Consider the following 71,729-nt stretch of genomic DNA (forward strand, 5'->3'; position numbering starts at 1 on the left):
AAATGAGCAAGTGTGGGACTGGCAAGCTGGCATATATGGACAAAAAGTTACTTATTGGAGCACATTACTTATTTTTTTGTGCATTAATTTACTCTTAGGAGCAGATTTACTAATCCACGAATACTCAGAGCGTTCATTTGAACACTCCAGGCGTATTTGTGCCGACTTTTTCTACGCTTGTGCAAAAAAAAAAAAAAAAAAAAATCTGAAAGGTTTTCCTGTTTACAATCGTTTGGTACGAAAATCTAATGACTGTCGGATCGCCAATACGATATTATCGTAACTAATATGACTTTTTCGTAAGCATATTAGTGATATTTGCAATCTTCAGAAATTATCGTATCCAATCCAAATTTGTCCCATTTGGGATTCGAATTTACGTTTTCATGAATGTGCCCCTTAATGTCCTTAGCATACTAAACATAATTATAGAAGATCTGACAACAGTTAGGGGTGTCTGGATTTGTTTCCAAGCAGTTTTAAAACATATTAAACTGATAAAATCCAGAAAAAATGTGTACTTAACAGCACAGAGACAGGGATTAGAGAAGCTACATATGATGGCAATTAGCCATTCTTTAAACCCGAAAATAAATGGACACTGCAAATGCCTGTGTATGTGTGTAATGCCTGAAGCTTGAGCATCAGCAGCACACTGTAAATTTCCTACTCCATTTTAGTCAAGCATAACCTTAGCAGAATGGGTCGTAGGTAAAGACAACAGAGATAAGTGACTTGCATACACATTTTGGTCATTAAGTATGAGCTTGCTGCTGCAGCCCAGGCCATTAATTTAGATAAAGGGCCAGGCTACACTTGGTCAACACTATTGTGGATTGCAGCTCATTAAAATAAAAGAAATGCAGGACAATGGATTATACAGCAATTATATGTTGGACCAGATTTGTGTAAAATTGATACAAAACACAATTGGAAAGTTACAGTAAAGACAGACATTGTGAGTATTTGTAAGCAATGGGTTTATAGTGAAAGCGGATCTCCTGATGTGTATGGATCCACATGTATTTTTTGTACTCGCTACATCTACATTTTCTGCAGGCAGTAACTTTCTAAATAGAAATAAGCATGTGATTAGCCTAAAGCTAAAAAATTGTTTTGAATGTCAAAAAGTGATATACGATTGCTCGGAATGGATTGCTCTATGCACAAAATCTGACTGCAGTCTATAAAATCACTTACTGAAAGTATTTTTAATGTAACTATGAATGTAACTATGAAGAAGCGCACAGATCAGTACTATAGCATTCACTTTCACTACTAACTTAAATTGAAGTCAAAGGAGAACAAATCCATCACAACCACATAAAGCAAGTCAGAATAGCTGTATCATACAACTACTACTTTGGTCTAACAGCATGTGTCTGGTCACACACAGGACTCGCATATGCCTTGGAAGCCAACAAACACCCCTGGAATAATTGATGTCTTTGCATCTAACACTACAAACAGTTGGTCTAACTGCAGCATTGACTGAAGTATGAACAAGCAAGCCATTCTCATGACTATTTGACCACTGTTGGGTGCTGCGTCAGCTTTTGCACAATTATGTGGTAACCTGGGGAGAAGGGGAAAAGCTTAACCATGCTTATTTGTTATCAGTTTTCCTTGCTGGGAGGTTGATGTCTCTCTGCCAATTTAATCATAGCCCAGCAAACATAAAATAATTTCATTCTTTTCTTTGCTACAGAAACAAATGACACACTGAACTTCACAGAAATAAGCACCAGTCCTAAATACAGATCTGCCATACTGATAGAAAAACTGGAACATGATATGTATGTCAATGCCACCTCTATAAGCCACTAGCCTGGAGCGGCAAAGTAGTAGAATTCAATGGCTGTCCAGTAAAGCACATGACATGTCTTGACATATATTGTCCTTCGAATGCCAACAGAGGACAAGAGCACATTTACATTTTATGAAAAACAAATTTATTCCAAAGACAGATAAAATGTGTTTTATGTCCCCATAAAATCAAAATAGATTTGCTCTTTTGTTTACAGGAACTGGAAACACAGATTTCCCAGAGTAATGCATGCCTTTCTGTACAGAGAATCACAGCTCAATTTAAAAAAATAAAGCAATTTGTTTGTAATGGGATATTAAAAATAAAATCTAACAGTTATAATAACCCTTAAAAAAAGGTTGGAGGAAGAGAGTGATCTAGAAAGAGGGGAAGAGATAAAAGCAGAAGTTCTTGGTCTGCAAATGTAATTTTTATAGACCAAACCGATGAAAAGATAGATGCTCACAAAAAGCAGATAGCTTGAGAAAGAAGCTAAAATCAAACCCCCCAAAATGAGGGTGAGGATTCCACAAAATGGAAATGGACAAAAAGACTCAGAAATAAAACAAGAGTCATGCAGAGAGTAAAGTAAGAACCATTTTTGGTTATGTTAGATGACACACAGAAACAAAATGGTGTCAGAAGGGACAGCTCCACAAGTGTGTTATTTATTATGGACTAATTAAAAATGCTTCTATGTTGTGCAAAAGGGAGGATTGCAGCCATGTTGCTACACTCCATTCAGGCTAACTTGGTTGATAGTATTTTCTGTAGTTAGATTTGGTCAGCTTCTTTTTCGCACAAGAAGAACAGTGTGCTGACCTCCACTGGATACTGATAAGACATCCCGGTCTTCAAGCTGTTTCCCGGTCATCTCCTGTGGACTCCAGACATCCTCTTCTTCACCAGTACCTAGCTGCAGGTTTGTACCCATGCCCCAGGCAAACACACGACCTAACAAGGAAACAATCATGTGAAATAAAGTGAGCACAAGAAAAAAAAAAAAAAAGCCAGAAGTGAAATCTATAAACACATATGTAGGGGGATCAAGATGAGAAAAAAAAAATCACTAACCATCATTAGAGACAGCATAGCTGACAGATGCTCCACATGCTACAGATTTCGTTTTAGGCAAGATAGGAATTGGTGTGGGCTCACTCAGTTCTTCTGCATTTTCCCCAAGACCAAGTCTGCCATATTCTGCACGGCCCAGACTATAAACCTTCCCTAAAATAGGCAAGTATTTTAGACCACAGGATACGGGTAGCTGTGAAAAGCACAGTACAAGCCCCGTTTGAAAAAAAATCAAAATATGTCCCTCCCCTCCCCCCAGTGACTCACCTTCAGAGTCCACACAAATGGTGTGATGTTGTCCTCCAGAGAACCCTACCCAGGACTTGGTGGAGTTTTTGAAGGAGGTTAAGTTCTGAGGTGCAAAACAGGACTGAGTTGTTTTTGTACCTAAGATTGAACACACAAGTTTTAAATCTAATAACAAAATACCCCTTTTTTATTTTAGGTTAAACAAAGCACTTTCAATATTCAGAATAAAGCAATGTCCCTTTAGCAGCTTTAAGACAACTCCTTGATAATATGTATTACACACTTTTTTTCAATAATTATATAGGCGCACTAGTTGTCTTCCCTTCATCTGCATGATTTTATTTTACTGGCAGCCCTTTACTACTCACCAAGCTGATGGTAGTTTGAAAGACCAAAGCCATATACATGGCCTTCTTGGGACACTGCAAAGGTGAAGTATGCTCCACAAAACACATCCTGGAAATGCACACGTCCACTTCCCTTTGCCTTCAAGTGGATACATTGTGGAACCAACAATCTTTCTGAAGAGGGGGGGAAAAAAAAATTACATTTACTTTGCTAAATTACTACAAGTAAACACATAAAGATGCATGAATAGCCGAGAGATCAAGGCATTAATGGAGGATATTCTAACCTGTCTATCTGCACCCATTAGTTACCATATTGCAAACAAGTTGATATCTAAACAGAGGATATAAAACTAACCCACATTAGGTCATGCCAGGGATTTCCCCCCCCCCCCTAACAAACCAGCTTTTAAATATTTAATCTTGATTTTCCATTCAGAGACCACATAAGTGACTGGCGTATTACTGTTAGTAGTGCAATAGGTCTGAAGCATTAGTTAAAGGACAAGGAAAGGCAAAGTCACTTGGGGTGCCAAAATGTTAGGCACCCCCAAGTGACTTGAATCGCTTACCTTTTACCCCGGGCTGGTGCCCCTGTTCGGAGAGAACAGCACCAGCCCAGGGTAGCTGCAGCGCTTCCTCCTTCCTGTGCGCGCGCAGTAGAGTGAAAAAACCAAACTTTAACAGAGAAGTAGGCTTTTCACTCTACTGCGCATGCGCCAGTCGTGGGGTCCCGGCAGAACGAAGGAGGAAGCACTTGCTACAGGTACCCTGGGCTGGTGCTGTTTTCTCCTAACAGGGGCACCAGACCGGGGTACAAGGTAAGCGATTAAAGTCACTTGGGGGTGCCTAACATTTTGGCACACCCAAGTGACTTAGCCTTTCCTTGTCCTTTAAGACAGTACAGTCCAACTTCTGTGGTACCAAGGGCCAGAATTTTTCTGGCCTACATGGCAGCTAAAGAAAGCCAGTTTTGACCACTCCCCTTTTTTAAACATTTAAAACAAACTGCCAGATTGTTATATCTGTGCAGTAGATTTGTAAGCACAACTGCTACAGAGGAGTGTATTTTCTATTTCTGTTCTCCAGTTAGAGTTAATCCAAAGGTCCTAAAATTTATGTGCAAACCATAAGAGAAACCAGACCATAGGAAATTAAAAAGATGTCCTCATAAGAAATGTCTACAACAGATGTAATTTGTCCTTATGATTATACACTGGTTTAAATGAATTTGGTCTACAGGCCAGGAAGAACATGGTCACCCAACCTAGTCCTTTGCGCCCTCCACGATTGGTGAATCTTTCTGGAACTCGGCCCAGCTGACCCTGCTCTCCGCATCCCGATGTGTATAGGTCACCATCCACCGTAAGCAAGACAAGATGATCATTACCTGCCATGGTAAATAGAAAAAAAAATTGAGAAAGACAACTATAGAATTTTTAAGCGATACTGACACCTTAAAATTAAACGGTTTTAAAATATATTATTACACTCTTTGCATGGGAAAGGGAGAGTCAGGTTGGCAACAGTAAGATTTAAGAACTTCAAGTAACAATTACTTACAAAAGCAGAACTATCAGCGAAAAATGATCAACATGACCTATAGGTAACTTTTAAATGTACATTAATATTTTGAAAAGTAAAGTGATACTGACAAGAAAAAAAACTAAAGTCATTTTTGCATGCTTGGATTCTCCCTTACCAGAGGCTATTTTAATGACTGGTGCATTTATCTGCATTTGAACAGGCACCATGCTTTTCTTCATAGGTTCCAGTAAACCAATAACACCATTATTATCCTACAAAAGAAAAGAAAAATATTGCAGTAGGTCCTATAGAGCAAGGAATTCTTCCACAATAGAAGCAGTGTTCTTGGTTCAACAATGTGTTCACATTGTCTCAGGGAAGCCCTCAATAAGTCCTTTAATTCCTGCTAAAACCTTGCATATAGTAACAGAGGTGCTAGCAACTTTTCAATTTACTTTTAACAACTTTGTGACCTTTACAAATAACAAAGACAAGGTTTAGGAATGTAATTCTATAAAAAGTGATTAGGTTTTTGAAAATATTTAATCAGCTAATGAACAGTCTTACTAATAACCGTATTCTACTATGGTTCACTATGTCCTCAGAGCTAGTTAGGTTAGTAACAAAATGCCTGACCTAACCATTACTTGGACATGTCAATACATTGTAATTTAAATGTTATAATATTTAATGTTAAACATAATTAATATATAATAATATATACTTAATACAAAGCTGTAAACATTTGATATTACAATAAAAGTGGAACAAATTCCCAGTGTCACCTTCCTTACCAACAGCTCTTACTACTTTATGAGAAACAAAACATAGTATTGCTACAGTGGATATAGTTGGCAGTATATGGTATACTGGAAGATGTTGAGTGCCACTTTGACAAAATTCACCAAAATATTCTAGTACCCTGAATGATCCGAAGACGAACACTCTGCCATCTTCTGTCAGAGCAGCAGTGTGACTGTCTCCTGCAGACACCTGCACCACCTTTTCTACAAGATCCACCTTGCCAGGCTGTGTTTCCGATCCCTCCTCCGAAGTGTCACGACCAAGGGCACCCTCATCATTGCATCCAAATGTATAAATCTGACGGGGAAAAAAGGGTAAGTGAACAAGATAGAGCATCAAGTATACACATTCTTTGTTTAAAAATACTCACACTTCCAGATGCTCCAAGGCACACAGTGTGCATCCCCCCAGCTGCTGCTTGTACGATGTCCTCAGGAAGGGTAACCAGAGCAGGTTTTTTCCTCTCCATCACATCTTCTCCAAGCCCTAGCTGCCCAACATCACCCTGTCCAAGGGTTAATACCTGCCCCCCAACTGTGCCATATGAAGAATGGTTGACTATTGGGAAAAATATAAAAAGAAACGCTGTACTTCAACCAGTTAACAGATTGCTTTCACGCAAGTGGGAGACTTGCAAATACAAATATTACCATATATTTTCCTATCTAAAACAAATACACTTAACCAATTACGGGGAATCCCCCTGAGAAGGGATGCTGGCACTATATGTATTTAGACATATGAGGACGCATTTATTAAAAGGCAAACTGTTTAAAAAAAAATAACCCAAAGCTTATACAAGTACAAATAAATTTAATGTAGGAAAATTTTAAAAGAATTTTGTGGACAATGGTCTTTTCATTCTAAGATTTGTATATGCAAACTATGGTTTGGACTCTTCTTGCATTAGGCCAAATTCCCAAGGTATCATTGATAAATGAAAAAATGCAATTTGGCACTTTCCTAAATTTGCAAGAGCTGTACAAACTACTGTTAAAACTAAAAACAGAAACCCATATTCTTACATGTAAACACAATTGGCCAACGGATGACTAACCTTTAGTTTTCTTAACAACTGATGTTCCATTGCTTTCTTCAGCCACAATAGCTCTCTTCAAAGCCTTTTTGCCTTTCATAGTGAAGTCTTGAAAAGAGACAGTAATATCAGTAAGCATAAGCATTAGTCTTTTCTCCGACTGTATGTGATCACATTTAGAAAAACTGAATGCCGCCTGTGACTTCAAGAACCAACCTGTTGTTTATAATCAAAGTTAATAGGATTAGCAATGTATTCCTTATGGCAGTAATCTAAAATAAAGTCTACTCCCCATTCAGCCTCTTCAAGGGGTCCAAATAATTATTGGAATATCACAAGTTGATGAGGCCCAAATAATAATTTGAACATTAAATAAAAAGTGGAAAAGCATGCATATTAATATCCAATAAATATGCTTAAGGCATGAGTAGATATGCCATTTAGTGTTTGCCCAGAATGTTTTCGGTAACACATACTATTATATAATATAGAAAGGCATTTCATTTATACATTTAGCTGACAACAGGCACATGACAACACACAACATGATCCTTAAATTAGGGTAAACTTCCTGTCTGAACATAAACTTATCAAAGGCTTAAAAATTGTAGCAGCACTGTATAAAATATTTATTGGGGAAAGCAATAACAGCTCCGCTTCATGTTCTTACTGATGGCGCCTACTCACCCAGATAAATGAAAGAGAAAACACTACACTCAGTACCTAATCTTAAAAACGACTAACCTCCTCATACTAACTTGTCTAAACAGTAAAAAAAGGTCCAGATACACCCAGTAATCGCTCTAAAGCAAGTCTCAACACCTGCTAACATTGTCAAGCAATGATAAAGTACATTCAGCTTCTATTATAAATATCTCACATATGTAGATGTCAGCGGGTTATGCAAACGCTAGTAAGACATTCAGCTAAACCAGATACATGTAGTTTGTCCTATCCGGGAAGGATTTCTAGCAATATACACTATCGGTATCGGCTTATAGCTATAAGTTCCAGCGCTGTGCCGCTGAAGCCCCCACAACCTCACCTGTGCTCCAAGATTACAAAATTAACCGCGCTCAGCTCCTTTAAGCAACTTCTTCACACGTGCGGCGCATCCGTGACGTCAGTACCAAGCGACGCCGGAAAGTACAGTGGAAGGGCGGCTGTAAGCCACGCCCCTTTGTCTGCACGAAATGGGCGTTTCCGTGGTTAGAACTCAATAAAAAAACCCGAAAGTAACGGACCTTGAATAAATTTATTCGGCAGTGGCAGAGTATCGCCAGTCCCCAAACCAGTGTTATGTGAAAAGCCACAGGTTTTATTAGTCAATTAAAACTGAGTAGACCACAAATCTTAAATACTAGTAGCATAGGCGACGGATATGAATGCTTAAAGTTCGAATACCAGGGAAATCTCTTATACTGTTTCAATCCCCTCCAAGTCGCTTGCTTCAAACACAATTTAGGGATGTAATTACATGCCCGTGTACCTACTAGGTGCCTACTCCTATGTGAAGGAAACAGGAAATCTTGCTATACTTTTGTTTTGCTTTCCCAGGCAGTGACCATGTGATTTATGATTTAGGTTTGAAAAATTGTGTTTTTTATGACACCTCCCCATTACTGTATTTTACTTCATTTTGCACCACTTGTAATCTTGCACGGTTATTAATGCTAATGGGCAAATTTCATTACAATTCTTGTTCTTGAAATTTTATGTGGTCATCTAAAATAAATACATAGCTTGATAAATATGTTTATTTACACAGTGATGCCTTGCAATCACATTGTTAGTTTAATGTAAGTGAGCACCTTTTTTTAAACAGTATGATAAACAGGCCCCTATATCCCCTCCATCTTAAAGGAGACATATCCTATAAAAATTATGAATGTACCAGTGAATTAAACTCCTCTAGATATAGAAGGATTGTGCTTTAAAAAGTTGTGTTTCCTGCTGATTTATTGAGAAATTCCACAAAAACACCCCTAGAGCCCCGCCCATCTGTTCCACTTCCTGCTGGCTGAATTCTCTGGATGAGCTGGGGGGCCGGTGGCTCTCCGTACCCTGCACTGTAGGATAGGAACCAATCAGCAGCTAGGCTGCCCTGATAGGGAACTGAAGCCTGTCTTTGCTTGTGTGACTGCAGGGCTGTGATTGGCTCTCCCCCTCCTACTGTGCTTCTGGCAGGGACCATTAGGACACGCCCACTCTCCATTTCAAACGCCGACAGAGAAGTGATAGGATCTATAGGGAGCTCCAATAAAGGGGCCATTGTTACAGATAGGATTAATGTTTAGCCCAAAGGGAAACCAGCACCGTATATTATACATAATTGCCTACAGGGTTAGGGGTTTTCCCATTTATCCAATATTTCTCCTTTAAGAGACCCATACTACAGTACGACACTTTAAAACAAAACTTCAAAGAGCCTGGCCTTATCAAATGGACACTTCACAAGTCTCTATGGAATATTCATGGTGCACATTTGCTACCAAGTTGCTGGGTTCAGGAAATGCAAGAGATACTTATGTTTTCCTTATTACATTTTCTGTTATCCAGAACTTGTAAACAACATAAAAATGACAACATGAAAACAATTTGATGGAGCTGTCATATTTGAATTCCTATTCTTTTATTAAAAGCTTGCACTATTACTCTGTTAGCTGATAAATAATATCATGTTACCACAAAAAAAATCAATTTTCCTTTCTAAACATGGTACATCATTGTGATAAACCTGGAGAGGATCTTTATTCTTTTGAAAGGAAGAGAAAAAAAATCTCTTAAGTAACCGCAGATGTAGTATTATATAGGATTAGCAAAACAATTAAATCACAACCATGAAGGTTAAAGACCAGGATGGGGATTGGCACAAAGCACACAGTCCAGTAATTGAGTTTATATTTAACGTTTTGTAATTCTTCAGATAACTGGCACATAAATATATATATATATATATATATATATATATATATATATATATATATTTGCACAAACAGTTGTCTATACAAGGTAATGAGTCTATTGAGAAAAAGGTACATTCTTCCAAAAAAATGCCTTTTAGCAATAAGTGAGTTGCGAATTTTCTGGCCAGTGCCAACCCTAACCTGCAAGTTTCTCAACCCATCCCAAGGTTGAGAAGTATTCCTGCACCAAACTGCCTCTCATGGTGCTGTCAGAGACAATGTCAGTGAGGAGCAGGCCGGCACATCACCTATAGCAGCAGGGTTAGTCCACAACTGAAGCATACAATAAAAGTTGTTGCACACTTCAGCTGGGCAACAGCAACACTTGTGACCCCTAGGTTGATGATGTACAAGCTTTACCCTGCACCTGCTTGACCTGTATTGCGCCACTTTGCACTTTACTAATGCTAATACTAATGGCGATCGTAAATGGTGGGAAAACCTTTCTGACTTTGAACTTTCAGTGCATGTTTTTGGAAGCCTCCCATAGGACTCAATGGCACTCTGCAGCTCCAACCTGGCCCATGACAAGTCACGATACCGAAACTTGAATAAATCCGAAACTTCCGTTCTCATTGCGACAAATATGATTTTGTCGCACAAATTGTTGCGCAAATTGTCACAAAGTACAAAGTTGTGCAAATTAACGAAAATATTGCAGAAAATATGCAAAAATGCAATTTTTTTTTGTATTCGGACCTGTCGTACTTTAATGAATTTGCCACCTAGTGTATGGCGTATATTTTCGGCAAGCCAAAAAAACGCTTCCCGAAAATCACGCCACATGCTCCTACCTGTGTCTTCACCCGAATAAAATACGCTTGGGTGCAGGTACATGTAGTTGATATCGAACGAAAATATGAAGTCTCGCGGATTTTGCCGGATATTGGCTACATGTGCCTGCACGCAAGCGTATTCCATTCATTCGGGTGCAGACACAAGGCAGGCTAAATTTACAGTAGCGGGGCTTAGAATACTCCCGTGTGGCATTAGCCTAAAGCTGGCCATACATGTGGTGATCTGACGATGTTTCGTGCGACCATCGGTCGCACGAAACATCGTCAGATCCGCCACACACAGTCAGGGCTGAAACAGCAGATAAGGAGGTAGAAACAATAGGATTTCTACCTCCTTCTGCCGATTCAGCCCTGACGGCAGATTTTGGTCAGGCGCCTTCTATGGCGCCCGATCAAAATTTTCTAACCTGGCCGATCGGCGAGTCGTCCAATATCAGCAGCTTCCTGCGATATCGGTTGACTCGCCGACATGCCATACACGCACCGAATATCGTACGAAACGAGGTTTCGTATGATAGTATCGGTGCGTGTATGGCCAGCTTTAGACAGACTCATTTTGTAAGTATCCTGATAACGTGCTAATACATGCATGCAAGTATAAGGGTGAAGACATGCTACTTGTCACAGGTACTAAATGCCAGAAAACACCCTGCCATAGACAATACTGAGAATTGCTTCTGCTAAAACACTCAGAGACAATATTAGTAAATGATCAGCATTGTCTATTTTTCTAGCCATGACAAGTAGCTTCTACTAGTAACTCCCAGGGGCTGATTTACTAAGACACGAATTCGAATCCGAAATGGAAAAATTCCAATTGGAAAACGAACATTTTGCGACTTTTTCGTATTTTTTTGCGATTTTTTCGGCGCCTTTATGACTTTTCGGAAATTGTTGCGACTTTTTTGTTACCAATACAATTTTCGTAAAAAAACACGAGTTTTTCGTAGCCATTACGATTCGCTCGTATCTTGTCGCGACTTTTTCGTATTGAGCGCTCGTAAGCGGCGGGCGAAACTTTATGACTTAGCATGATTTTGGAAGCCTCCCATAGGACTCAATGGCACTCTGCAGCTCCAACCTGGCTCAAGAAAAGTCACCATACTGAAGCTGGAATGAATCCGAACGCTACGAAAAAATCGCCAGATTTTGCGCAACATTCAGAATGGCAACGAAAAAGTCGAAGTAATTTTCCGAAAAATCGCCAAATACCAATCATTACGAAAAAAACGCAATCGGATGCATTCGGCCCGTTCGTGGGTTAGTAAATGTGCCCCCCAGTGTCCCAGCTGGCATTCTGGTCCATTTGGTAAAAGGGTTGCAAACTCTCCCTCTAATCCTATTTTCGTTCCCCACTCGTTTTAAGTTGTTTGTAATATATCAATGTAAAGCACTCCCTAATATATCCGTACTATATAAATAAAGAGTGATGGCATTACAAAACATTACCATTTGTTTCTCTTGGTGAGACCAGTAAAGCCTAAAACATGTTGTGCTCTAACTAAAATTATCACTACGATATAGTGGGATCCAGTGCATTTCCTAGAGACAAAGAGGCGTGGCTTACAGCCGCCCTTCCACTATACTTTCCGGCGTCTCTTGGTATTGACGTCACTGAAGCGCCACACGTGTGAAGAAGTTGCTTAAAGGAGCCGAGCGCGGTTCGTTTTGTGATCGTGGACAGCAGGTGAGGTTGTGGGGGCTCCATCGGCACAGGGCAGGATCTTGTGACTACGGGCCTATATAAATAGTATATACTTATATGAGTTATTCATAATCGTCATAAGTGATCACCTTTTTCATCACAATAAAGTAGTGCCAAATTCTCTGCTTTGGTTGCCCTAGAGAAAGCTTGAAGAAGAGATAAATGTAGGTCGAAGCAGAGTCAGCTAAAGCACGAAATGTGAAGACTCATGTTATTGTAAATTCCACAGCTTTATTTGAATCTGCGCCAGTAGGTTCAACATACAGTACTTTGATTTCATGTTTAAAGCAGCCGCAAAGCAATAAATATGTTTATATATGAGAATTTGAGGCACATTTTTCCTGCTTTCATCAGTGTCTACTATTAAATTACTATTTTATGTTATACATAGGCTTGAAATTAAATCATCTGTCATATTAGAGGCTCAAATATCTCTTAATAAAAAATGCATAGCTTCTTTTTTTTTTTTTTTTTTTTTTTTTTACCTGACTCCTACTTTATTTTTTAAAAATCTATTTAAGCAGCCGCTTTTAAAGGCACTGGCACATGGGGCTGTTTGGAGTGTTTTTGGCCCATGCAATTTCCAGCTAATCTGATGGGTGCAGGCAAGCGCTGAACCTATTCATTGCACTCGTGAGCCAGACAGTCATCTCTCAGAAATGCTCACCAACAGACTTTTAAATAATAATTACCTGCCCTATGAGTGCACTTTGTGGGTCCACGCCATCACCATTAAAGGGAATCTAGAGACAGACATTGATAGACATAGATGTTGCATATACATGTGTTAATTGTCTACTAGTAATATTTGTCATCTGTTTAAAAATTCCAAAATTAAATGATTGCCATGTGATTCCACACTTTTTTTAATATACACTACATCCAGGATACAGCTTCCTCTCTAACAGGATACTTAGTCATTTGGCAGTGAAATGATTAAAACTAAGCCATTAGTGTGCTGCATTTCAGTGTTTACATACTGTATTCTGTATATTTTTTTATCCAGTATGAAGTATATACTGGTGACAGGTGGCGTCATCTCTGGCATTGGAAAAGGGGTTATTGCCAGTAGTATCGGGACCATTCTGAAATCAAGCAACCTTCATGTCACATCAATCAAAATTGACCCCTACATCAATATTGATGCTGGGACCTTCTCTCCGTATGAACATGGTAAGGTGAAAAATGCATTGCCCGGAGTACTTTTCTTCTGAGCTATGTGCTGCCATATTATTCTAGTGTCCCAGACACAGTCACTGAAACAATGTTTGCGCGATAGCGCACGTGCAGGGGTTAAGTGGCCAAACGGGTTGCCTAGGGCGCCCGTCGGCTCGGCCCGCCCCTGTTTTTGTTAGCACTCCAGCTTGGAGTTTCAGCAGCAATTTGGTTGCTAGGATCCAAATTACCTTAGCAACCAGGGTGTTGTTTAAATGAAAGAATGATATATGAACAGGAGAGGACTTGAATAGAAAGTAGAAAGAATATAAAGTAACAATAACAATTAAACTCTAGCCTCACAGACTTAGTTTTTTGACTGTCAGGGTCAGTGACCCCCATTTGAAAGCTGCAAAGAGTTAGAAGAAGGCAAATAATTCAGAAACGATGCAAAACAAATTATGAAGACTAATTTAAAAGTTGCTTAGAATTTCCCTTTTTATAACATACTAAAAGTTAACTCAAAGTTGAAACTTTAAAGGCAAAATATAACCCCTATTATATTTTTTAATCCTGTATACATTCAGATTTCACAAATTGAAAGGAAACCATAATAGTTTACATCTGTTCGCAGTAGTAGAGTTCCCTATCCCCCACATTGTCATGCACCCCCCCCTCACATTGTTCCATTGTAATGTGATGGATCCTTTGACTTAATTAATTTCTTTCAGATTTTTAGTGCCTTTTACATTTGTAAATGTAATTGCTATAGAAAGCAGCATTTGCTAAACTTCTGGTTATTACTTTTTAACCACTGTTGCAAAAGCCAGTCTCCTCTAACAAGACAGATCTGTCGTCCATGTGCTGGCTTGTAAAATATGTTTTGAGCTGCCATGTCCTTGCATCATAAACCTTGAAACTTATGCTTTTTTTTCTTTCTTTTATTTAATATTTATTCTTCCTAAGGTGAAGTATTTGTGCTGGATGATGGAGGTGAAGTGGACCTCGACCTTGGCAATTATGAACGTTTTCTAGACATCCGATTAACAAAAGATAATAATTTAACAACAGGAAAAATCTACCAGTCTGTTATTAACAAGGAGAGAAAAGGCGATTACCTTGGAAAAACCGTTCAAGGTGTGTGACTAAGGAATTACTGGGGGTGGGGGGGGGTATTTGGTTTTATGGAACATGTAATATTCATATTATCCATATTAGGATAAGGTTTTCTAAATATAGAGAGAGAGAGAGAGAGAGAGAGAGAGAGAGAGAGGAAGAATTGGCTGTATAAGAATGACTATAGTGTTACAAATGTGTAATTTTTTTGCAGTTGTTCCTCACATCACAGATGCAATCCAAGAGTGGGTAATGAGACAAGCTCTTATTCCAGTGGATGAAGATGGTATAGAACCAGAAGTCTGTGTGATAGAGGTTTGCAGAATGGCTCTATTTTCTCTCTTTTCTATTTAAATGCCTTTCCCGAGTTTTTACCAGACCAAATGTTCCATTCCTTCTTTAGCTTGGGGGCACTGTAGGAGATATTGAAAGCATGCCTTTTGTGGAAGCATTTCGTCAGTTCCAGTTCAAAGCTCGCAGAGAAAACTTCTGCAATATTCATGTCAGCCTTGTACCTCAGGTAAGAATTCAACCTTGAGTTAGTGGGGATAATGAGTTCTTGTATGTTCTTGAAGAAATATATGCATATTACCAAATACTTCTATGTTATGATTTCTGTGTAGAAATCTTTTAGTAAAATATATTCTCTAACCCCTATCTTATTGAATGCTGTTTGCAGAAGTTAAACAAATCACTCACATGCAAACACATGTTATCTGTAGACAACATAATTTAAAAACATTCTGGGCTCCATACCTGGCTCTCAGCTGGGTCTAAAACAAGGTTGAGAAACCAGCAATATTTCATCTGTGTGTTTCAAGGTCTGGATCTGATAATCTATGCACATAGTTATTTGCCTTTAGTGAATTATTATATTAGTTTGCTTCTTGGTGTGTGAATACTAGTATTGGTAGAATGACTCTAAAGTGTTAGAAAAATACAGTATACTTTATGGTCTAGAAACATGGGCAAACATGGCTAAATTATTTTTCTATTTATGGATTAACTTTTGTAATCTAAACACATTGCATTTTAACAGTAAAAATAGTACTCTCTGTAAAGGCTTATATACAATAACTGTTTTCAATACTGTAAAGTAAAGCTTTAAAGTACTTTGTTGCCGTATTGTTCTTGATGAATTAATCTTTGTTTCTGTAGCCTAGTGCTACTGGGGAGCAGAAAACCAAACCTACACAGAACAGTGTGCGGGAACTCCGTGGGCTGGGCCTATCGCCAGACTTGGTGGGTATCAAAAATCGTCATCTGTCAGTTGGTAAATAACAAATGGTGCATTTTGCTGTTTTTTCCCTTCCTTTCTTTCCAGTGCTTTTTAATATTTACATTTTATTGGGAGGAGGACATGGTTTTCCATGGCAACTCTTGCAGAGTGTGCTTAATTGCTTTTCTGTATTGTAGGTGGTGTGTAGGTGTTCCACTCCACTAGACACTTCAGTTAAGGAGAAAATATCCATGTTCTGTCATGTAGAGCCACAGCAGGTAAGATGAGACTGTGGGGACCCAGAGAAGGGTTTGACTGTTTTTTTCCCCACTCCTTTCTTTCTTCAGTTTCTCTTTTAAAATATGACAATAAAATGTAATTTTGCTTTGAACTGGGATGTTTGGAGGGGTAGGTTTTACAGTTCTCTACTGTTATTCAGCATCTTTTGCGCTTTCTAATGTCACTTATCTATGATAATGCAGAATTTCATTGGACTTTGCAAGTGGGTTAAACTGTACAGAATCTTAATTTGCTGCAGCGGTAAGCTCTGTGCTGTATGTGAATTCTGCCTACATATATTTGAGAGGTGGGTTTTTGTTATTCACTGTTCTTTTCTTGGCATTATTTGCAGAGTCCCATGGAACTGCCTTTGCCAAAATATTGTATGGCCCCAATTTGTACAAAAAATGAAATCGCAGCACATATTTACAGAGTAAAATGTTCAGCATATGGAATGCATATAATGGAAGCATGGCTATGCAGTTACCTTTTATTGGACAACAAGCAACCTGTCTCATTGGTGGGCACTAGTTAGAACAGGAACAATGCCCTGGGATAAAACAAAACAAAACTAAACAAAAAAAAAAAAACGCTTTTTCCTCTTCCCTGCTTTTAGGTTATCTGTGTTCATGATGTTTCGTCAATATATAGAGTTCCTCTATTGCTGGAGGAACAGGGAGTTGTGGAATATTTCCGCCAGCGGCTGGATCTTCCCATCAGTCGCCAGCCTCGAAGATTACTCATGAAGTGGAAAGAGATGGCAGACAGGCAAGAAATATATATTCATTTTTTAAAACTGACCAACATCTATGCTTAAGTGAAAACAATAAGTTTGGAAAGGATTCTAACTGCAAATTGTAAGGTTTCTTCAAGTAAATTTGTAAATTGCATTAAAAGGCAATTAAAGCCCAGCCACTTCCTCCCCTACACCCATGGCCAATTCCTTGCTCTGTGTTTTTCTCCTGCCCCAGAGACAGCGAAGTACTTTCAGACTGGTGTTTTAGGGTGCACATGCTGCATTTCTTTTTGATTCTTTGTTGTTCAGTTAAAATTAGACAAATATGTGTAACTCATTTATATCATTTATAAGTGTCCAGAGAGTCAGTGCTATTCTTCAGTTGATAGATATGAAACGTGCAGATTCAGTAGCTTTTGGGCTTGTTTGTCCTTTCTCAAGTGTGGCACAATACTAATAAGTGGGGTACTTTTTACAGATATGAACGCTTGTTGGAATCCTGCAGTATTGCTTTAGTAGGAAAGTATACAAAATTCTCAGATTCTTATGCTTCTGTAATCAAGGCTCTGGAACATTCTGCACTAGCAATAAACCATCGCCTGGAAATCAAGGTATTTATGCTTTACAGCCCTAACAAGATATATATTTATGTTGTATTTATGATTCTAAATAATAATGATTCTAATGAAAATTGACATATAGCTGTATGCAATATATCTGTATGCATCATACATAGAGTTTTTTTTACTCTGAGATGGAAACACTAGCAGATTTATGATCCTGGTTACAGTAATGTACACTTTTGTAGTTAAGGTGGGACTATATCTACCAGCGATTTAACAAGTGGTGAATTCTTTGCCAAGTTAAGGAGAGTTTATATGTGATTTATTTATTTTTATGTATCAAACTCTTTTCCATTGCAAGACTTAAGAAAAATGTATAGCCACAGTATCTTAATATAATGCTTTATGCTGTCATTTGTTTGGTCTCATTTTTTTTTTTAATATAATTTATCTTTCAGTATATAGATTCTGCAGATTTAGAGCAAGAAACCCTTCAGGAAGAGCCTGTACGTTATCACGAAGCTTGGCAGAAGCTTTGCAGCTCAGAGTAAGTATATTTCTCAGTTGTCTCCATTTTTTCTTTGCCTGATTATTTATTAAGATTCTCTTATTTAACCTACTGGTAGCACAACTCTTCAAAGATGCAGTATATTGTGCACTTTTAAAAGATACCTAGGTTAGATATAATGTATCTTAGACACAGGGCTTCTATACAAAAACTTTTTTTGTTCAGCACATTTTTGGTGACCACAGTGGGCATGTTCAGTGCGCTGATCTTTACTGTTTATGTTATGGAATAAGCCAAATATTCCAATTTTGACAACCATGTGATTGGCCTAATTGAACAAAGATATCACTTGACCTTTCTGTGGGTTTTAAATCCTAAAATGACTACCTCAACATTGTACTTCAGTCATTATTGTGTCCACACGTTTCACTTAGCTTATCTTAAATTACACAGTAGTGTGGCAATTTTAATAATATGTGATAGTTACACTGCACCTTAAGCAAGTAATAGTTTGTTAGTTTTCCATTAAAAAGGTGGTTGCCTAATGTGGACTAAATAAATATACTTTTATTTACTTAAGAATTGCCTATGTAGCGAACATGTTGTTTCTCTAATGCTCTGCACTGTCTGTCCAGTGGGATCTTGGTTCCTGGAGGATTTGGGGTACGAGGAACAGAAGGGAAGATTCAGGCAATAGCCTGGGCACGAAAACAGAAGAAGCCTTTTTTGGGTAACCGATTTTAATGTCAAACATTTTACTCCCATATGGCTGCTTTGTTGTTTTAACTAACTGTAAACATTTTCTATTAATAATCTTGTACATGAGTCTAACAAACATGCCATGATATACAGTTGCTTTCTCTGATCTTGCATTTTCCAAATAACTTAAAAACCATCAAAAAACAAAAATGCAATAAATTTATATTGAAAAGTTGCTTAGTATTATGTTAACTCCTTTAATATAATTACAGGGGTGTGCCTAGGAATGCAGTTGGCTGTTGTTGAATTTGCACGAGATGTCCTGGGCTGGAAAGGTGAGCCAGCTGTCCTGCTGTCAGAGAGAAGTTACAGTTTCTTGCAGCACAAAAACAAGAATTGGCGATTTGTTTGTTTGTTTTTTTTCTTTCTCATGCCTCCAGTTAAAAAAAAAATGCCATCACAAACAAATTCTTCCCTCTGATCCTTATCCAGAATAAGAGGCAACCTAAATGCTAGGGATTATTATTTAGTCAGTAACAAAAGGTTTCATGTGCATTAAAAGGCATTCCTGAGCTGAGCAAAAATAGCATTGTCCCAGAACATATTTCTGTACAGAATTTGCTAATGAAAATAAGTTTTGAGGCATTTTGATTTTGATCTAACATGAGTAATCCTGCATGTAGTTTTGAAATGTTTTTTGAGGAAGTAGCAAATGGGAAGGGGGGGGGGTTGGATTACTGTACCGAAAAATGTAAAGATTTTGCACAGACCAAGCATATTTATGGATTATGTTGACAATTGGTGATGTTACTTTTTATGGAGCTAAATTTGGTTGGATAAGTAGGCTTTAGAGAGATGCCACTGTAGCTGGCACTGATATATTCAATATTTGTTTATTGATATTATGTTGTTTTATGAAAGTGTAAAATAAAGTAATTAAGCCTTTATTTTTACTAGATGCTAATTCCACAGAATTCAACCCTAAAACAAGTCATCCTGTGGTAAGTTTGAAATTGTTTATCTTGATTCTAATATACTGGGGGGGGGGTTGGTTTTGGAATTTGACTGAAAATTGGGTAAAAAAAGAATACACCTCGCAAATGAATGAGCTATAATAACCTGCATTAGTACTATAGTACTATATACTGCTTAATTTGGCTGACTTATTTAGTAGCTCTATAAATTGAGTAGTTTAAGAAATTGGCTCTTTAGTTGTTTATGGCCTGAAGTTTAAATGTCCTATTCATTTGTTCATCCCTGTTTGTAAGATATAAATAATGTTTAAGTATTTGCTGGAATACAGTGTATTTTCTCTAATTTTCCTTTTTTCTCTGCAGGTAATTGACATGCCCGAACATAACCCTGGTCAGATGGGGGGAACCATGAGGTTAGGCAAAAGAAGGACCATCTTTCATTACCAGAATTCAGTCATGAGTAAGTGTGTGCATTTTGCTTAAAGGAGAAGGAAAGGTAAAAACTAAGTAAGCTTTATCAAAAAGGTCTATGTAAATACAGCCATAAGCACTCACAGAAAAGCTGCACTGTGAGAACACATAATTTGTTCTCTTCCTTTGTGTAAACATGTTCTTTCATATCAGACTTCCCCTCTCAGAAAAATCCTTCATTCCAGGGGCCAAGTCTGCTCAGCTCCCTCCCCTCTCCCTTCTGCAAAAAGATGGGTTTAGTAAAGCTTTATGCAGAATAAATATAGCATTCTAGGTGGCACTCATGTGGCTAATCTATGTGCCCTTTCTTTTCCTTTAAGGTATTGGGGTAGGGGATGATATGATATAAAATGTTCCAAGCTACATTGTTATTTTGTTTTCTACAGAGAAATTATATGGAGGCCATGAGTATGTAGAAGAGAGACACCGCCACAGATATGAGGTATGGTACAATCTTACTAAAGTCCTTATACTTCTATTATTGGAGGTTTTGTTTTTCTCTCTCCTACAGCATTCCTAAATTAATTTTTCTATAGTTATACTCACAAAACAAACATCCCTGGGTTGTAGTTCATGTGGCCATGTGATTCTAGTGAGCTTCTAGAAAATCAGGCCATATGCAATGCAGCACAACTGTTCAGGGGGTATAGCGTGTCTGTTGTTCAGGTGAACTCTAGGAAGGGGGATAATCTATAAACACTCCCTAAAAAGTTGTACTGTGTTGTATCCAGGTAAGTTTGTATCAGATGCATATAGCCTGATTTTCTTGGAGATTCTGTACAGTTCATCTTTTGTTTGTAAATGGAGTATGTGATGCAATAGTTTTGCTTCCAATTAAGCTAGTGCAAGACATTGTTTTTTCCAGAGAACATCAACAGTTAACACACGTTATCCTCCTGTTAGATGCGGTGTTGACAAGTGGCCCAGAAACGCTTGCATTTCCCATATATCGTTTTGGCAAGTGGTTAGGGGTGTTCCAAGAGCTGCTATTTTTTGTCCTTGTGTCTTAATGTTAATTTTGCACTCTCCCAGGTGAACCCAGAACTTCGAAGAGAGCTGGAAACCCGAGGCCTAAAGTTTGTAGGTCAGGATACTGAAGGAGAAAGGATGGAGATTGTTGAATTGGAAGGTGAGTGTGACCTTTCGATTTCTAAAATGTGCAAAAATTAAGAAAATAAAATGCTAAACTTCCTTTATTTTAACCACCCTCTCCACCTGCCTTCCCTTTCTATGAATTATTTTTCTGCAGATCATCCTTATTTTGTTGGTGTTCAGTATCATCCAGAATTTCTATCACGTCCCATCAAGCCTTCACCTCCATATTTTGGCTTGTTACTGGCGTCTGTGGGAAGACTTTCTCAGTATATAGAAAGAGGATGCCGGCTTTCACCTAGGTACAATATTTTCTTTTAATCAAATGTATTTTTACTATATGCGTGTCAACTAGATAGACGAACACTAAAGCTTGGGTACACATGGACTGATCTTTTGGAGGCTTTGTGTTCCTTCTATTCACTTTATCAGAGGGTGACTATTCTTTATTCTTTTCATGATCTTAAAAAAGGCAGCATATCGCAAAATATGGGCTATGGTTTGCTGTAAGTTTGCCACATATAAACGGCTAGCCTGCAGTAGGCTCTTCTTTGCACAATACTAGTGTCTTTTTATGCTTCTAAAATTGCCTCCAAGCCGGGAATTCAAAAATACTACTTTGAGATTACTGAAAGCAACATCAAAGAAAGGTGGCATTTGGCTCAAAAGCTACTGTATAAGGATCACTGCATTAAAGGAGAAGGAAAGGCTAGTAAAGAGTTAATCTCAAGCTGCAGGCATACCTTCAATTCTCTCAAAAGTGCCCTTATTACTCCCGTTGATATCAGAAGCCTCATAGGAAAAAAAACACTGAGCTCTGTAAAGAAAATTCCTATTGTGCCATGCTCCTGCACCAAGACCAAGGCCAGTGTACATGTGCAGTTAGTAAGATTACGAAGAAGCTTTCTGCTGATTGGCTCAGATCCACATTCCTAAGGGGGGGAGGGACTTCTTAGCATTCTTGAGGGAGGGGGGAGCAGGAGAGAGTTGTGCACACTCTGGCAGAGGAAAACAAAGACAAGAAATCCTGTTTGTTTTGAAAGAGAACTCAGTGCAGCGTTTCTTTAAGTGCTTATGGCTGTATTTACATACAGTGGCTTGCAAAAGTATTTGGCCCCCTTGAACTTTTCCACATTTTGTCACATTACAGCCACAAACATGAATCAATTTTATTGGAATTCCACGTGAAAGACCAATACAAAGTGGTGTACACGTGAGAAGTGGAACGAAAATCATACATGATTCCAAACATTTTTTACAAATAAATAACTGCAAAGTGGGGTGTGCGTAATTATTCAGCCCCCTGAGTCAATACTTTGTAGAAGCACCTTTTGCTGCAATTACAGCTGCCAGTCTTTTAGGGTATGTCTCTACCAGCTTTGCACATCTAGAGACTGAAATCCTTGCCCATTCTTCTTTGCAAAACAGCTCCAGCTCAGTCAGATTAGATGGACAGCGTTTGTGAACAGCAGTTTTCAGATCTTGCCACAGATTCTCGATTGGATTTAGATCTGGACTTTGACTGGGCCATTCTAACACATGGATATGTTTTGTTTTAAACCATTCCATTGTTGCCCTGGCTTTATGTTTAGGGTCGTTGTCCTGCTGGAAGGTGAACCTCCGCCCCAGTCTCAAGTCTTTTGCAGACTCCAAGAGGTTTTCTTCCAAGATTGCCCTGTATTTGGCTCCATCTTCCCATCAACTCTGACCAGCTTCCCTGTCCCTGCTGAAGAGAAGCACCCCCAGAGCATGATGCTGCCACCACCATATTTGACATTGGGGATGGTGTGTTCAGAGTGATGTGCAGTGTTAGTTTTCCGCCACACATAGCGTTTTGCATTTTGGCCAAAAAGTTCCATTTTGGTCTCATCTGACCAGAGCACCTTCTTCCACATGTTTGCTGTGTCCCCCACATGGCTTGTGGCAAACTGTAAACAGGACTTCTTATGGTTTTCTGTTAACAATGGCTTTCTTCTTGCCACTCTTCCATAAAGGCCAACTTTGTGCAGTGCACGACTAATAGTTGTCCTATGGACAGATTCCCCCACCTGAGCTGTAGATCTCTGCAGCTCGTCCAGAGTCCCCATGGGCCTCTTGGCTGCATTTCTGATCAGCGCTCTCCTTGTTTGGCCTGTGAATTTAGGTGGACGGCCTTGTCTTGGTAGGTTTACAGTTGTGCCATACTCCTTCCATTTCTGAATGATCGATTGAACAGTGCTCCGTGGGATGTTCAAGGCTTTGGAAATCTTTTTGTAGCCTAAGCCTGCTTTAAATTTCTCAATAACTTTATCCCTGACCTGTCTGGTGTGTTCTTTGGTCTTCATGGAGTTGTTGCTCCCAATATTCTCTTAGAGGCTGTCACAGAGCAGCTGTGTTTGTACTGACATTAGATTACACACAGGTGCACTTTATTTAGTCATTAGCACTCATCAGGCAATGTCTATGGGCAACTGACTGCACTCAGACCAAAGGGGGCTGAATAATTACGCACACCCCACTTTGCAGTTATTTATTTGTAAAAAATGTTTGGAATCATGTATGATTTTCGTTCCACTTCTCACATGTACACCACTTTGTATTGGTCTTTCACGTGGAATTCCAATAAAATTGATTCATGTTTGTGGCTGTAATGTGACAAAATGTGGAAAAGTTCAAGGGGGCCCGAATACTTTTGCAAGCCACTGTAAGCGTTTCTAGACTGTTCCTCTACAAAACTTGCTCTTGAACACTTCACAGTCTCAAGCCACTCCTGAAAAAATTGGGGCACTGGATCAGGTGGGGCCTGCTATACAGAATTTTCCATTCACTCTTTTTAGGATATTGCTATAAAGTGTAACATGTGACATTTAATACAGATTAGTAGTCTTGGCTTGTTTCCTCTGACTTTGGGTAGCTTTTTATCTCTCTCCTTAAACATTCCACGTCTTTACTAGGCTACAACCACTAAGTTTCTGAAAGTAGTTCATATTCGCTACCAAGAGGTTGACTTCTGTGTGCACCTGGCTGTCCAACTAGATTCCAAAATCTGTGTGTTGTGCTCCTATCTACTCTTCCATAGAAGGGCACTGCCTGGCTCAGCATCAGCCTGTTTGCAGGCATGTATTGGATTCAGGCATGAATTTTCGTGCCAAAGTTTGCTCCACGTTTCTTTGCACACAGGCTGACACCATGTCTGGCAGTGTAGTTGTAAAAAGGATTGTATGGGAGGGCATCAGCTTTTCTATGCTTGCATTTTCAATACAGGTTGAGGAAATCCAATCCTCAGCCCTGTATGCCACTAACCTAAGGAATTATATGTTCTCTCTAGCCAGGTCCAGTCTGTTCCTTCTTTCTTGTTTTCTCTCTTTTTTTTTTCTTTTTTTTGTTAGATGTAGTTCATTCTCTTTGGAAGCCTCTAGTTATAAAAGTATGCAGATGAAATAGTAACTTTAACCTATTGTGAGCTTTGTGGAAAGATTTCTTAACCCAAGGGGCCAGTTTATTAAAATTTGAGGTAGTTTTTTTTTCACGATTCAAGAAAAAACACTGCGGGAAAACATGCAAATGCGACTATACTCGACAATATTCTTAAGAACCACGAATAATAAGTATTTATTAAAGAAAAAATTACAGAAAAGTCGGTATAAAAGACTCTGCAAGTAAAAGCTAATGAGGATCAATAGAAGTCAATAGGAATTGTCTCATTGTCTCAATTTCATTTGGTTATTCAATAGCCTCACTGAAAACGAATGGAACAATGTGGTTCTCGCCAGTGCGCGGGAATATTCTGACGTGCTTTTTTCTTAAATAGGCTAGCAGTGTAGAAGAAAAGTCTTCTATAAGAGACAAGTTTTGTCAGGGGGGACAGTGGAAGAAAAAAAAATTAACTGCTTCCACCACTTCTCCGGCCAGAAGCTGACAGGACTGTGTGGATCATGAGTATAAGAAATTCTAATCTGCCAATGATGTCCATCCTGCAGGCCGATCAGTTGGACACTGTCTGGTTTGCATGTCTATAGCCACCATTACATATTTTTCAGCAAAAAAGGCTTTATTGCTGTTTTCAACTTATAGGGGACCACAGGTCCCTCTGTTATCCCTTGACTTGCCAGCAGTTACCAGAGTAGCTCAGCCCAACCTTATACACCATTGCTTTTTCTTTTTGATTTACCCTTCTTAGTGCTTCACAGCTTGCTATTTATCTACTGCACCTCAGCCCATCTGCCATATTTGTGTTGCTGAGACTTTTTAAAACAAATTCTGCACATAACCAAAGACAAGGCCTGGTTGTGTTATGTGCAGAATCATGGGCTGCAGTTCTGAGAAGGAAGGAGAAGTAGATTCTTGCATCATCCTGCTCTGGCTAGGAGTGTTGAAGAATCTTTGTGACTTCTATTTAATTTTTATGGCCAGTAATGTGGGGTGGTGAGACTATTTTCCCTTTAATGAGAGGCTCAATGCTAACATGTTACTAGTGGTTACTATGGCGGTTATTGCATGTATATTGAGAGAACATTGTGAAAGTGTAACATTTCCTCCTATTCCCCTCACTCAGGGACACATACAGCGACAGAAGTGAGAACAGTTCTCCTGATGCAGAAATAGCAGAACTCAAGTTACCGGTGATTGATCACGAGTGAATGGTAATGGCATATGACAGTTTAGATGCCTCTCTTTTTGTAGCTTGATCTTAGATGTATTTTGGAAGCACAAATTCCTGGCATAGGGTGATTATATTATGGCTCTGCACCAACCACCCTGATTTGGACTTTTCTGGGACAGATAAATAAATGTTCAGAAATTTTTAAAATTATTTCTCTTTCTCTTTTCCTGCCTTCTCTGTCGTGTCTTTATTCACCTGTTTTTACCTGTATTCTTAGTTGAAAAGCCTTTGGTTAAAGTCTGTGCACCTGACTCTGCCTCTTTTTTGCCATTAGTTTTTCATTTTTGATGAACCATAGACCTGAAGTACAAAATATTCATCCATATGTTCTTAAAAACTGCTTTTGGCTTCTTACACATCCTCCTGTTTAGATTGTGTGAAATCTTTAAAAACAAATCGTAAATATATGAGGTGTGCCTCATAAACAAAAAAACTGCCTGCTAAATCTGGCATTAGGAGTAGAATGGCATTGTAATGAGGGTGGTGGTGAACTGAAATCATTTAGTTAATTGTACAGTTGTCAAGTCACCACTTATGAGCATTTTCTCAACTGCTAAATTGCACTTCGCAATTGGAAGATTCATATTGGTGTAGAGCTCTGCCAATACAACAGCATGTGTTTAAGCACTTCTTCTGTAATGCCCTCTGATAATTACTCTAATCTTATTTCATGTGTTCCCTTATTAGTGAACCTTGTGTTTTTCATCTTACCTCTACCAGCAAAAATGCAGAAAACTCTTGATTATTCATGGTTATTCATGTACAGATTTCTCTTGTTTAAAAAAAAAAAGCTTTTTTTTCCATTTCTTCTATTACACCTTCCCAAATAAAAACATGTGGCTTCTGATCTCTGTTAAAATCTCCTGCCGAGTTGCTTTTTCCACCATTTCACGTAATTATAATTTTTAAAAAAACATTTGAATGAAAAAAATGTTCCAATCTTTTTTTTTTTTTCAACCACATTCTTTTTTTTTTTTTTTAAAGGGATTCTTTCGTGATTTTTATTTTATTTCTAAATGACACTGTTTCCATTCAAATAATTCTACCATTTGAAATTGTATTCTTGAACCAACAAATCAATTTTTTTAGCTGTAATATTGGTGTGTAGGCAGCCATCTCAGTGCATTGTGCCTAATTCTGAGCTCTCTGATGGAGCCAGCACAACACCATAGAACTGCTTTCAGGTAACCTACAAGCCGAACTTTGATTTCTTAAGGTGCTCATACACTATAAGATCCGGATCTTCACCCGATATCCCCACCTACGGGTGGGCGATATCGGGTAGCAAGTAACTTAAAAAAAAAATCAGATCGTTTGGCCCTTGGCCAACGAGCCGATGCGGTCCCCAATCCGACTGGATTTTCTAACCTGGCCGATCGAGATCTGGCCAATTTAAGGCCAGATATCGGTCGGCCAGGCCGCTCTGTTCTGCCCATACACGGGCCGATTAGCTGCCGAATCAGTCCAAGGGACCGATATCGGCAGCTATAGTCGGCCCGTGTATGGGGACCTTTACTGTGTGCTATTCTGATATCTACTGGAAGCTGCTATCTTAGCTCCCTTCCCATTGTTCTGCTGATCGGCTGTTGGGAGGGGGGTAATATCACTCCAACTTGTTGCTCAGCAGTAAAGTGTGACTGAAGTTTATCAGAGCATGAGTCACATGGCTGTGGCACCTGGGAAATAAAGAATATGGCTAGCCCCATGTGAGATTTCACAATAAAATATAAAAAAAAAATGTAAAAATCTATTTGCACTTTTGAAAAATGGATCTCAATGCAGGATTCTGCTGGAGAAGCTCTATTAACTGGTGCATTTTGACAGCATTCCTTTAAATATTTTATTTTACTTAATGTTCAAACACATTTGGATGGAAAAAATGTTCCAATCTATTTTTTTTTAATTTTTTTATATAAATATGTTCATCTACGAATTAATATTCTTGAATGCATCTGTAGCTCTTCTTCACCTAAAGGTGTTCCACTGCATAGAGTTTGGGGGGTAACCATTATATCCTCTCTGTTGAAGTATTGCTTTAAAAAATACCCTAAAATGTACTAAGACTTTTTTTCAACATGGCAAATCTTTGTTTTGCAAGTGGAACTATATTACTGGGGCTTGATAAATCCTCAAAAGGGCATTTTAAAGCATCATGAGGATGGGAAAAGTGTTATTTGAATGTTGGCAAACAAGCACCTTAGTGCTCAACTGAGCTGCTGAACTACATCTCCTAATGTGCCGTCGAAACTTTGATGGTGCCATAAGACACTAGACCACCTTACTATTTATAAACTATATTAATGCAACAATTATCTTTTTTTTTTTTTTGTAGATGACGTTCATTGTCTTTTGGAAGAACTGACTCCTGATGGATAAACATCTATTACTATCCCAAAGCCTTTTTTTTTTGTTCCTGTTTAAATGATAAGAACCTCATTGTATTACTTTCTCTCTTGTTTTGTACCCTCTGTAAAAGGTGGGTAACTTTTCTTCTTCATTTGTGTTCTTCCAGTATTGATCTTATTCTTTCCTCCTCCACCTTTGAGAAACCAGTATTACTGAGATCTGAATCTGCCCAGTGCTGTCCTACATTTAAGACTGTTGGAATGCACTTTCTCTCCACTCTGGGGTTAAAACACTGAGACTCTTGCCCTGATAGGCTTCTGCCTCTATAGCAGATGTGTTTATATGTACTATACCTAATAACGTATGAGTTCTGAGTACCTGGCAGATTTGTATATATTTGAAGGCAGTTCTTTAGTGCACTGGCAAACTGTATCATCAGTCTGGAAATAATGTCCCAAACGGCAGGCACTTTAAAAGCAAGTGTATGTAGGGCATGTATATTATAAAAGGTCAACACCTTCAATCACATTAAGGGATATGTCATATTTTGCCTATTTATAATCTTGTTTAACATTTTTACACAGTCTTAAATATTGCTGTGTAACTGTTTCTTTTCTCTTTCCCACTGTACTTGGTTCTGGTAAAGCAAAGGGGAGCTGGATGACCTTTTGCTGTATTTATTTGCCATGGGAAAATAATCTAGTAAAAAAAGCTGTGACCTTGTGTTGGCTGACTTTTGGGATACACAGATTCTTGACTGAATACACATGTACACACGTGTACAAGTATGTACGTACAAATAAGTATACTGTCATCCCTTACCCAAAATATCCATGCATTGTGGCAGCTGATAGGCACACACAGGCTACCCAGTTTTATACTGGAGTAAAACGGGGATTTAGGAGCAGTCCCACAGTGACTGGTGCATCTGCAAAACAGCTGCAGTGTAAGATAGGGATGGCTCTGTCCTGGTTTAGTGTTATGCCTGCAAGTAAATAAGCGGATTATGAAAACATGGTGGAATGATGAAGGAAGTAATGGAGGAAGGCGATTTTAATTTTCTTAGTTCATAGGAAAGTATTCCAGTCTGTCCTATGGATTTTCAGACCCCAGTATTTATCTGCAGACTCACAGCATTCTGTATTCTGTCACCTCCTGCTGCCATATTTAACCATATGATGACTGGTTTTGGTTGCAGGACTCTGGCTTGGTTACCCCTAGATATGACTAGAGGTAATTCCAAGCCTTGTACAGCTTACTTGTTCTTAAGATTATAGCCCCATTACAGATTGGCATGTTATGAGTTCTACAGATAAAATATAGGGATATTTCCCAACATATATTCAAATGAAGGTCTTATAGATTACGTTCACAATTAAAATGAACTTTTAGCATCATGTACACAATTAGTAGATTTTATTCTACAACTCATTAATTTGCCATCCACACTGTTATTGCTAACTAAGGTTTCATGGAACCAGTTAGTGGTATAAATGTCAGAAGGGAACATGTGTAGGGTGAGGGCCTTAATAGAAAGCTAAGCGAGGTATATAATTTGTTTTCTGGAAGACTTGGGACCAGGGATTTCCATATAAGGGGTTTATGTATAATTTGGAGCTTTGTTCTGAAAGAGTACTGTAACATTACGAAATAGTTGTTTTGAAAAACTATTTATTGATATAATACCCTCTGTAGAATGATACTGCCAATTCTTGGAGCTTTCATGTTTGTGTTTCTAGATGGTAATGTATGTTTTATAAAATAACAGAAAAAAACAGCCTAAAATCCATTTTGCCTTTGAGACTGCTACCCAGGCAGTATTCTAAATTCCAGGGTTTAGAGAGTCAGAAAAAAGACAAATCATAAAAAAAATGTAAAAGCCAATTATCTATTACTGTCTCCATCACTAAGATGAACTTCCCAATCAGTTTGGGAAGTATTTGTCTTTTCTGTGTGGATAAGCATAACTGGCTGTTTCTCTTATCGGCCTTGCACAAAACATTCTTGCGGTTGGGCTGTAGTTATTTGTAGTGACTGTTCCCTTAAACAAGCTAACGTCTTGCTGCTTTTGTTTCTAGAATTAAACTAACAGTAATGGAAGAATCCAGTTATATTGCAAAATTAAAGAGCTCATAAATCTGATTTTATTTTGTACAGCAAGGTAACAATATTTGTCATTATTATTGCCCTGTGTCAAGGGCAATTCCTTATAACAAAAGGGAAGTACCATCTAAAGCCATATTTGACAGATTAGATGCAGATTCCATGGAACACTGTAGTGATAAATTTGATTGTAACAAGCAAAGGTAGGCCTCTGGCTTAGGAATACATTACTGTCCCTGTCAATAGAGGGTCTGTAAAAAAATACAAATGCACGGAGCCACAGCACATGTACCCACAGGCACTTGGGCATATGGTTGATATGTAGGCGAGACAGTATTGGGTACAGACAGATAAAATAAGTTCTTCAACATTTCAGGTTTTCATTTTAGCAGCATAAATAAGGTTTAGTATTAGTAACTAATTACTGAAGTGCATTGAGCTGTTGGGACTATTTTAAGTTGGTATGTACTTCCAAGGCAAAACGTGTAATATTAGTGCTGAAATCTAGAACTTGGTATCTTCTGGAATTTTGCCAGGTTTTTACATCATATATTATTTTAATAACTACTGTGAAAAATGTCATTATTAAAGCTGCCTTTACATTTATGTCTGTGTCTCTGTGTGGCTTCCCAGAAAGAAAAGCTTTGAAATGGAGAATACATAAAGAAAATGCCATAATTCATTCAACAGGTGTCTCTGTGTCTGCCACCATTATATGTTCTTTAAGATATGATCAACTTCTGTAAACAATCATTTTACACTGTTTGTAGAAGGGATAAAATATCCACTTTGCACCTCCGATCTCTTACCATCTAGGTCATTACTGTCCATGTTTTCAGTTTAGTGATACCACTTATGCAACATGGACAGCCCCGACTGAGGTAAATTTGGTTTACTGATGTGTATCATATTTATTGTTATATTTGTATTGTGGTAGAGCAAGAACAGCCCTCAAGCAGTCCCACAAAAGCAACTGAGAGCAAATGATGGGGCTGATTTTTGGCCTGTGTTTATCTGAACTCCAAAAATCAGCCCTGTGTAGCCGTAGCCTAAGAGGCAATTTTATCAAAATGTGAAATTAGAGCTCACCACAAAAAAAAACTTACCCACTTACTATTCATTCCTATAGGATTTTTAGAACAGGTTTATCAACAGGTAAAAGTTGGAGATTACCATCTGATAAATACTCTTCTAAAAAATCTGTGAATATATATGTGAATAAAAAGACCAACTGCAATGATCTCAGTATATCAACTAGAAAGGGACGTTGAAGAACAAACTTCATGGTGGTTTGAAAAACGTAAAGTCACTTAATGAAATCTGATTGGCTGTTGGTGGCTTCACCCATTTTTCCCTAACCTTTAACCTTAGTCCCCCAGTGACAAACTGTGAAAAGTTTGGGGACACTTGGGCAGCACTTTCAATTTCCCCATTAAAACCAACAAAATAAATCTGATTAGCTGCTTCACCCGCTTTTTTAAAACCTTGAATTAGTGTCACCCAGTGACTAACTGTGCAAAGTTTGTGTACCATGGGGTAAATAGTATAAGAATGGCAGAATTTTAAATTAAAACCAAAAAAAATTCAATAGATGAAATCTGATTGGCTGTTGGTGGCTGCACCCAATGTTTTATAACCTTGAACGCAGTTACCTGGTGACTAACTCTGCAAAATATTAAAAATATTTAAATAGTTAAAGAATGGCAGCAGTTTAAATTTTAACCAGTGAAAGTTTTATAGGTGAAATCTGATTGGCTGTTGTTGGCTCTGCCCACTTTTCTAAACTTGGAATGTAGTCACCCAGTGACAAACTGTGCAAAGTTTGGGAACCCTGGCATTAAACCAATACAATTCAACAGGTGAAATCTGTTTTGTTTTTTTTTTAACTTTCCTACCATGAACATTTCGGTTTTTAAGTTCCGGTGTTGTATTATTTGGATTTTCTTGCAGAGTTCTATTATATAATTTAAAATAATAAGAGAAAGAATTGCTTAGAACCTCTAAATACCGTCATAATAGTTTGTTACATTTCCCATGACCAAAATGGTTGAAGTATATGAAGTTGAACAGTTAGAGCATTAATGGGCAGATTGGTATATTAAGGCTTATGCATTTTATCAACGTAGTAAAGGAAACATCACATTGGTTATTATGGGTTGCAGGAGCAAACCTGTTATTACAAAACCCCAGGGACACATATATCATAAGGTCTTCCTGAAATATAAACAGCAAATAAATGTTCTCCCCAAATCTCCTCCTTACTGTCCATAATACCCCCTAATCCTTCTTTGTTATGCTTGGTCACTGACATGTTAATACTACTTGCATTCTAGTGGGGATTAATGTCAGGAGGGGTTCTTCAAGAACCAATGAAATAAAGGCGGGTTTTATGGATAGTGAGAGGAAAATAATACAAAAAGCAATTCATGGCAAGCATGTCATGTACAAACCACCACCATGTGAGCTTTTCCAGTTGTTTAGCTCCAATGTAGCACAAACATCTATGCCTGTTGCAGAACTCTATTCAGCACAGATCTGACAACACATGGTTTTAAAGCAAAACTGGAAAGCTGGGAAACACCAGATTTTGTTGATTCTCTTCTTTTAAGATGATCATTTAAAAAATAAATAAATAAAGCTTAATTAACCCTTTAAGTGCCAGCCGAATTCGTCATTTCGGTTCCCCCCAGTGCCAGACGTTTTTTAAGCATTTTGTACTCATTCACTTTAACAATGTTTTTTGGTAGGAAAACCTCCATGAAACTAGGGAAATTATATCTCGTTTTTTTCGTCACTAATTGGGCTTCGACATACATACCAAATTTTATAACTTTTCTGGAGATATGATGTGTATTTTGGGTGAAATATGTAAAAAAAAAAAAATTATGAAAAATTTCTGTATATTTTGAGGTTTTTTTCCATAGAAAAGTTAATTTTACACACTTTTTTTTATTGTTTGTAAAAGCCCTGATACTCCCAAGTCCAACGATACCAAATATGTGGTGGTACCCCACAGTTCCTGTCCAGAAGTAACCCCCAAACTAAAGCAATACTTAGTACAATATCACACCAGAACAAAGCGGAAAAGCGCTTGTAACAGTTAATGCAGCATAACTTATATGTAAATCTAAAATATCCCCTCATGTTTGGTATCTTTAGAAACTACAGACCTTCAGGTTTCTAGGTGCAAAGTAGTTTTCACTCAAAAGCCAAATACCTTTTGTCAGTGCATTGTGAAATTTGGAACATTTTATGACATTTTTTTTTTTTCTAAAACGTAAACTTGGACGCATGATCAAATGTGGATTTGACAAAAAAAATCTCATAAAAATTTTCTAACAAAGGCAAATTTGAAAGACAAACTTCTCCTGAATAAAATGATGCCCCGTATGTATGGGTGCACATAAAGACATGGGCACCAAACACTGCAAAGCAGGGGCAATGCACAAGGGCAATTACAGCTAAAAATGTGGGGGCTGCGCTCTATGTGCACTTCCTGCAGTTTTTCAGTGTTAACCCCCCCTACCTGTGAAATAACCCCCACAAACTATATATTTCTGAAAAGTGCACACCTTCAGCTATTCAGAGACACCACTCTTCTCTTTCTACATGGAAAATTGTGGCTGCAGTCCCTTGCAGAAGTCAGCGCTTTGGTCAGAAATCAAGGAAAAAACCAGATACAAACCTAGATTTCTCCCCAAAATCTCCATGGCAACTACCAAAAACTTACTAAACATCAATCTGCAAGTTCCCCTGAATAAAACGATACCCCATATGTATGGGTGCACATAAAGACATGGCCACCAAATGCCCCCAAACAGGGGCAATGCATAAGGGCAATTTCAGTTGAAACTTTGGGGGCTGCGCTCTATGTGCACTACCTGCAGTTTTTTAGTGTTAACCCCCCCTACCTGTGAAATAACCCCCACAATCTATATATTTACGAAAAGTGCACACCTTCAGCTATTCAGAGATGCCACTCTTCTCTTTCTACATGGAAAATTGTGGCCGCAGTCCCTTGCAGAAGTCAGCGCTTTGGTCAGAAATCAAGGAAAAACCAGATACAAACCTAGATTTCTCCCCAAAATCTCCATGGCAACTACCAAAAACGTACAAAACATCAATCTGCAAGTTCCCCTGAATAAAACGATACCCCATATGTATGGGTGCACATAAAGGCGTGGCCACCAAATGCCCCAAAACAGGGGCAATGCATAAAGGCAATTTCAGTTGAAATTTTGGGGGCTGCACACCTTCAACTATTCAGAGACGCCACTCTTCTCTTTCTACATGGAAAATTGTGGCCGCAGTCCCTTTTCAAGGAAAAACCAGATACAAACCTAGATTTCTCCCTAAAATCTCCATGGCAACTACCAAAAACTTACTAAACATCAATCTGCAAGTTCCCCTGAATAAAACAATACCCCATATGTATGGGTGCACATAAAGACGTGGCCACCAAATGCCCCAAAACGGGCAATGCATAAGGGCAATTTCAGTTGAAATTTTGGGGGCTGCGCTCTATGTGCACTACCTGCAGTTTTTCAGTGTTAACCCCCCCTACCTGTGAAATAACCCCCACAATCTATATATTTACGAAAAGTGCACACCTTCAGCTATTCAGAGACACCACTCTTCTCTTTCTACATGGAAAATTGTGGCCACAGTCAATTGCAGAAGTCAGCGCTTTGGTCAGAAATCAAGGAAAAACCAGATACAAACCTAGATTTTGGTCAGAAATCAAGGAAAAACCAGATACAAACCTAGATTTCTCCCCAAAATCTCCATGGCAACTACCAAAAACTTACTAAACATCAATCTGCAAGTTCCCCTGAATAAAACGATACCCCATATGTATGGGTGCACATAAAGACGTGGCCACCAAATGCCCCAAAACAGGGGCAATGCATAAGGGCAATTTCAGTTGAAATTTTGGGGGCTGCGCTCTATGTGCACTACCTGCAGTTTTTCACTGTTAACCCCCCCCTACCTGTGAGATAACCCCCACAATCTATATATTTCCAAAAAGTGCACACCTTCAGCTTTTCAGAGACACCACTCCTCTCTTTCTACATGGAAAATTGTGGCCGCAGTCCCTTGCAGAAGTCAGCACTTTGGTCAGAAATCAAGGAAAAACCAGATAAAAAACCTAGATTTCTCCCTAAAATCTCCATGGCAACTACCAAAAACTTACTAACCATCAATCTGCAAGTTCCCCTGAATAAAACAATACCCCATATGTATGGGTGCACATAAAGACGTGGCCACCAAATGCCCCAAAACAGGGGCAATGCATAAGGGCAATTTCAGTTGAAATTTTGGGGGCTGCGCTCTATGTGCACTACCTGCAGTTTTTCAGTGTTAACCCCCCCTACCTGTGAAATAACCCCCACAATCTATATATTTACGAAAAGTGCACACCTTCAGCTATTCAGAGACACCACTCTTCTCTTTCTAGATGGAAAATTGTGGCCGTAGTCCCTTGCAGAAGTCAGCGCTTTGGTCAGAAATCAAGGAAAAAACAGATACAAACCTAGATTTTGGTCAGAAATCAAGGAAAAACCAGATAAAAAACCTAGATTTCTCCCCAAAATCTCCATGGCAACTACCAAAAACTTACTAAACCTCAATTTGCAAGTTCCCCTGAATAAAACGATACCCCATATGTATGGGTGCACATAAAGACGTGGCCACCAAATGCCCCCAAACAGGGGCAATGCATAAGGGGGGGCTGTGCTCTATCTGCAGTTATTTAGTCTAAACACCCCCATACCTGTGAAATAACCCCCGCAAACTATATATTTCTGAAAAGTGCACACCTTCAGCTATTCAGAGACACCACTCTTCTCTTTCTACATGGAAAATTGTGGCCACAGTCCCTTGCAGAAGTCAGCGCTTTGGTCAGAAATCAAGGAAAAACCAGATACAAACCTAGATTTCTCCCCAAAATCTCCATGGCAACTACCAAAAACTTACTAAACATCAATCTGCAAGTTCCCCTGAATAAAACGATACCCCATATGTATGGGTGCACATAAAGACGTGGCCACCAAATGCCCCAAAACAGGGGCAATGCATAAGGGCAATTTCAGTTGAAATTTTGGGGGCTGCGCTCTATGTGCACTACCTGCAGTTTTTCACTGTTAACCCCCCCCTACCTGTGAGATAACCCCCACAATCTATATATTTCCAAAAAGTGCACACCTTCAGCTTTTCAGAGACACCACTCCTCTCTTTCTACATGGAAAATTGTGGCCGCAGTCCCTTGCAGAAGTCAGCACTTTGGTCAGAAATCAAGGAAAAACCAGATAAAAAACCTAGATTTCTCCCTAAAATCTCCATGGCAACTACCAAAAACTTACTAACCATCAATCTGCAAGTTCCCCTGAATAAAACAATACCCCATATGTATGGGTGCACATAAAGACGTGGCCACCAAATGCCCCAAAACAGGGGCAATGCATAAGGGCAATTTCAGTTGAAATTTTGGGGGCTGCGCTCTATGTGCACTACCTGCAGTTTTTCAGTGTTAACCCCCCCTACCTGTGAAATAACCCCCACAATCTATATATTTACGAAAAGTGCACACCTTCAGCTATTCAGAGACACCACTCTTCTCTTTCTAGATGGAAAATTGTGGCCGTAGTCCCTTGCAGAAGTCAGCGCTTTGGTCAGAAATCAAGGAAAAAACAGATACAAACCTAGATTTTGGTCAGAAATCAAGGAAAAACCAGATAAAAAACCTAGATTTCTCCCCAAAATCTCCATGGCAACTACCAAAAACTTACTAAACCTCAATTTGCAAGTTCCCCTGAATAAAACGATACCCCATATGTATGGGTGCACATAAAGACGTGGCCACCAAATGCCCCCAAACAGGGGCAATGCATAAGGGGGGGCTGTGCTCTATCTGCAGTTATTTAGTCTAACACCCCCATACCTGTGAAATAACCCCCGCAAACTATATATTTCTGAAAAGTGCACACCTTCAGCTATTCAGAGACACCACTCTTCTCTTTCTACATGGAAAATTGTGGCCACAGTCCCTTGCAGAAGTCAGCGCTTTGGTCAGAAATCAAGGAAAAACCAGATACAAACCTAGATTTCTCCCCAAAATCTCCATGGCAACTACCAAAAACTTACTAAACATCAATCTGCAAGTTCCCCTGAATAAAACGATACCCCATATGTATGGGTGCACATAAAGACGTGGCCACCAAATGCCCCAAAACAGGGGCAATGCATAAGGGCAATTTCAGTTGAAATTTTGGGGGCTGCGCTCTATGTGCACTACCTGCAGTTTTTCACTGTTAACCCCCCCCTACCTGTGAGATAACCCCCACAATCTATATATTTCCAAAAAGTGCACACCTTCAGCTTTTCAGAGACACCACTCCTCTCTTTCTACATGGAAAATTGTGGCCGCAGTCCCTTGCAGAAGTCAGCACTTTGGTCAGAAATCAAGGAAAAACCAGATAAAAAACCTAGATTTCTCCCTAAAATCTCCATGGCAACTACCAAAAACTTACTAACCATCAATCTGCAAGTTCCCCTGAATAAAACAATACCCCATATGTATGGGTGCACATAAAGACGTGGCCACCAAATGCCCCAAAACAGGGGCAATGCATAAGGGCAATTTCAGTTGAAATTTTGGGGGCTGCGCTCTATGTGCACTACCTGCAGTTTTTCAGTGTTAACCCCCCCTACCTGTGAAATAACCCCCACAATCTATATATTTACGAAAAGTGCACACCTTCAGCTATTCAGAGACACCACTCTTCTCTTTCTAGATGGAAAATTGTGGCCGTAGTCCCTTGCAGAAGTCAGCGCTTTGGTCAGAAATCAAGGAAAAAACAGATACAAACCTAGATTTTGGTCAGAAATCAAGGAAAAACCAGATAAAAAACCTAGATTTCTCCCCAAAATCTCCATGGCAACTACCAAAAACTTACTAAACCTCAATTTGCAAGTTCCCCTGAATAAAACGATACCCCATATGTATGGGTGCACATAAAGACGTGGCCACCAAATGCCCCCAAACAGGGGCAATGCATAAGGGGGGGCTGTGCTCTATCTGCAGTTATTTAGTCTAAACACCCCCATACCTGTGAAATAACCCCCGCAAACTATATATTTCTGAAAAGTGCACACCTTCAGCTATTCAGAGACACCACTCTTCTCTTTCTACATGAAAAATTGTGGCCCCAGTCCCTTGCAGAAGTCAGCGCTTTGGTCAGAAATCAAGGAAAAACCAGATACAAACCTAGATTTCTCCCCAAAATCTCCATGGCAACTACCAAAAACTTACTAAACATCAATCTGCAAGTTCCCCTGAATAAAACGATACCCCATATGTATGGGTGCACATAAAGACGTGGCCACCAAATGCCCCCAAACAGGGGCAATGCATAAGGGGGGTCTGTGCTCTATGTGCTCTACCTGCAGTTATTTAGTCTAAACACCCCCCTACCTGTGAAATAACCCCCGCAAACTATATATTTATGAAAAGTGCACAGCTTCAGCTATTCAAAGACACCACTCTTCTCTTTCTACATGGAAAATTGTGGCCGCAGTCCCTTGCAGAAGTCAGCGCTTTGGTCAGAAATCAAGGAAAAACCAGGTACAAACCTAGATTTCTCCCCAAAATCTCCATGGCAACTACCAAAAACTTACTAACCATCAATCTGCAAGTTCCCCTGAATAAAACGATACCCCATATGTATGGGTGCACATAAGTACATGGCCGCCAAACCTGAAAATGCATAATATTGGGGCTGCACTCTATGCACCCCTTTTTTTTTTTCCTGCACCCGAATGAATGGAATACGCTCGGGTGCAGGCACATGTAGCCGATATACGCATGAAAACGCGTGAGAATGCAAAGTCTCGCGTTTTCATGCATATATCGGCTACATGTGCCTGCACCCGAGCGTATCCCATTCATTCGGGTGCAGGCACAAGTAGCAGGCGTAGGGCTGAATTTTCGGCAAGCGTTTTTCCACTTGCTGAAAAAATCAGCCCTACGCCATGTGTGGCATCAGCCTAACCCTTGGCAATAGAAACTACCAGAACAATCTTAGCACCTCTGGACCTTTCTAGAACAACTGAAATCAAATGAAGTTAAAATGGAATAAAACCACTAAAAGCAATCAAAGAACAATAATTGCAATGAAATCGGTGGTCAGAGCCCTGGATCCACCAATGTCACTGCAAAAGCAACCTTTTTGGGGCACTAAATACACAATAAAGAACAATGCAAAGATAAAACACCATAAAATCAGTAAATTCAAATAAAAACCACTCAAACCAACAGAAGAACAATTATTGCAATGAAATCGGTGGTCAGAGCACTGGATCCACCAATGTCACTGCAAATTCAGCACCCAATAGCAATAAAAAAGTTACAGTGCAATAGAATAATTCAAAAACAGAAATCAATTATGAAAATGCAAAAAAAACACTAAAATGCAACCAAATAAATCAGATAATTATAGAGCAAGATCAGAAATAAAGTTTTAGTAAAAAAAAAAGACTGCCAAAGAAAGCAAAGAAAGAAAGAAAAAAAAAAAAAGTGTAAGTGTGTGTGTAAGTGTCTGTGTGTGCTTGGGAAAGTTGTAAATAAGTGTGTATGTGTGTAAAAGTGTAATAATGACAAAGATAAAAGAAGAAATGGAAAAAAAAATAAAAATTTTTAGACAGTTGAGATAGAAATAAGCAAAATAAACAGTGGTTAGAGAGTTGTAGTTCAGCTTACACAATGCAGGCAGGCGATCAGGGCGACCAATCCAGCAGGAAGGCAGCAGGAAGGCAGCAGGGGGGCTCCAGCAGTCTCACGTGGCAGCAGGAGTGAAGAGGCGACGGCGGGGGCGGCGACAATTAAAGGGACAGCAGTGGACACGTCATCAATGCGTGTCCACTGCTGTCATTGGCTGAGGGACCGGATCGGCGGCGCTGGGGGACCGGATCGGTGAGTATGACCTTACTTGCTCGTTGCCTAGGGGGTTGTGCAGGCTTTACAAGCGCTGCGCTGCTTTAAAAGCGAGCGCAGCGCTTGTAAACCTGTTAGTGCTGTAGGACGTAGATTCTACGTTCTATGGCACTTTGGTCCCTTGGTACCTAGGACGTAGAATCTACGTCCTATGGCACTAAAAAGGTTAAGAAATTAGGGCAGAAATGCTGCAGATTATGTTTTGGGCTTCTGTACCAGCCCAAGGCAACCACAGCCCTTTAGCAGTGAAGATCTGTGCTTCTTAAACCCCAGCAACTCCCTACTTTTTAGCTGATTCCCTGCACATGCTCTGTGCTGCTGTCAGTTACTGATCTTAGGGACAGTGCACAATATACTGGATATATAGAATATAAATGTCAGGAGGATTAATAAATAATACAGAATATTTGAACATGGCGGCACTGAAACCAGTGCAATTAGCATTAGAATTTAATAAACAGCATAAGTATCTATGACAGACAAAGCTCATTTGTTTCTTGATGATTTGCAAGGACCCCTATGCTTAGCTTCTCAACAGCTGCCCAGAGCACACTGAGCATGTGCAGTGTCACTGACACTCAATCCAAGATGGGGAGCTCCTGTAATAACTCTGAAGGCCTGGATCATTACTATTATAGAGATTAGGTTGCCACCTTTTTGCTTTGGTGAGGCAGGTGGTGTCAGAAGGAGGGTGACATCAGGGGCAGGGTAGTTATGTATTATGGGTGGTTTCATTACATCAGGGGATTAAGCTATGACATATCAATCTGTGACTGATTGCATTCAAGGAGTGTCCCGTTAATATTTTGTATTTGGAAAAACCGGGGAAGCAGTCAATGTCCAGGCTGTCTGGGTCAAAGCGGGACAGCTTGCAACCCTAATAGAGATCCTGAATCTTTATACAGGTGCAATAAGTTCAGTATATTAAATATGCCATTTTTAGCAATATTCATTTTAATGGTTTAGTTCTCCCTACCATTTTGTCAGAGAGAAATGTTGAAGCATATTGTGCCCCTGGGCACAGCTTATCACACTGAATACTGGCAAACTAATCATCCCTTGGGCAGAGCAGCTGCCTGTCTAGGCAGAGTGTGGCATTAGGTCCCAACTAAGACTAGTCAGTGTGTGTAAATAAATATCCGGGGCAGTAATCTAGTTAGCCATTTACCTTTGCTGGAAAACAGTTCAGTTTAGTGAATATGTTCCAAAAAAGGGCAAAGAAGCAGAGTTTATGATTCCCACTATTTTCTCCCCCCCCACTCCATGTCTACATGTGTATAAGGGTTGGTTGAATGCTCTCTGAGCATGCTCAGTGATGTCACGGGGGCCACGCCAACAACCCCCAGCATAGCAGCAAATTGTGAAATGATTGAATTATTATTGGAATGTTGTGTAGAATTTCCTTTCTTCTAAACTTTTATTGTTAGGGAGAGAGTGCAGAGATGTGCAACTAAATTGGATAAAGGGGATGGAAGATTTAAACTGTGAGGTTAGATTGTCATGGTTGGGGTTGTTTTCTCTGGAAAAGAGGCGCTTGAAGGGGACATGATTACTTTTAGAGGGGATTATAGGCAGATGGGGATGTTCTTTTTTTTGCCATAAAAACAAACAATGCACAAGAAGCCACCCCTTTAGATTAGAGGAAAGGAGCTTCCATTTGAAGCAGCGTAGGTGGTTTTTCACGGTGAGGGCAGTGAGGTTGTGGAATGCCCTTCCTAGAGATGTGGTAATGGCAGATTCTGTTAATGCCTTTAAGAGGGGCTCGGACGATTTCTTGAACAAGATAATCTAAATCTACAATTAGTATTGATATTGGTATATATATGTAAGTGTATAGCTAGTTTAGTAAGAGTGCATGCCACATTAAAAGTAATGGGAGTCTAATAAAATGCTCTGACCTTACTTGCAATATCTGCTGCCACAAGACTGTATTTGCATGATCACCAGCCTCACCATCTTAGGGGCATTTACACATGTATTTTCCAAAAATGTAGTAAAAGCACAATAAAATAACCTTTTTAAATTTGCATGAAGCCGTAAGGTTTTTATACTGCTTCTCACTGACTTCAAACTTACCTTTTAGGGGCCAACGTGCCTTAGACGTTTTTCTGGTATGGTCTGCATGCCTGGATTGGCATTTGTAAATGCACAGTTAGCTCACCCAGGGTTATAAAGAGAAAGGTGGGGTACCATAGAAATCCATAAGGTAAAACTGACCATACACATTTGATCCTCTGGCCCCCTGATCAACAGTGTCATAATGGGCCCCTATGCAGGTCCGTTGGGAGAGGAATGCATCAACACGCAGATGAGGTCCCCACCTGATGGGATTTTCAAACCTGCCCCATAGATATCTGGATGATTTTTGCACATATATCTGTTGAGAAGGGCAAGATATATACATACAGTGGAAGATAAACTGCCTTATCAGTCTATCAGTCTGTATATAGGCAGCTTAAAAGTAGGTTGAGCAGGAATATGTACCATAAGCAGCATTATAAGGAGCCATTATACCTGGTAAGGGGGCAGCTATGCTTTTCACTATTCCTCAACCCCTGGCTGTGGAGTAGGAGACCTTAAAGTAATATTATGTTGTTGCCTTGATCCCTGTCTATGAATCCCACCCCCTTAATGCCAGAAGCTTTGGTAGTGCTACGTAAATGAAAGCATTGCTTAAATGGGACCTATACCTTTAAGAACAAGTATTTGACACTGCTAAAGAGAAATAATGTGCTTTTAAATGTTGCTTTTTGTAGTACAGGTATGTGACTTGTTATCCAGAATGCTCAGGACCTGGGGTTTTCTGGATGGTGATCTAAATTACAATTTCCATAATTTGGATCACCATATCTTAATTCTACAAAAAAAATCATGTAACAATAAATAAACCCAATAGGACTGTTTTGCCTCCAATAAGGATTAATTATATCTTAGTTGGGATCAAGTGCAAGACACTGTTTTATTATTACAGAGAAAAAAGAAAGCAAATTTAAAAAAATGTAATTATTTGATTCAAATGGAGCCTATGGGAGAAGGCCTTTCCGTATTCGGAGCTTTCTGGCTAACGGGTTTGCTAATAATGGATCCCATACCTGTACTTTAGTGTAAATTTCCCAAAAGTCTCACTAGCACCAGTAAGTAATTTTACTTTCAACCATTTTGCCAGGAATTGCAGTATTTCTTTACCTATGTGAAGGCGGAGTTGTGATTGGTTACCCAAGATGTGAAGGTGTTTATATCAATATCACTAAGGCTTCACAGACATCAGATCTGTCCTGCTGGCTGATGGCAACAGGTCTAGCTTATGTTTCTGTCTGGCAAGTAAATATATATGGAGTCTTTCTAGGATATTAGTACAGAATGCTTGAGCTTCTCAGATAATGCCATCCCGCAGAAAACATTTTATTGATAACTGGCTTCTGGATAGTGAGACCTGTTAATAAAACTGGCCCCATTATAACCCCAATAAACCATTAGATTACAAATTCTTTTGGGTAATATTTCATTGTGCCTAATTTATTCTACTATGTACAGCGCTGTGTGCACTGTCAGTGCTATATAACATAACAAAAGTATTGGTTGTATTCAGCACACAACGAGGTGCAGGATAATCCTACATCCCTTCAAAAATGTAATGCCTTGTTTCCCCCTCTTCCCACTAGTGTGAAATATTAAGGACAAGTTCATAGGTTTAGAGGAACCACTCTTCTATTAGAAACTGTTTTTATCAGCCAAATAAAATCCCCCAAAATAGGGATTTTCGGCATGTTGCATCATGTTCCTTGAAGAGAGGTTCTCCAGAAGCCTGCCAAGGCAGAAGAGTCCTAGGGGTCAGTATATAAAGGGTGCAAAGACGAGCCAGAAGTAGTGGTCAGAACTTCCCTTGCTTGAGTTTGTCTATGTGGTGAGAGAGCTTTAGGGCCGGACCTAGCTTCAGACCCATGTATTTCATCATAACATCACTTCTTAAGAGGAGCAAGGCCTTGCCATCAATTTCCTGCAAACAAAGAACACAAGGACAAAAATGTATTGAAGGAACACAATCAAAAAGGTAGATAAAAACAATTTAATTACACTGACTGCACCAGATATTAAAGTGCAACTGAATGACTGTAGACTTCAGGAAGCAGAGTTGGCTCAGAAACTATAAAGCACTGTGGAATATGTCAGCACTATATAAATAACAGGTAATACATAAATTAATAGAAAAACACAAAACTGGACTGGAATGGCAACTGGTATTGTGGGCGGAGAAGTTTTATAGGTCGTCAGCCAGGTGAGAGAATTAATTAACGGCAAAGAGAATTTAAGCATAGAGAAGACAAAGTTATGGTTTAGTCATGTTTTTCTTGCTCTAAAGTTGGGGACCTGCATAGTGATTGGAGTTGCCATTCTGTAAATTTCTGCTTTGTATGAGACACTGTAATAAAACATGTGAAAACTACAGGTGCTCAGAACCTTTTGGCTCATTCTGTAGGTCCAAGAAAAGATGGGTCCATGTCAATGTCATTTGGTTATATTATATTTCAGCCTTTCTGCTGTCCATGTGCAGTCAAACTGAATAATGAACATACAACCAGGTGAGAGATGATATTTTAGAAATAAGCTAATTTAACCAATAGATGTTTTTTTGCACCTACATCTTTAAAACAATCATAAATCAAACTGTGTACAGCCACTTTTAGACTAAGGAAGTTCGAGCACCTTCAGAGGCTACCGGCCATGCAGAGGGCAAAGAATAGCGTTTCCTGCCACACAATAACATTTTTAAAAGTAACCAGCATACCCATTTTAGTGATTATTTGAACTTACTGACTGTATTGAATATGGTGTGCTGTCCTTTTCAAATAGATATATAATTTTTTATTGCTATAGTTCAGTGGATTGCACTCCCAACACCTAAGCTTACAAAAAATGCAATTTCTAATTGGCTTGCATCTGTTGAAGAACTACATTGGCCAAAATGAACCCAATAAGAATGTAGCACAGTTAAACAAAATATTGCATTGTTAATTGTCCAACTGTTGCACTGTAATGATTTATTAAAAAAAAAATGAAGGGTAAAAACATACATGTTTACGGAAAAGCTCAGCATGGAATCCGAGCTGTGGGTCAGCATCTCTGACAAACTGCATGACATCCTCTGTGTTCCACAAGGATGGGTCACGTGGTGCCGGCCGGCCACTTGAGTACCTCTCTGACTCTAGAGAAAAAGACAAAGAAAATATGGTGAGCCACAGTTTCACTGGGGCACCAGTGGTATGTCACTAGCTAGGGGAGTATCACATAACTCAATACAAGTGAATCAAAGGTTTGTGCTATACTAATATTAGGCTCTGGGAGGGCAGAACGTTTAGGTGGGTTGGGGGTGCAATGATCTGATGGGCAAAAACAAAAAGTATTTTGCCCTGTACCTGCCCTGTATTACTTACCAGCTGAGCTCAGCCGTCGCACAGTTCCCTGGGAAATACTGCTAGGTTGGTGGACGCTACGATAAGAGGGAGAGCGATACTCCCTAGATACTCGGCTAGTGTTGGGGCTAGCAGGAGAGTCTGCTGTACCCAGATGCTGCTCCATGGATCCAGGAAGTCCAGCATCCAGCATGAATGTCTCTCCTGTAATTAGAGTGCCACATAAGCATAAAAAAACAAGCAACTGGGACATTGTCCCAACATGCAGGACTAGACTTACCCTCTGATGCATGGCAATCATTCTTTGGTAACTTGGGACACAAGGGGGCGTTATAGGGGGGAGTTTCACTGGGATATCTTTTAGAACCTCTTCCTGGACCATGGAGACTGCCCTCACAGTTACTCCTTTCTTTAAAGAAAATTCAGAAAGACAGGCTTGTTGTTTATGCCTGCTGGGAATACTGAGAAATTTGGAAATAGTGACAATGGCCCTTGCTCTTACCTGCCAGATATCGGTCATTCTCACATGACCCTGTTTGCAGTGATGGATTCTGGGTAAAAGGTTGGTTTCCAAACAGATTCTCACTGCGCAGGTTCCGGCAAAGCTTCTCAAGAAAGCGGAGGACATAACCGATACTGTTCACTGCTGGCAGATTTAGTGTGTGTTGCTCTCTCTCAAACACAGCTAAAATGATAAATACTTCCACCATTACTTCCACAAACTTCTTAAAAGTGAAGATGGCTCAGCTTGGGGTTATTCTATTGTATCAGACTGTCCATGACTGGCTGACCAAATGAATTTGTTCAAAGAGAAAGATAGGGCCCTGGTTACTAAACCAACACCCAGTTCAGGTGCATATTTGGTCATGTGGAAGCAAAGTGCAAAACAGTTTTCTACACTGAAATATTAACATGGAAGTAAGACATGCAGGTGAAAGATGTAAACAACAGCTTTTTTAGGTCAAAGTAATATACTATGTTAAATTATATGAAAGGAGAGCAGAAGTGTTAGGAATTGTAAAATGGAGCTAAAAAAGAATTGTGCAGAAGTTTCAGCAAGCAAGGTTGTGTTTCTCACCAGATATAACTTCCCCACCATGGCCCTGCTTCAGGAAGCTGAACACAGTCTTTTGATGGTACGCACAGTCTATACAAGCTTGAACTGCTTGTTGCAAGACCACAGAAGCTCGTGCAGGTCCAAAATGATCAGGTAGATGTTGGACCTTCTTACGATCTAGGTGAGGGCCTGACTCTCCATTTTTGTTCAGGTAAATACATACTGCAAATAAGAATAAAATATTTGTGTATAGCTAAATTGAATTGGAACCTAAATGTTTCCAAATGCAATGTATGCAGCAATTATACAGTGGTATGACAGAGCAAACAAGAATGATACATTGCTACTATTTACTGACGGATAAAAATTCAATATTTCTTTTCTTCTCAGGAATCGCATTGTACTACTCAATGGGGCATGGGTGTGTCGCTGATTTGATGACAAAATAAGGGAAAACGATGGCTACAGGAAAACATGTATCGATTTTTTTTTTTAATATGCTAAAAAAATATATGTTGCAAAAAAATGGGGGTTCAAAATAGCCCATGCATTCAGTAACCACATACACCACTAAAGTCCGGTATATTGGAGGCTAATTTGTTTATTCTAGAACAGATTCAGGCAGATGTTTTGAAACAATTTGGTGCAAGCAAATTAGATAAAAAATTAACAAACTGGCCAAAATTATCAGCCCATGTGTGGCTGGTTTTTACACACATAAAAGGTAAAAAAAAAAATAAACTGCAAAGCACCATCACTTAAGATAATTTTGACAAATTTAAAATGGCTACATTGCAAGCCAGCTGGATAACGCAGAGGGTCTGATTATCACAGATATGAGATAGATTGCAGGGACCTGTGGCACCCAATCAGCAATTAGTTTTGGTCAGACTAATACAAGCTAGAGAATGTATGCACGTTCGACTGCACTGGTACAATATAACACCTATGTTAATGAGGACTAACATACTTTGCTTACATGCACTAACTTGCATAAAAGCAAAGTAAACTCACTGAAGGACAGAAGATGCAAAGAAGACTGCTAAAATGAATAGTAAGAAGAGGTGCAAGAAAGCCTGCAGGAAGATCTGCAAATAAAAAGACAAACTGAAGAGAAAATAAAAAAAAACACACTCTTACATTTCCACTATTCTTTCCCTTGTAAACAACTATGATATGTCGGCCGGTTAAACATTTCATGCTGGTTACATAAAGGAGTATATATATTAAGGGCAAACCTTAGAAGCATATTGCCTCAAGAAGTGGCATATTTGCAGATTAAATACATTTTCTAGTGCAGGGGCTCTGTTCCTGAACAATTCTGTGAAATGGTATAACTACAGGAGACAGCATTCTGTTATTTGTTTCCCCCCCAAACCTTGGGAAAGTTTGGATAACAGACCACACTGAGCCGCACCTGCCAGCAGTACCTGCTTTATAAGCCAGTGTTGGGTAAAACTGAAAGTACCTGTTGGTGCCTGCATGGCAGCACATGGAATGGTTGCAGCATCCTGTGGAACTGTGCTGGTGTCTGGCTCTGGGGTGCTGTTGGTGGGGGATGTAGGAATCTGGTTTAGCAAAAGTCGAGGCTTTCTCTGCATGAATGTAATGCAAATAGTAAGTATAAACTGCAATTCAAACACCAAAGTTACCAGCATGGATTAATGGGATGACCAAAACAAAATGAACCAACAGCATTATAAGTCTGCTGCTAATGCAGCTCCTATAAGCATGTCATAACAAAGCTTTTACAGACACAACCAGAAAGACACATGGATTCTATCTATTTAGCACAGATAGACTTTTTAACTTTAGCCTATATTTTATCATATTTAAAAGTAGTATAACAGATCTTTTTTTTTTGTTTTTCTTTCAAAAACACTGAAAGGGACAGAATACACCCCTTTTTATCATGAGCTCAATGAATAGGGGCTTGTGCTTAATAAGATACCAGTTTCACTTCAGCACTTCTTTTCAGTTCCTGGTTCTGACAAGCAGAGGGGTAGCTTAGGCAAGGGAGGGGTTTGTTTGTTCAAAGGCAAATAAGGATCTCTGAACAAATTGTCTTGTGCAACAATACAGTTTCCGTAATGACAAAATATTAGGAAAATATGTTTTTTTTTTTATTAAAAGAATGCATTTTAATACACGTCCTATTTTTTGTGCTGTTTTTTTTTTAGCCAAGCAAGCGGATCTTATATAATCGGGCTAATCCGAATGTTTGGCCCTAGGGCCAAATGATCAGATTACAACAATGGGAATAAGAGCCATCCTCAACCCGACAGGAGGATCAAACCTGCCCAATCTATATCTGGACAATTTTCAGCCAGATAATGGTCAGGTAAGCCTGTAGGAGGGCCTCATACAGGGGCCAATAAACTGCAGAATCAGCAGCTTAAATCTGCCTGCCTATGCCAAAAAGCAAGAGTAGTAGCTGTTACTTTTTAAGTCAGGTTACACAGGTTAAGCCTTATGTCACAGGGAAAACAGGAGCTACTACTTGAAACTGGATAGAAAATGCATTCACTGTATGCTCCAGGTGGGCAAATCACACACACAAATAATAAAACAATATTTCTAGCTAGCTAAATGTGGTGGCTATCAACTTCTCTGTGCGACAGTGCAGCATACATAAGTAGTGCTATATAAATAAAAATATACATACAGTACATAAATATAAGCCAGACAGAAAGGAGCTATGTAGTACATTAACCATAGCAATGTGAACCATATTAACCAAATTTTTTTTACTCTACTTACACTAGACCTGCAAGATAACAGGTTTCCAGATAAGGTATTCCATACCTGTATAATGCTACACACATCAGGATAGTCAGAAGTGCTAGGTAGGGACACAGACTGAACTTGAAACTGAATCTGCCTACAAATAATTTGTCGAGCTGCATTCTTACAAGGTGACTTAATTAACCAGTTAAGCCAGTAGCAGAGCTAATCACGGTCTCATAATCTACTTTCATTCATCAACAAAGAATGAATGAAATCAATGGAATGCACCACAAGCTGAAAACTGGACATCAAACTGTGATGTGACAGGCTGATGCACATTACCTGGGGATCTAGAGCATTTATCATGATGATATCTTGCAAACATCCCACACTGCAGTATATAGGCAATGCTAGCCCTGGAACATTGATCATTTCTATATCAGGGGCAATACGTTTGATGACCAGTGTCTCTAGGCTTGATATATCTTCTCTCAGAGTTTAACATGTAATACTACACTTTACGGTTTATTATTTATGACATTATGCAGATCCAGCTGACATTTCTTAGGCATAAATATTTTCTGGGACAATTTTAAATTTTCTCACCTTACTTCCTGGCTTGGGACCTCTTTTTTTGGGAAAGCGAAAAGGTTCACAGAGTTTGGAGGGTTGGCTTGACAATTGATGGACTAAAGCTTTTGGCAACTGTCCCTTCTTTCTCCCTGGCTTTCTGCGTCTACGGCCAGGTACAACTGGAAGCAAGTTCTTTGGGCCCCTCATCATGGATGTGGCAATTCCAGCAGCTGGCAATGGGCTCTTGGGAATGGCCACTGTGAAGAAGGCAAAATGTTGTAATGATTATACTGAGAGAACCCCCATTAAATTATTTAAGCTATCACTTTTGTACCTTTGGTCCCTGGAGGCTGCAAGTTATCCCCAGTAAGGGAGCACCATCCCACAGGAAATATATCCCGGGAGTCATATCGACACCAGTAATCAAATGCTCCTCTCCAGCCGTCAAATGTCACAAGAATCTCACTGCCTCTCACTTCTCCTATGGTAGCAGGGCAGATAAAATGAGGATTCTTTCTGTCCACTGCCTCCAATTTCATCCCAATTTCAAAATAATTCTGGGGTGGTGATGGTGGCTCCTAAAGCAGAAAGACGTCAGTATTTTTTAGTCAATAAATACACATGCTACCATGGACAATTAAGGCCAGATTTTTAAAAATGTGAGTTCAAAACTCACCACTGAAAATGCAGCTTATTTCTATTCATTCCTATGAGATTCTCAAAAGTGTCAAATGGTGAACTTTCACCCATTGATAAATATGCTTCTAAAAATCCCATAGGAATAGAAGGTGGGTGATTTTTCTGTGGGTGAGCTTTATTCTCACATTTTAAAAAATCCGTCCCTTAGTGTCTTTCTTACCTTGTGGAATATTTTGGCAGGTGCCATTTCAGCTCCATTTAGAGTCTTCAGAAGGAACATGGGCCACGAGGAGGCATTGAGTCTGAAGCCTAAACATTAGATAAAGATGATAAATATATAAGTGCACTGTTCCTTATAACGATACAGAGTATCTGTATATGCCAACAGAAAACATACTGCCTTAGTAAAATGCAATGATTTATATAGTTTTAGTGGTTGAGTGGCTGCCATTCTCTTGGGATAAAATGCTTGAAAGTTAATTTTAGGAAAAAAATCCAAGTGGCAATTCCAAAACTACAAAGTCCAGTAACGTAGTGTAACAGATAAGAGCTTTTCTTTTATTATTAAAATTGTACAAGATCAATTATATTAACTTTTGCTCTATCGTTATGGTTTAAGGGACTAAATCAATCCTTTTAGGATTATCCACAAATGCAGGCTAATTTTAACTTAGAGCTGTAAACAATGGTGGCCAATCTGCAATTAGCCTCACCTATAATAACTGAAACAAACATCTGATTACATTCTATGGTTTACAGGCTAAGACAAACCTTGCTCACGTTTCTGCATAACTCTCTTAAATAGGAAAGCTGCATGGAGAGTTTCCACGTATTATGGGCCATATTTGAGGGCTTATCTCTGGCTATAGGCAAGTGCTCAAAATTAACTTGTGATACCAGTAGAATTTGGACGTGATTTTATCTAGCTACTATGAATATGTTCTTAATTTTCACTTGAACTGTATGAATATAGCAAACATTTTGGCACATCAACAGAAACATAATTACAATATAGCTTATTAATAAAATAATTGCATTTGCCTCACCTAGTGGGGGCTGTAACATGCCCCCACCCTTTTCACATGTTCCAATAGGTTGGATCTCAGAAGAGTCCACCAGTCTCCAGAAGTCGTTCTTGTTGTCACTGCCATCGAGTCGCAGTCTAAGCCTGGCTCCTGTGAGACCCACTACAGAGGCAATGCAGGTGGATGTTGTGTTTCTTGGATCTTGGGCCTCCAACTTCATTCCTATCTTATAATCGTTGGAGGGAGGTGAACATGACTAAATGTGAGAAAATAGCCAATGAGTAAGATTTATGAATAGGGATCAAAAAGATATGTAATTACATCATCCCAGTGACCACTGAATTATTTAGAATACCCATATTAGCCAGAGGAGAGCTAATAGACATTAGAATATTACTGAGCTACTTTATCCTTCCACTCCATACCTTTAGCCCATTAAGTCCATCACTAGTCGACTGAAGAGTAAGAGGTATAATGTTGTTGCAGGGCATGAGGCACAATACTTTACACTGTACTTATTATCCATTGTGCCCTTTTCTACTTTTTCCTATTGCTTACCTGCCGGAAGCAGTGAGGGGGTGCTGGCTGGGACCCAGTTTCTTTTAGGTATTTCTCCCAACTGAAGTGACCTGCAAACAAAAATGTGGCGTATAAACACTCATTTTACATGCAAAATAGCAAATGTATCTCCTAAACAATTGACCAAGGATCTTGGGACTATAAGGCAGACTGTATTTGCAAGCAGCTATGCAACTGCAGATCGTCCCCTAGGGAAAATTTTTTAATTTGCATAAATTGCTGGATTAATGGTTTTGCTGCCATAAAATCAACGAAGTGGAGAAACATCTCATGTCTGTAACTGCAAAAAAAAAAAATTCTCCTTCTCTTTCAGAAAGCTTGTCACACAGCTACTGCCAAACACTGGCATCCAAAGGATTCCCAAGCAAGCTACCAATCATGTTGCATGACTATTTAATTGTATAAGCATGTAATATAAAAAAAATAAATTTTTTTGTTTTGTTAAAGGGGGAATTGTTTCTATATATACCCTGATTAGTGTGAGTGTCTGATGGTCGTCCATGTCTCCTTCCATCCTTCCAGTCGGTTGCTAGAAGAACAGAAAGGAAAATGTAACTTTCGTATTGAGAAATGCATGTATGCCAGTGAGTATGTGTCTGTTTCAGCCAGGTCATTGTATGAGACCTCTAAGCTTGGCCACAAGCTTCCGGCTTTGTATTTATGTATGTGAAGGTTTATCACTCTGTTTCACTACTCACAGTAAGAGCTACCGTAGGGGAGTGAAAATGCAGAAACTCAGTTTTAAGGACACATATATTTAGTGCCTGTTATATAGTAATGAATTGTGTGCTCATTTAGGACTCTGGCACACGGGGAGATTAGTCGCCTGCGACAAATCTCCCTGTTCACAGGCGACTAATCTCCCTGAAATGCCATCCCGCCGGCGAAAATGTAAATCGCCGGTGGGATGGCATATGCGGCGGGGCGATTTCAGTGAAATCACGGAAGTTGCTGTAAATCGCGGAAGTTGCCTCAAGAGGAAACTTCCGCGATTTCACTGAAATTGCGCCGCCCCGTATGCCATCCCACCAGTGATTAACATTTTCGCCGCTGGGATGGCATTTCGGGGAGATTAGTCACCCGCGAACAGGGAGATTTGTCGCGGGCGACTAATCTCCCCGTGTGCCAGAGCCCTTATAAGGAAGTAGTGTGTACAGCTACTATATGGCTGAATCTGTTTGCCTTTCACAGGTGATTTCCTAAAACTGTGCTCTCTATGCTGGCCTTAGGTTTAGAAAATGGAGCTTTAACCATTGGGGTTACTTCTCTGCACATGGCCCCCTTTGTATATATTAGGCGATGGAGATCTGGTCATCTCAGAAATTAGGTTCTGGCAAAATTTTAACCATGGGAACTGCTGTGAACCTCACCCTGGTGCAAACCCAGCAATCAAGAGGGTTATATACTAGAAGTGTGACATTCCACACTGTGCCTGCCAGCTACGGTCACCTACTGCCCTAATAAGCCTAAGCATGCCAAGTAAACCACTTGGTATGTTTGCTTGTAGGGACTGGGCTGTGGGCACTGAATAAGTGCTTCACACTCAATTAGCAAATGAGCACAAGAGAATGCTACTACAGAAATCTGAGGAAGCTTGTTAATCAAGTCAGTCATAGACAGATACTTGAATACATGTATTCATAACCTCCTTTGCACCCCTTCATTTACTTTACCTCTCAGGTGTCCAGGTTTTCGCATGGTCCCAGGTTGAGAAAACTCTGAAGATTCAACAGATAAGCTGGAGACTCCACTGACAGACAATAAGCAGTTGAATGCTTAGCAAACAACCACACAATGGTAGTGCCAAAGAATTGGGTAGATTCTGCAGCCAGTCGGATGGCAGCTGTCCAGATGGAAAGATAACCTGTCTGTTAACAGCATGAGAAAGGTTCTGTTGACCCGTGGAGGCTCTCAGGGCAGCCAGGTGGAGGCTGTACAGATCAGGTGAGGTTCTGTTTTTAAAGGCACTACAAAAGAAAAGGACAAGGGATAGGTGAGAGACACAGTAAAAAAGTAAAAAAAAAGTCAAGTAAAAAAAGTCAAAGCAAGGTTTAACATGATAGTGTTTTGTGGAACTATAGAAACCTGGGAATATCAGTGATTGGGTATGTATTAGTCAAGAAATTATAGACAGTCACAGAGGACCAACCAATAAATTTCCTTTCAATAGGCAGGGAGCAAGTTTAAAGAACTGACAGGGCACAGGTGGAACCTTTTCCAGGTGTGTGCCCAATGCAGTGACACAATATGTTAGGGTTTTCCAATGGGGGGCTTGGAGTATTATTGGAATTCTGGGACAATGGCTTTTATGGCTATATTCATAAATCTGTAACCTCGTTATAAGGTAAGTGGGGGCCCAACAAAATCTGACCCACATATTATTCTGTGTAACCTCAAATACTGTATAGTTACACGTGGACTTGCTTTACTTTACCGTGCTGTAAAATTGCATTTTAGCTTTAAAAAATCTACTTGTGCCCAATCTGGCTGTCCAATGAAACTACAGCAGATCTCGTCTGTGAAGGGATTCTGGGAGTTGTAGTTTAAATATTAAACAATACAAAGCTCCTGACACATACAGCAAGGGGAATCCTAACATACAGTTGGACACAAGAAATCTACTTACAGTAACAAACTGAGCAACTTTAAAAAACAGGAAATGATTAATAAAATACAGCCTAGACAATAAGAGGTGTTTCTGAACTCTAACTCCATGACCACCTCCCCCCAAAAGGCTGTCAGGAGATGCTGGAATTCAATAGAGTCTGGAGGGTGACAGGATTCCCTTCCATGCAATAGGAAGAATTCCCCCTTGCACCACCTCTATATAGAGCATTCTGGCATTGTAACAAACACTGACAGACCCATTACAGAAGATCGTGCATTACACATCAAGGCACACTTACAGGCCAGACAGGAATGCAGTCAAGCAGATAAACATACACATTACAGGAAGTGCAGCCCTACCCAAATACAGTCCAACATAATACTAACAAAGGTACAGCAAAGAAATAAGGAAATGCTGTCCCATAAGAGCTTACACTCTAACATAATGACATCTGCCTGTCTTCACTTGCAGCTTCTCTTCCTCCCTGTCTTTTCCTGATCACTCCCCCTGTGCTCTTTCCCCCCTCCCCCTCTCCCTTCCCCCTAATCCACAACCCAAACACAAACAAGTATATAACAGCCATTTCACTCCTCCTGCTCTCTTCTCCCTCTTCCACTCTAAAGGCAGCTTGTAACCATCCTCCCTCCCTGTAGGGCCCAGTAGGATGGTCCAAGAGCCCTTTCTCTCACTCACGCTGCTGTGTTTCCTTGCCAGAAATCAGTACCACTAGTTCGCTTGCTCTTGCATGGCATTTTCTTTGTTACTCGGCCTGGCATGTGCTTACCCCTCTTCCGTGTGAATTTTTTTTTCTCCCGGGCTTTAATACAGAAGTAAGGATCTTAGTCTCCGTCCGCCATGATCTTTCCTACGCAAACAGACGTAAAAACAGACACCCCCCTCCCTCTCTCCACTCCTCCTTCTCCTTCTCTTCTCTTTCTTGTGCCCAAAAGGACACCTAGTGCCTTAACCCTTCCATTACACATAAATGGGAATGTGAAAATGCATCATTGTTTTAAACATGGTCTCTTCCTGTACAATCTGCAGCAGTGCCCCCACAAAGTAATAGTTGCTCTATTAGATGATAACAATGGCTATGGTTAATGGACAGTTTCTAGGGGCTAATCTAACACTGGATAGCATTTACTTTCAACATACATTTTACAGATCAAAGAATCCTTCCACAAAGAAAATACAGTTACAAAACTATTTCATTTTAAATATTTTTTTATGACAAAATGCAAATAAAATTGTGTAACAAGAATCAGATTACATTTAAGGAAACAACCACGCTAGAGATATGTTCAGCTGAGTGTTTCTATAGATCAGTGATCCCCAACCAGTGGCTCAGGGGCAACATGTTGCTCACAAACCCCTTGGATGTTGCTCTTAGTGCCCCCAAAGCAGGTAGTTATTTTTGAATTCCTGATTTGGGGGCAAGTTTTGGTTTGGATTTACTACCAAATAAAGCCTCCTGTAAGCTGATAGTGTGCATAGAGGCTACCTAATAGCCAATCTTAGCCCTTATTTGGCAACTCCATTAACTTTTATGATACTTGTGTTGCTCTCCCGGTGTCCCGGCGGCCCAGTCCGACCCTGCTCACATATACTTAGCATACTTTCTTCAATTTGTTCCTTGGTCCAAATGAATCTCGCTCATAGACTTAATATTCCATTAAATAGGGTGTCCTAACTACTGAACTTTCATCTATTAATAATCCAAAATTCCAAGTGTCCCAGCAAGGGAACTGCACTTTTTCGTATTCCAACTGCTTTGCTCTTACTGTGCAAATTATCATGAAAGGATATTATACTGACTAAGGATCTAGAAAACAGCAAGGCCCAAGTACAATGCCTCATGCAATGTGCAATGTGCAATGTGCAAAGATGCCACAATTGGACTTTTTTTTTTCTGCACTTTGCGCACTGTGTGGGTCATTGTTCAAATACAGTACCTGCTGCACAGAGCAGGGACCTGTGGACTGCGCTCCTTTCAAGAGGGGCGGGCAGGGGAAGCCAGGAAAGTGACCCCCTACACACACCATACCATTCAATCATAAGCACAATGTACAGAGCAGCAGGATGCACAACCCAAATCAGGGTCCTGCCCTCACTGTCTGTCCCAAGGAAGATGGTAAGGACAGGGCTGAGCTGCATGTCCTATCACTGCATTCCGCAATGAGCACCACATTTTTCATCAGTATTCTCCCTGTGTCTGTTTGGGTTTCCTTCCACACTCTAATGGCATATAGGCAGGTTAATGAACTCCTGATAAAATTGACCCTACTGAGTGTGTTCAATGCTGTATATAGGTCCCGTGCCACCCTAGGCACCAGACCTAAATATGCCCTTACGTTGTAGAAGTGACATCATGAGCAGTGTGTGCTACCCGGCCTCCTACCCCTACATGTACCAATTATGATTTTTCCTTCCAACCATTGGTTCGTTCCCTTCATTGACGTTCAGGGCTGAATTGTCAGATATGGAGGTAGAAATAATAGGCATACCTCCACCTGACGATTCAGCCCTAAACACTGATCTTGCTTGGACACCGCTGAAAATCTTTTGTCCCGCCTGATCAACAAGACGACCAATATCTGAAGCTTTTGCTAGACAGGCTTTAAGCCTGAGGTACATAGGACTCTAACATACAAGATTGGCTTTAGCTATGTGAAAAGATCAAAGGGGTGTAGTGCAACTACAGCTCACTTAGGCTGTGTGCAAAATAAATTAAAGAATGGATGCCAGAAGGTTCTTTTGCACTAAAATAGGACAGAACTATTTTATTTGCCCATGGCAAATGATCCACAGGGTTATGTAATACTCACAAGATGGATTAAGCAGGTAAGGCACAGATGATAGAAAGAGTGTGTGTTTCTGTTTGTGTGCATACTGTATATACCTAACCAACCTGTACTGAGATAAAGATTGTATTATCAAACACTACAGACACTTTACAGTGATAATAGCTATTATCTGCTTCATAATACTGAAATCATAGGTTTCCTTAAAGTGCTTTTTAAGACTGACCTCCAGCTTCCATAGCATACATTTTAAGGGTCTACTTACAGAAGCCAAGGTTGTGGCATAGGTGGATCTGTCAGAAAGACTTACCCATGCCTCAGTTCACCTGGGCTCCTTTGAGAATATGTTGAAAATGTGCACAGTTGGGGGCACCTAAGGACAGAATTATATGCCACTATATTATGTGTTTGTTATTCCCCCACACCCTCCAACCACTGCTTAATTCCACACAGCTCAACAACTTGATACAGGAGGCATCTGGGCACATTTTTTAAGCAATTTACATGCTCTGTGATCATTATAAAAGGTAAAAGGATGGAGACAGAAGAACATTGTATTTTGTTTCTGTTACTACCTTCAGTTAAATGATTCTTTGGGCTGCTTTATCCCAACAAATAACTGTACCTCCTACAAACACTTCTTCACGTTTTTGTTTTGCAACAAGTTTGTGCCTATTTAAAATGTGACTTATCATACATACATAGTATTTTTTTTAACTTATTGCACCAGCCTAAAGGTTCAGCATATAGTAGTAATGATATGGGCCTTAAAATTTGTCACAGGAGCTCCTCATTTTGGATTCTGTTAAAAGTGTCAGTGACACTCACATGCTCAGTGTGCTTTTGTCAACTTTTCAGAAGCTAACCTTAGGGTTTGTCACATATTATCTAGCAAAAAATAAAGTTTCTCTTTAATAGCGGCCTGCAACAATATTAATTTATGTGAAGTAGGAGTTCAAAAACATTTCTGCACTGGGTTCATCCAGATTTTTTGTGGTTTATGGTCAGGCTATTCTGAGGTCTTTGTTAGAGGGGTTTCCTTGTAGTGGTGCCTCATTTATTTTGGATCTCTATTGCTCCCCTGCACAACCATTAGTGTTGTATGCATATACACACTATACTGTATCTACTGCTGAACTGTAGCCTCAAATCTCTTATTCATGAAGGTGGTTATGTCTTTCCAAAAGATTTGCATCTCTGCACAAGTCCACATAATGTGGGTAAATGTTGTTGTAAGCTTGCAACCAAGATCTGAAAGCTAGTGATATAATATATCTGTAATAAAATGTTTAATTGACTGTCTGATATTTCATTCAGTATAATGTCCTCTTCTGTTTTACTTTATTTTACAGCATTCAGTAAGGTGCAGTAGGGTTGATTTCAATTGAAATAATTTTAACTAACCTGATTCTGCCCAGTATTTAATGGAGGTTAGAGTGTTACCAGTGTCACACTAGGCCGGTGGGACACTGGGGAAAAACCCGTACTTTCCAGGCTATTTTCTAGTTATGATTGTCCAATGGCACATACTACTAGAAAAGTACATTTTTAAGTATTGGTTTATTTATATGAAGTAGTGATTTAAATATGGGCTGTGATCAAAGATATTTAAAAAGTGGAGTGCTACCCATCAAACCTCATGAAATGCAATGGTCATAAAATCAATGCACAGATACCATCCTCAATCCTTCAGGAAAAATCATACCTGGCTGTTCAGGCCAGTCTGCTGGCACATACACGGGCCAATAAGCTGCTGACTCGGTCCGGAATGGTCAGCTTTGCCACTTACCCAGATGAAGAGGAAGGGGGAGTGCAGACATTCCTGGTGGGTGGAAGTAAACTGGCTGTAGTTCCTCGGTTGATCCCTTCTCTAGCTTCTGGGGCCTTCTACAGTACCCTGGTCAGTCCTAGGTAACTTAAACTAAAATTGCATACTTACATAATGCTGATTAGGTAGTCCAACATTGCCGTTTCAAAAGCCTCTTCGCTGTCAATCATCGTGGTTGTCATGCTGGGTCTCTAAATTTAACAGAAGGTATTGTGTTGTATTATAATTTCAATGCATAAAACAATTCTGAAACAGACTGACATTGTTTTTGTAAGGATTTTGAAATATGTGTTAAAGGGTAACTAAAACAGCCCCTTCCTGAATCACATCAGGACCAGATCAACTTCTAGTGTGCAAATTCTTGTAGGGAAATCAGTAGCAGTAATCCAGGGACCACAAGCAGGATTGCAACAGAAACTGCCGAGGTTGCTGGAGAAGAATGTGGAGCATGTAGTGCGCCCCTAGAATTTTATGGGGGTGGCTTATGTGACATCATCTTACATGTGCACAATGATGTCACAGAATGCTTACTAAGCATGCACAATGAGGAACTGAGGGATATACTAAAAACTGGGAGACCAGATGGGCGGGTGGGAAATTCATGAAATTCCCAAAAAAATCCAGGAGCACTGGCAACTGACATTTATACAGTGTGGTTAACTAACCCTGATATTTCTATTTTAAAGGAAAATATACCCCTAAATTAATCCCACTGTGTTACAGTGACAACTTGCCTGCAAAGCTTTGGGGCTACTGTTATGATAATAGGGTACAATGAGGGCACTGTCATCCTGCATAGCCACTTTTTTAACTTTTGAAGTTATTACAGGTATGGGACTTGGGACCAGGACCTTGGGTTTTCAGATAAGCAGATCTCTCTAACTTAATTGTACTAAAAAATAATTTAAACAGTAAATAAATCCAACAGAATTGTTTTGCCTCCAATAAGAATTCCTTATTTCTTAGTTATCATTATTTGACTAAAATAACCATAATTCAAAGTTTTTTTTATAAAGGGTTTCTGGATAACTGATCCTATACCTGTACCTATTGGAGACAGAGACTTTATAGATGTATGTAAAATTCTCTTTTCATTTTAAAACCTCTCAGTTCTGGAAATCTGCAAATCTCTTCCCAACTTTACACATATTGGGCCAAGTTCAATTCAGAGAGAAAAATTTATCTCATGGTTTATCATGTGAAAACGTATAGATGAGATTCAATTCGAGGACTTTTCTCCAAATTCAATTCTAGTTTAGACTTTAATAGAGTTTTCACATAAGCAGTGAGATAGGTTTTTCTGAATTGAATTGTTTCTCAGATTGAATCACATCCACGAGTTTTCACATGATAAACCTTTTTTCCACTGAACTGAATCTTTCTCATTATGTAACTGAACATCAGATCCTAATAAACAGGGTCAGACTAGGGGGTGCAGGGCCCACCGGGGCCCCTGCCCGACGTCCTCCCCTGAGCATATATAAGTTTAACGCATCAGGAGAGGAACACCTGAGCAATTATGGCTGATTTTTGGCATCGGACACAACTGCCACAAGTGAAACTTTCATTTGGGGTGGCAATTACTCTAAAATTATGGGAAAAAATTCTGCATTCTGGGCAAAAACATAAAGAAATGCCTGAAACCTGAAATTGCACTTTCCATGCTGCACGTGGTTGTAAAATGACTCTTATAGGCAATAAGGTTTATGAATTGTTTTCCTCTAGCATCTCTAGACACCTGCACTTAACAAAATGGCTGATAACATCATATAAACATAGGGAAATAATTGTACTGGTGATATAAAGCTAGTTTTACTTGCTATGTTTCTGTGTTATTATAAAATAAAACATGAAAAGTATTGTAGCCCCTTTTTAGGTTACAGCAAGGGGTACATAGTATTTTTTTAAAAGGATGGGCCTTCGCTATGCAAAAGAGTTTGTATGTATGGTGTTGTTGAACTACACCTCTGCCACTGCCAAATGTAAAATAGTGATGGAAAATAAGGATGCTGGGAGTTTTTTTGCAGCAAACTGGAACTAACAACTTTTATTGTCAAAGACAAGGCAATGCAATGGGAATGGCAGGCTAACCTGCTCTTACTATTCCTCATTCACAGGGTCCCTGCTCCCCCACTTACACAAGAGTTACTGGTCCCTCTAGGGCAGGGGTCCTCAAACTTTTAAATAGGGGGCCAGTTCACGGTCGCTCGGACTGTTGGGGGGCCGGACAATAGTTTAGAAAAAAATCATCAATGAATTGATGTACATATCTTATTTGTAGTGCTACCAACTTATGAGCCCACATAAGACACACTTTTTTTGCTGCTCCTCACAAACACATTGCCTTTTAAACAGGAACTCCAAGCAGGTACACTGTCTACAGCTGCACTTTTACATAGGGGCCCCAGGTATTTGTTTTTTAAGCAAATGATATCTTGTAATCCAAAGGTCACAAAGTTGTGCAGCACAGATGTATTTAACATGTAATATGATATTTAAATATTAAATAATACCAACATACCAGTCAACAAGCAGGTTAAGGATCTGCAACTGCTGTGTCTGTGAGCCCAGATCACCAGCAGAACAACAATTAACCTGGGCGAGTTGCCTGGCTCTTAGATCACCTCTGGTATGCTTTCCATTTCTGAAATCTCGCGAGAATTGCAGTCCGAAATCTCGTGATGATGACTAAATATATGAATTCTATAGCTTTTTTTAATGGTCTGGTTAGAAACATCTTTTCAGAGAATAACTAAATTAATGGATTCAATGATTAAGATTTCAAAATAGGCCAACAGAGACTATACTGAATAAATCTGGACATTTGCTTGGCATGGGACAACATTGATGCCAACTAAAGTTGACCAGACTTGACCAAGTCAGGAGGTTATGTATAGGGCCACACATATAACCTCCCAGACTGATATTAGATCACGATTCCCAGCTTAAGAGAGTAAGTTACATGTGTTGTGTTGAGCACTCAGCTCTGCAGACAGTGAGGAACTTGAAATAAACCCTATAGGTCCCTACAGTGGAAAAAATCCAAACGATCACCAGTAACACCATGGTTTAAGCAATTGCAATACTTTCTTGGCACACTTGCTTATTTTGGGCTGTATATTTGTTTAAAACAGGAAATTGGTCCCCTTTTTGCAGATTAGAGGTACTGGGACTGGGATTTTAGTGTAGTGCCTCCACCTAGTGGACACTGAGGAGCACACCTCAAGGGGATTTCCACTAGGAAAATAATCACACATAGTTTGCAGCAAATATCAACTGGGTGTAAAGGTAATATAATTATAACATGCAAAACAGTAGTAAACCCTGCTTTGGAAACCTGGATGGTTTTAGCCACTACTGGCTCAGTCTCTCTGAGGACACAATTCCACATACCACTCCTGGAGGAAATAGCCTTTCCCACGTAGCAGGCCACGAAAAACACCTGTCCTCACTCAGGGGACACACACAGGAGACTTTCAATACCACAGATCACAGGTACTGGGACTTCCATTGCTAAGGGTATTTCAAGACTAAAAGGACTGGGTACAAGAAAAGCCTATAGAGCAGACCATAACTGCTTCAAAGGTTTTCTTGTACCCAGTTCTTTCAGACTGAATACGCATGAATTGTTTGCCTCAAGGATAACAGTTACCTTACACATTTTAAGTTAATACAGAATTCGACCTGAGCCAGTATTTTGCCAGTCAAGAGTAAAAAATGTAATGCATAGCCCCTGTGCCAGCCATCTGCTAAACAACCATTAACAATAACATTTAAAAAACCTGGGTTGGTGGATAATTCAGGCAATGAGCCGATTTAGAAGGAGCTAGCGGCATATTGACCTGTGTATTGGGTCTGCGTTATAGCTTGCCCTACCAATATTTTGTTTCAATATTCTGATTTATATGTCAATAATGCTACAAACAACAAAACTTTAGGGCAGACTGGGCCAGATTTAAATCAATTAAATTTTATTTTATATTTATCACATGAAAACTTATGGGCAAGACAGAATTTTAGTGCATTGTGCGCTCACACACTCTGGTGGGGGGGGCTTGTTGGTTCGGGCCAAGCCAACCAGGTTGCCTAGGGTGCCCAGCTTGGCCCGGCACTGGGTATTCCCTTCCTCTACACTTTTACAAAATTAAATAAACTCCCACTGCAGGTCTTTGTTATTCATAGGTTTTGCTAAAGAGATAGCAAACCATATAGTAAATAAAGGTAGCCAAACACCGATATACGTCGAAAAAAAAACCTACAATGGCCTTGTATTATTGGCCAGTGTATGGTGCCCTCAGAAAATTTGCCAAATGTTGATTGGCCAGATTCAAAAATCCCTTTAGGGCAAGGAGTGCATCAACACATTGTTGTGGCCCTTGTCTCAATGGCCTGCATCCCAGCCCAATATTGCCCATCTCAAGGTAGCCATATCGGGAATAGATCCTCACGTTTGGCGAGCAGAGGCACCAGGCTAGACCACAACTGTTTTAGTAAAATGAAGGCACAATTCCTGAAACCATTCCTGAAACTATGTTTATTACTATTCGTTGCTGTTTTATTGTCCTGATCCAATAAACCGTAACAATATCCTTGAAAATGCATGCAGTCTTGAAAATGTCTCCCTTGCTCCAAGTATTCCTCCAAAACACATTACATGTATCCATGTATATGCAAATAACCTTCTAAATTGTTTCCTGAGTCACTGTCCATAATAAAAATTAAACAGTTCTGCAAGTTTATCTTGAGTATAAAAATACAACTACAATTTCTATCAAAGCACAATATTTTCTACTGTGAAGAAATAAAATATAAAAATTGCATAATTGTATGTAATTGACCACTGAAAATACCACAGGTAAATAAGGCATGAGAAATACTGCTGACCTTAAGGGGGCGTGCAAATTGTATACTTTCTGTCATGTCCAGAAACACTGTGTAGGGACCCGTAGGAAATAAGCTCCCTATGGTCTTAGCCCTACACTTCATTCTCTGCTGTTGCTGAGCAGAATGTAATGTTGCAACTTTAGTTATCTGTAACTATGCTTTTATTGGCCCTTAGTTAGGATGACCACTTCCTGCACACTGTAATATAGTGATTCACAGGGTGTGGGAACTTCCTCTTTGGCATTCCTATCATCCAGAGAAGGTTGCACATTGAGCCTGGGACCTCAACTAGGCCCAGAAGTCTGTGCCCTAGAGGAAGCCAAACCCATCTAGTGATTCTAAGTCGGGGATCAGGGACCCCGTGAATGAGGTGTAGTCATTTGCAGGTTAGACTCAGTTATAGCACGCTTTAGGAGTGTGACTTAGTTCAGGGCTATTTAGCAAGAGCAGCTGTATGCTCCAACAAAGGAGAAATTAGAGGGTTTAGTACACCAAAGGCTCTACTGCCTTACTGTAGGGACCACAGTTTTAGACATAGGATTTAGGCTGTTATTAACCCCTGAACCACCATTGGCTGTAGGGATCTGGTCCAGAAAAGGCAGACACCCTTGGGACTCCTGGCTATTCCCCCCATTTACTTCCACTGTGGTGTCATACTGTCCTGCTACCTTGCAACTGCATCTGACATTTGTGCTATTCTACCTCAATGCTGTGAGTATTAACCCTGCATATGCTGTGTACCATCAATAAACCAAGTTCTAGTTAAATGCAAAAGAACCTCTGGCGTCCATATTTAATTTATATACAATCTGTGGCAGTGGAAAGTTGCAGTTCAGCAACATCTCACAAATGCAATTCTTCCATTTTGCGAAGGCCCATCCTGTGTGTTGGAGTCACATGTGCCCGTGCTCACACCTACTAGCCGGTACTGGCAAATATTAGCCTGTGTAACTTCTCACAAGTAAAGTTCATGCAGGTTTATCTGCAAAAATATAGGGTGCTAGTCAGCAAGTCAGTGTTTTACTTTATAGACAAAGGCAAGAAATCCTTTGCACTCACCGATTATCAATATAAATATATATATATGCTGATATAAGGTATTTTTAATTTTATAGACAAAAAGTCCTCGGCACTCACCCAATATCAATATATATAAGATATTAAGACTTTTTTTGCATTAAGCTAGAAAGAAATACCCTCCACTTTAAGCGAAACTGGGATTGTTTGTCCATATGTTGCAATATACTTCAAGCTGGCCAACTACGTCATCCCCTCTGGTCAGTTCTACACTTTTACCTGATTCATTAAGAATTCTACTGCTTCAACATACATTTTACACAGGAAGAGTGTTTTGCCTGCAACTGCTTGGTTTCAAATGGTTGTCCTTTTATTGGCTCCACTGAAATCACCTGACAGTAGCTGGGATGGGTGGGAGCTATCACATGATGCTGGCCACTGCTCCTGTATAATCTAGGGCAAAAAAGCTTAGGTTGTGCTCACCACTAAATTAAAGGGACAGTAACATCAAAAAATTAAAGTGTTTTAAAGTAATTAAAATATAATGTACTGTTGCTCTGCAAAAAACTGGTGTTTTTGCTACAGAAAAGCTACTTTATAAATGAGCTACTGTGTAGCCATGGGGGCAGCCATTCAAGCTGGAAAAAAGGAGAAAAGGCACAGGTTACATAGCAGATAACTAGTAGATAAGCCCCATATAATGGGGGTTTGTCTGTTATCTGCTAAGTAACCTGTGCCTTTTCTCCTTTGAATGGTTGCCCCCATGGCTACAGAGCAGTTTACTTATATAAACTATAGTAGTCTTTCTGAGGCAAACACACCAGTTGTAGCAATGCAGGGCAACAGTATATTATATTGTAATTACTTTTATACACTTTCATTTCTTGGTGTTACTGTTCCTTTAAAGGTGCGACCACAAAATTCATACAGTTTCATACAGTTTATGATGATGCCAATACAAGTCCTTATCTATACAGCCACCTATGTCAGTATGCCTCATATTCAAGTGTGATCCACCATTCTGTTTCCTGAGATGCTGCCCACTGCTAAGCCACAGCAGTCCTGTTTTTACTTCTTTGGAGGTAAAAAGTCGCCAAAGTGACAATTTCTTTCCATACACAACTATTTTTTTATGTGCACAACTATTTTTCTCACTCCAAATAGATGTCAATGGGCGGTTTTTTCTCACTCTTACTGTGCAACTTTTTTACACACACGTAACTTTTTTCTCTAAATACATTTCGCTGCAAATCCATGCCTGGCACAAAAATACGCTTAACACTACATATAACAGATGTAAATGCACAAAAAATGTCTAACATGTGTGGCCTGGGGCATTATTTTTCTTTTTAAAGTTTTATTCTAAACTTTACCCTTTTCCTAGGATAAAATACACTTCCAAATTGGCAGGGTGCTAGTTGTCTTTCTTAGAGATAACAACAACTGTTTGTGTTTTTCCTCTATATGAAGAGCTCTGTAGAATGATTGTTTTGTATAATAAGAAGTGTCAAATAAGAAGTGTATTTTAAAGGGTTAGCCTATTCTTCTTGTTTTTTCTTTGGAATGGAATTCCTTTTCTCATTACTATTTCCTGACTATATCATTCTTTGATAGCATAGCAATCAGTGGTTCAGAGTAGTGCTGGGCTAGGCCAGCCTGGCACCATAAACAACTGGTCAGCACAATTAATATTACTATAAACATGTATTTTAATGTGCCAGTTTATTCCACATTGCTGCATAGTAGACATATACTCCCGACTTGTGCCCCCTCTTTTCCATTGCTGCCTACCCCTAGTTTTGGCCCTGGAAGTAGCTGTGTAACAATATTTAAAAAAAAAATACTTTCTTGTTCTTATTCTCACCCCTTATTCTAGTTTCCTTAGCTGGCCACAGTGAGGCGCTCACATTCTATACACTTCTCCAACAACCAGTTCTAAGCAAACCTTTTTTTCTTATGGCAATACTTAAGGACATTGAAACTTTCTGTGGCAGAGCTATTCTACATCTTACTCTGTTTTGGTGTATGTGGAATAGTCTAGCTTTTATTCATATTCTTTTTACAGTTTTTACAAGATATTTGTATGACTTTAGTGAAAGACAAAGGTAAGTGAATGTCATTGAAGGAGAATAATTTTGCAACCGGAAGATTTCCCAGCAAAGTGGACTTTGATATACTATCCTTCATTAAAATATATTTTTCTTACTTATATTTCATGGATGTAAAGCTGGTAAAGACTAGTCACCCTTCTGAGTTTTCTCCAGATCTGTGTGTAGTGGGTCAGCAGGCATACCATATAATTGTGGGTCAATATTTATGCAATTATATAACGGAGCTCGTTACCATAGTATGAATTTTCTTCAAAGAAGGATTCCTTGGTTATGATGGCCATTAAATGCTCATTATTTCAGTCATCCAGTTGGAAAGCCCTGATCTAGTTCATTGGATACTGCAGGTAGAAGATTTTATCTTTAAGGGCTCTGGTACACGGGGAGATTATCCCCTTGTTGCGGGCGACTAATCCCCCTGATATGACATCCCACCGTAAATGTAAATCTCAGGTGGGATGGCATATGCGGTGGCGCAATTTGCGGAAATCGCCAAAGTTGCCTTGAGTGGCGGGGAGATTAGTCGATGACTAATCTCCCCGTGTACCAGAGCCCTAAGATACACAGAGCTACTAGTAGCAGCTACTTGTGATGGCTACAAAAATAGACAATGCTGATCATTTACTGATAATTATCTCAGTATTGTCCATGGCAGGGTATTTTCTGGCATTTAGTAGCTGTGACAAGTAGCTACTACTAAGTAGCTTAGTGTGTTTTTGCCCTTATATACCCTTATGTTAACCAAAGCACATTGTAGCTTAGCAGTGCTGAGGTCATTGTGGGGTACCTGGGACTGTTTGGTTCATACCAGATCCTGACTATCACATTCCTATAATGGTGTCCCTTTTTAGTAAACTGTTGCTCACAGGTTACCGTCTGGATCCTCATGAAAGCGTGAATCATTTTGTAATGTGTCAGCTAATTAGTGAGAATTTACTCTTTCTCTGCCCCCATAAACACACACACACTTCCATCTTTCGCCCCCCTTTTTGCCCCGAGGTTCATTCCTCTCCCTCTGTCTGTCCCCCTCTCTCTCTTCCTCTCCTGATCTGTCCCCCTCCCCGTCTGTTTGCTTCCCTCCCCACTTTTCTCAGCTATCACTAATTACTCTGCCCACGGAAAACAGGATCATCTGGCACAAACCGCGCGAAAAATACTTTCTGAGGAAAGGCGTCAGTAAGACGAGGAGGGAATTAACCCTCTTGACTGCTACCAATATCACAGACTGCTCCATGCATTTGTTAAATGTTCACAGAGTCACAGAGCATCACTATGCAATGCAGCCTGTTCATTATTCCTATGTGATAATCTGCTTTCTTGTGAAACAGAGGAATCATTACAAAGTGTGTTCAATATAAATCCATGAATAACCCACACTATTTGGCATACTGCTTTTATTATCAGTAAATACTCTGCATTATTATACCTGCCAGCATGGTATTCCTCTCAAGTGAATGCAGAGGAAAGGCTCAGTGGGCTAATACTCTGAACTCTGAAATAAGGAATCTCTTTCGTGCCTTTGTCAGCTTCTGTAGAGCTTGTTCAAATCACTATTACACCCTGGACCTCAAGGGCCAAAAACTACAGTGTAATCTCCACAGGGAAGTGACTGTCTGAATCCCAGACAGCTCTGCATAAAATGAACAGAATGTCATTATAAAGAAGAACGCATGAATAGGCTGAAGTGTATGGCAAAGAGAAAAGTAAAATACGCATAGAGGGAAAGTAGTATGAGAAATGTATGCATGTGTATAAAGGAATTTAAAGGACAAGAATTAAGGAAAACTACAATGTAATATGTAAAATAGAAAATAAAAGAAATGAGAGTACAAGTGTAGCAAGAAAAACAGCAAATTAATTTCAGGAACCCCAACATTTACCAATTTATATTGAAACTGCACATCTGTCAGTACCCTTCCAGGCTGTACACTCCTGGGACCCCAGCAGTCAAATGGTCTGGTTCCCTTAATGCTACATCTATCCTCAGAAACCCATGATTTCCACTGGGACTGGGGCTCGCACAGCCTTACTAAACTCTACTAAATAATTTAGGACCCCAGCACTGTTGAGCTTTCACCCCTCAATGGCTACCCTGGGTTGAAAATGTGCTACGCAGCTGATTAATAATTAAAGGGGAACAACTGTTCAATAAATAGGGTTTGTGCTGAAGGTACCTTTTGCCTATTGTTTTATTTAAGAAATATGTAGGTTTTTTTTACAGTTTTAATTTCCTAATTTATTCTAAAATGTTCCACACAGGTCCTATTCATTGAACTCATGCTGAAAAAGAGTGCATAATGTCCCTTTAAGATGAATAAATAGGGGTGGTTTGGAAACCATACAAACAAAAATTCAGGGAATTTTTTGAATTGCAAATGTGATGAAACAAGCGGTTTAACAAGACTTATAAAATATGTCCAACAACTCACCACATAAAAAAGTGGCTCAGGTTCACCACCCCGAGCCTTTGGCTAGGGGAGCAGATGTTACCACCGTTTTTTGAAGAGCAGGCACTCACTGAGCAAATCTTCAGGCAGAATTCTTGATTAAAAAGTAACTTTGATTAAGTATCTGTGAACACGAAATGCATAAGGCGGAACTCCAAAAAGTTACTTTTTAATCAAGAATTCTGCCTGAAGATTTACTTAGTGAGTGCCTGCTCTTCAAAAAACGATTTAAGAAGACTTACCTTGTTGCTTGCCCTCTGCACAGACTGCTTCTCCCAGTGTGTTGCCGGGTCCACTGTTACGCATAGGCATCACGTGTATTGTGTATGGCAGCTATTTTTGTTGGCTATTAAGCTAGTTCCCCTCTCGTATACTGGTTATTTCTTGGCGAATCTTTCATTTGGTTTTTGACTTCTGACAGTTCTGACAGGTGGCTTGTTGCCACCTGACTGGATCTTCGCGTAAATTCTGACTTTGATGTAGTTTCGTCTATCCTGAACTTGACCTCCATTTTTGCCTACTCATTTGTACGTCATTTACACCTCATGGCTTCTTTCCACCAGCTTCATTTCCACATTCTGGAGTCAATGTGGGCTGCTTGTGGGTCGCTATTTATGACTGATCCGCCTTCAAACTTGGCAAGTGGGATTGAGCACACAAAATGTTACAGGGACTTATTCTAAATATGACTGCCCTACATGATATATTGCTTGCTTGCATACCTGGATGATTTGGTCCCCCTTTCACCAAAATAGGCATAACTACCATATACCTTAGATTTGGTTCCTAATTAATCTCTGATGCATACTGGAGACTGCATTGTTTATTATGTCACAATGCATATTATAATTGTTTGTGGTTAAACAATGAAAATACTAGGTCTGGATGATCAGATGTAAACTAAACTGGCCAAGTTTACTACAAAGATTAAAAAGAGGGGATTGATAAATGTACATGCCCTTGTCCTTGTTTAAGAAGTAATTTAGTATCTGTGAAAGTGCGTACATTTTTATAAAGAGGACTAAAGAATGTGCAGTAATCAATTCCTTCTTTTGTTTGTGTGTATAGAAACTATTCTTTTATAATCCTGCATTTACTATTGACTAAATATGATTCATTGAAGGTAAGTGATTGGTTGGGGTATACAGAAGAGCATGTAAAGCGAGCACCATCAAACTTGAACCTTACACTCTATTTCAGATTTAAATCAATATATATTAAAACACTATGATAGCATTGTTTTTTGTTTCTACAAAAAGAGCTTTCATACAAGCAGTAATGCACCACTTAGTGAAGGAAATAGGAATATAACAAATCACTTTGGAGGTCTGTGAATTTTTCAACTTCTATTTCCTCATTATGTGCAGTAGGTTTGAATGCCCTGATGTATTCCCTGATTACCTGCTTTACAAATATAAATTAAATGTCACATCACTTTAGTCATCCCTCTGCCTCCCAGCAGTTAAAGGCTCTGTTGTCCCTAATGTTGCACCAAATTCCAATAACACTTGGAAGTTGTGTAGGCAGTGGCACAACCACAAATTGTAAGCCATTTCAATGAATATATATATTTACAAAACACAATTTTCCATGCTGACTTAATTCACCCGCACTGATGTTGTCCATGCCCATAATTTAATTGATTTCATACTGAAACAATTCTTTTGAATAAGGAGTATCCATTCTAAGTCCCTTGTGCTGTTGCGGAATTTACTCCCATCATCCCCTGAGAGACAAGTGGTGTCAAGGGGGAATTAAGGTCTAAGTTTGTAGTTTAAAATGAGGTACTCACTAAGAATGTAAACCCCACAGGGAATGA

General features: G+C 39.5%; 3 protein-coding genes across 10 annotated transcripts; 1 reads left to right on the top strand and 2 right to left on the bottom strand.

The window, feature by feature from the left end:
• Positions 1–1,929: 1,929 nt before the first annotated feature.
• On the bottom strand, positions 1,930–7,964 carry rcc1 (regulator of chromosome condensation 1). Of its 2 annotated transcripts, none has more exons than XM_012956927.2 (10): positions 7,725–7,889; positions 6,866–6,952; positions 6,179–6,366; positions 5,926–6,105; positions 5,180–5,276; positions 4,745–4,867; positions 3,499–3,651; positions 3,149–3,268; positions 2,882–3,034; positions 1,930–2,761 (listed from the first exon to the last, which is right to left on the bottom strand). In XM_012956927.2, exons 2-10 carry the CDS (start codon positions 6,942–6,944, stop codon positions 2,592–2,594), a joined length of 1,263 nt encoding a protein of 420 aa, XP_012812381.1. In that variant the 5' UTR covers positions 6,945–6,952; positions 7,725–7,889; the 3' UTR covers positions 1,930–2,591. The 2 variants fall into 2 exon arrangements, with proteins under 2 accessions (XP_012812381.1, NP_001016101.1); NM_001016101.2 differs by lacking the exon at positions 7,725–7,889 and adding an exon at positions 7,890–7,964 and having other exon boundaries at positions 1,936–2,761.
• A 4,223-nt stretch (positions 7,965–12,187) lies between these two features.
• Positions 12,188–30,821, top strand: ctps1 (CTP synthase 1). 2 transcript variants are annotated; one of them, XM_002939356.5, is made up of 19 exons: positions 12,188–12,294; positions 13,319–13,485; positions 14,434–14,604; positions 14,798–14,898; positions 14,987–15,103; positions 15,742–15,825; positions 16,000–16,080; positions 16,698–16,849; positions 17,296–17,428; positions 17,839–17,927; positions 18,524–18,618; positions 18,860–18,922; positions 19,545–19,588; positions 19,925–20,021; positions 20,419–20,474; positions 21,065–21,161; positions 21,282–21,426; positions 25,659–25,746; positions 28,099–30,821. In XM_002939356.5, the coding sequence occupies exons 2-18, from the start codon at positions 13,320–13,322 to the stop codon at positions 25,741–25,743; spliced, it is 1,776 nt and encodes a 591-aa protein (XP_002939402.2). In that variant the 5' UTR covers positions 12,188–12,294; position 13,319; the 3' UTR covers positions 25,744–25,746; positions 28,099–30,821. The 2 variants fall into 2 exon arrangements, with proteins under 2 accessions (XP_002939402.2, XP_004911612.1); XM_004911555.4 differs by lacking the exon at positions 25,659–25,746.
• Positions 30,822–43,146: 12,325 nt separating this feature from the next.
• On the bottom strand, positions 43,147–55,725 carry scmh1 (Scm polycomb group protein homolog 1). Of its 6 annotated transcripts, none has more exons than XM_031895849.1 (15): positions 55,519–55,536; positions 53,891–54,184; positions 52,687–52,746; positions 52,197–52,267; positions 51,660–51,894; positions 50,834–50,922; positions 50,309–50,552; positions 50,008–50,231; positions 48,143–48,269; positions 46,696–46,896; positions 46,120–46,302; positions 45,898–46,026; positions 45,639–45,821; positions 45,279–45,409; positions 43,147–44,203 (listed from the first exon to the last, which is right to left on the bottom strand). In XM_031895849.1, the coding sequence occupies exons 2-15, from the start codon at positions 53,913–53,915 to the stop codon at positions 44,078–44,080; spliced, it is 2,028 nt and encodes a 675-aa protein (XP_031751709.1). In that variant the 5' UTR covers positions 53,916–54,184; positions 55,519–55,536; the 3' UTR covers positions 43,147–44,077. The 6 variants fall into 6 exon arrangements, with proteins under 6 accessions (XP_031751709.1, XP_012812187.2, XP_012812188.2 ...); XM_012956733.3 differs by lacking the exon at positions 55,519–55,536 and adding an exon at positions 55,259–55,341; XM_012956734.3 differs by lacking the exon at positions 55,519–55,536 and adding an exon at positions 55,124–55,223.
• Between the last annotated feature and the right edge of the window lie 16,004 nt (positions 55,726–71,729).

Source organism: Xenopus tropicalis, chromosome 2 (genome assembly GCF_000004195.4).
Source record: "Xenopus tropicalis strain Nigerian chromosome 2, UCB_Xtro_10.0, whole genome shotgun sequence".
Taxonomy (NCBI): Eukaryota; Metazoa; Chordata; class Amphibia; order Anura; family Pipidae; genus Xenopus; species Xenopus tropicalis.

Bases quoted from the DNA above. Each gene is read 5' to 3' on its own strand.
- scmh1 (XM_031895849.1), bottom strand. From the start codon at position 53,915: ATGCGAAAACCTGGACACCTGAGAG. The intron at 46,897-48,142 runs GTACTTTCAGTT...TCTTATTTGCAG, and splicing joins TGCCATGCAGGCACCAACAG to TATGTATTTACCTGAACAAA. The intron at 45,822-45,897 runs GTAAGTCTAGTC...CTCTAATTACAG, and splicing joins TGATTGCCATGCATCAGAGG to GAGAGACATTCATGCTGGAT.
- ctps1 (XM_002939356.5), top strand. From the start codon at position 13,320: ATGAAGTATATACTGGTGACAGGTGGCGTCATCTCTGGCATTGGAAAA. The intron at 13,486-14,433 runs GTAAGGTGAAAA...ATTCTTCCTAAG, and splicing joins CTTCTCTCCGTATGAACATG to GTGAAGTATTTGTGCTGGAT. The intron at 18,923-19,544 runs GTGAGCCAGCTG...TATTTTTACTAG, and splicing joins AGATGTCCTGGGCTGGAAAG to ATGCTAATTCCACAGAATTC.
- rcc1 (XM_012956927.2), bottom strand. From the start codon at position 6,944: ATGAAAGGCAAAAAGGCTTTGAAGAGAGCTATTGTGGCTGAAGAAAGC. The intron at 6,106-6,178 runs GTGAGTATTTTT...TTTCCCCGTCAG, and splicing joins GCCTTGGAGCATCTGGAAGT to ATTTATACATTTGGATGCAA. The intron at 3,652-4,744 runs GTTGGGTGACCA...CCCCCTCTTCAG, and splicing joins TGGAGGGCGCAAAGGACTAG to AAAGATTGTTGGTTCCACAA.